At 39.9% G+C, this 72,089-nt stretch overlaps 1 long non-coding RNA gene across 2 annotated transcripts; it reads right to left on the bottom strand.

The window, feature by feature from the left end:
• Positions 1-45,027: 45,027 nt before the first annotated feature.
• Positions 45,028-68,916, bottom strand: LOC112944069. 2 transcript variants are annotated; one of them, XR_003248711.1, is made up of 3 exons: positions 68,741-68,916; positions 48,813-48,960; positions 45,028-46,144 (listed from the first exon to the last, which is right to left on the bottom strand). It is a non-coding gene; the product is annotated as an uncharacterized LOC112944069 (long non-coding RNA). The 2 variants fall into 2 exon arrangements; XR_003248716.1 differs by having other exon boundaries at positions 45,028-46,140.
• Positions 68,917-72,089: the final 3,173 nt, after the last annotated feature.

The following is a 72,089-nucleotide window of genomic DNA, read 5'->3' as shown; positions in this document are numbered from 1 at the left end:
TGAATTCTGCAGCGTGGTGCATTTCCTTCTAGATGAATCATTCAAATCCAACCTAACATTAATAAATGCAATCAGATAAGCGTTTTTCAGTAGCTTCACAAGTGGTGCCTCAGTGAGATCAAAGCATGATAGTGCAATCCAGAATGAACTCCCTGTYGGGCCCTTCAGGCCAGGGCACAAGTACAATTTTAAGTGACTCTGCATGTGTATTACTAAGTAAAGTTGCTGTTCTTCCTGTGAGGAACAACAGAGACCTCTAGGCCTTGTACCTGTATGAATACTGATACTAAGATGGATAAAAAGCTACCAATCTTTGCATCTCCCCCTGGGGAGATTTTATGAAGGTTCTGCCAGAAATTACTACTATAACCTATCTAATTTAGCAGTAGAAAAGAATTGTTGAGGAAGAATTGTAGCTTTTGCTGATAGGAAGGGTGAATTCATGTGCAGGTATCTTTGAATCTGAGTGATACAATCCAGTGAAAAGTAAGTTGGCTCAATTAGAGTTTGAACTAGGTCTTCAGAACAGGAAATCTCTCCAGCATTAGTTTCTGTTGACATCTGTCTCACATAATCATTGTTTGCAATGGCCTGGATTTCTCCGTGTCCCAGCAGATGTTAACCTTTTTCACAGGAGATTTGTTTGGTCAGACTTAGATGAAATTAGAACAATGTTTTTGCCTCCCAAGGCAAGCTCTGGTCATCTTCTTGTGAGTTGCTAGATAAGAGCATTTCCAGGTGTACAGGCAGTAGGCAACAGGACAACTGATGAAGTTAAAGAATCTTCTACTTCATTACTAACAGTTCAGGTCTAACATGCTCAAAAGGCCTTCCCAAGGCCATTCCCAAGGCCCTTTGAGTCCCTCAAATGATTCTACTTAGCCGAAATCAACTCATGAATCCCTTCTGAGGAGTTCAGAACTGCTTCCATTAACATCTATTGCAGTAATGCTTTGTTTCGTTTTCCAGGCTTAGCTGTAAGACAGTGGTCTTTGATTCTAGTGTCTACATATACAAAATATTATTTAATCCAATGGTTATTCTGAACTGTCCATCACCCTATGAAGGCATTTCGTCCTCATGAAGAGTTCCTTATGTCCTTGGAGTGGTTTCTGGGAAGGAAATTAATTCTGTTTGACAAAGCCAGTCTGCTGTAGCAGATATTATTTTCTGCTGTACATACAGCTGCCTCTCAATGTCCACAATCTCTACTCCAGACCTTCTTCCTCAGAAAGACCAATATTTTTGGGTACTGGCTTTTTTGGRGGCCTGTTTTCATGGCATCAATACAAGCCATGCCCTTCAGGTCAGGCAACAAGCCTGATGCCAACCAAATGGCCTGAAATCCCTCCAGTCTGAATTCCTGTCTGGAGCTATGCTCTTCTACTACATCGGTCTTTAAGGACACTCACTGTGCCCAGCCCAGCTGCCTCCGCATTTCCCAGCTGCTCCTTTGGCAACTGGTATTGGACAAATAAGCCCACTCCAGAATTCACTTTAGAAGCGGCTTGAGATCATGTGCCCCAAAGGCAGATGGGATTTGTGGGCTGTGTGAGCTCAGACTGTACTTTTTCAGTCATAGGTGATCTATCAGTGAGAGCATGGCTATCTAGACATGGATCAGGGGAGAGTACTAGCACTCAACCCACTCCTTGGCCTAGGCTCCCTGAAGAAAGTGTTGATGCAATTTCACTTCTTCCAGTGGCATCTTATGACCTTCTTCCATTATACATCTGCTCTTTGCCAGCTGGGAGGGCATCATGCTGATTGTAAAATGATCCACTATGATGCTGACAGTGTGGCTCAAGAGGGACCAGGTGCAATTGACCTTGCTGTTCCTTTCTGGATGGTGGTCTGACAGGCAAGGAGGAGGTATATATGCTAAAATGAAGCAGAACAGTGAGTGTTTGTAAGATTTACATTTGCACAGCTGAACTTTCAGCAGCATACTAGTTTCAAATCTTCTCTTTTTTTCCTCTGTCTATGCAAACATCATTTTTTTTCTATTTTTCCTGCTATGTCTTCTTTAACATCCTAAAGCAAATGGGTTTGGATTTAACATGAGGGTGTGGATGTAGCTGGCGCCTTTGATCCCCTACCCACCTCTTCCTTTCCCCTCCCCAGAAATCAAAGCTGGAGAGTATCAAATGAAAAACTGCACAGCACAGGCCCTGATCTGTCAGCATTTGGGTTTGGATCAAACTTGTCCAAAGTTGCAGATGCAGCTGGAGATTGCTGGTGGTTTCAGCCACTTTTTTTCTCTTCCTCTCTGAGATCACTAGGTCAAAGCTGTTCAGAGGATATAGTACAGCTCTGAAACACGTATGCTTAGCAATAATTAAACAAAAGTTAATTCAAGACATTTATAAACATATAGACAAAATACAGCAAAGGGGAGTGTAAAAGCTCTCACTGAACTGCACTTTGCCTCCTTTCTGTTTGAATTCTGCTAAGGTAGGTATTTTGTGCCTGGTTCATCAAAAAAATAGATATCAAGAAGAGAGCTCATGTACTATTTCAGATGAATTAATAGTTGTTATTACATTAAAAGGCAATGTCAAGCCAGTGAACTTTGAAGAACAGCTTTCATGACAGTTGAATACGAAACTTAGAGGACATCAATGTCCATCAATGTCCCCTTAAGGAGGGGCAAGAGACAGGAAGGATTTATACATGGTGAACTCTGTTTGCAGGAAAATTCATCATTTAGCTGAGGTTGCATTGTCATCTATCACCTATAAGTTTCTATAATTTCCCATGCTATTAAAGGCTTTTCAGTCAGAGGACCAGTTTTGAAGTTCTCAGGTATCACTGCTATCCAAGACTTGATCAACACATTTTCTACAGGCACCTTTTTCTTGCATGCACATGATAGATGCACATGCACAGTTGCATGCATAGATTCTCGATTTACAGAGCACAGAGATGTCTTTCTGACGGATCAGGGGAAGAGATCTCTCAATGAGATCTCAGACCCTTGAGGTCTGAGAAGTTCTGCAACCTTGTGCTCCCAGGTGGAGCTGAATTTGCAAGAGAGAGCTCAGTGGCAGCAAGCAAGCCAACCTCCCATTGGAACTCCCCTCCAGAGGGTGTGTTCAAAGCCCTCAACCAGCCCAGCAGCCTCTGTGCCTCTCACTCCTGCTCTATTTTTCATTCATTATTTCAGGTGTGCAAATTAAATCACAAGAGGAGGGAGAGAGGTCCTTGCCAGTAGGAAAATTAATTAGGGTTTGGGAGATAATGGTTCAAATCAGAGCTTTCTTCAGTGATCTTCCTTGCAACCTTGGGCAAAACACTTTGGACAACATCCAGGCTCTACACCATTGTGAATGCTGTTGGGTAGAACAGAGCAACAACAAATGGAGTCCTGGACTCTCATACTAGGTCACTGGACCCAGGCAGGTGTAGAGCTTCAGATAAACACCTATCATCTTGGAGGTGGCCTGGACCCAGCTGCCTGCTCTCGATTAATGCTCCTTTAGCAGCCACTGACTGAAACATGCCACTCTTGGCTGATCACACTTGCATCCCAGATGCAGGTGTGAGTCTGAAACGTGGCAAGCCTCAGTTGCTTTGCCTGCCCCAGGCCACGCAGTTGGCACTTAATAAACAAACAAATACATGTGGGCGTGTGATTAAAGGAACTGCTGGCTTGAATTTGGGAAGTGTGACTGCATGGCAACAAATATAGGGGAGTTTTAAAATCATATAAAGGGAGTTCTGGGTAAAGTTCATTCTCCTCCTATCACTTTCTGGCGTACTGCACCAGCCCTGTTTTGGGCATCAGTAAAGATAGCAAATACATGTACAATACATGTACACATGCATAAATTGTTATAAGAAAGTCTTTCAGGGGGGCTGTTTCAGAAATAGGTATTTTGGAATTTCTACCATTGGGATGATATTCTCATTTGCTGAAATGAAACACAGCAATGCTGAAAACAAACTTATTTTGAAATTGTTTTGTTTAGTTCTGTCCAGGATCTGATGCATTCTCACTACCATTGTTTTTGAGTTCCTGCCAACAGGGCATAATATAATACAGCTACCATCTGTCTGGTGTTGTTTGTTCTTTGCCCSTTTCCCTAGGGAGAAGCACGAAGTTTTGTCTGAGTGGGTTTGTTTTGCTCTGTTTTTGTTGTTGTTGTTTTTTCTGTGTTTTGTTTGTTTTGGGGAAAGGGAGGAGTACATTGGTTATTTGAACAGGGAATGTCACAAGTAATGTTCATCATGATCAATGAGAGGATAGGCAGAGCTCAGATAATTTAATCTCCTAAGAGTTTCCCTAATGCAGCCCTGGAGGGGCTACATGCCTCCTGTGATGTCCTGGCCATAAGCAGTACCCCAAGCTATCCACAAACCAAGTAATACCCACTGGTTTTAGAGAAGACTGGAACAAGGGAAGGAAAACRAGCATTAGTTTTGTATGTCCTTTGACACTTCATGATGACTGTGTTTGCAGTATCATGGAGAAATGACTACCAGCAGATGATACATTTTTGGCTTTTCAGAAATTATTTCCTGAGATTCTACTCCAAAATTATTTGCTGTTGGCTTAGCTATAAACATTGTCTCATGGAGACAGATGTGCCTACTTGGATGCAGCAAGAGTCTCATTTAACATATTTGTTAATCTCTGGAAATGGAAATAAGCAGGCGCTTGATGAAATTTACAAACAGCAATAATTTGGGAGGAGTCCCAAAAACAACCATGACAGAAAAGTTAAAAAAATGGCATTTGGGGGAATATAATTTTGGAGTAAGTAGTACAAAGGAAGGATGCAGTCTAATCCTATTAAATGGCACTCATAAGAAAAGAAAATAACACAAATAATCAATTGAAAAACAAGAGTCAGAAAGCAGGTAAAGGAAAACAGCCAAAGTTGATAGAAAATATCAGTTTATGACATGATTTAGCAACAAGACAGGTTACTGGGAATGAGGAGCTGCTTGGTCATGGAATTCAAATAAAACATCTTTAAATGCTGAAAGAGCTGGAATGTATGATACATGTGGAAAGACTAAAGATTTGAAAATTTAAATGCTATGGAAAAGACAGAAAAGCAGACTTTGGGTAACCAGTGAAGGAAGATAAAACATCAAGAGTGCACAAAATGAGATTTGCTATGAATGAGGTAAGGAAACATAAGCAAAGGAGCAATGTGGAGCCATTTTTTTTCATGACTGTAAGATCTGTGGTACTATCATAAAGTCTTCTAACAGAGTGCTGGGAAACCCAGTGTTTGGGACTGCCAGACCCCATCCAGAGACACAGTGCAGATAATACCCATGCCAAAAAGTCCTCTAAGAGCAAGAAAGCTGCCAGATAGACAGTGTTGGATCTCTGATTTCTGTGACCTTGTAACTGCATGGAGCAGCTTCTTTCTGTTTCTTTGAACAACTGGCAGATCTTTCCTTCTCACTCTGTTSTGCAGTTTAAGAAGGCATATCTTGCTAAGGACAACTATCCACTTATTCACAGTCATCCAGTCACCTGTGGTGAATCTAGCCTTATGGACCTTACCTAAAAATGGCTTGTCTAAACACTGTTAACCTTTTTAGTGGCACCTCTGGCATAGTCCACTATGGCTTCTAGTATGGCTAAGCATATATTAGATTTCATCAGTGTTTCAATTCATGCATTTGTATGATTTATGGTTACAGGACACCATGATAATCATGTCTGTTGTACTACACAACAGAGGCCAGTTCATTTCCCCCGTTAATCCCAGTCTGTATTCCCTGTGCGAGCCAACATTTGTTTTTATGCATTAAATAAAAACATGGTAGATACAACCCTACTAAGTGCCTGAAAAGGATATTAGGTAGGTAGTATTCAGAATTGCCAGAATCCAGGCATTAATATTTTCGTTAGCTCTTCTAAATAAACACTGGGTTTTGTGCTGTCTTTCTCTCAAGGACATACAAAAAAACTGAGATTTGGCTTGAGAACTGTTAGATAAATAGTAAGTCATTTCCTCCTGAATGTCTCTATTTCTTGATTATGTGTGTGTCACTGAGTGTGTGAGCATGCATTTTATTTTGTTGTTTTTTTTTTCAGACTTCCAGAACTCTTCCCTCCTCCTTTTTTTCCTTTTGCATGAAGGCTCAACATCTCAGTTGCTTGTTTTATAAGGCAATGCATCATCTCTTCTCATTGCCGTTAATTAGCCAGTGTAATATTTTCCACATGAAGTCACAGGACTTGAAATGAACGTATTTCGGCATCAATTAGGTCTGTGCTCATGTGAGGGCCCAGCTGCACTTTAAATACTATTTATATAATGGTAATGAGCCAGTCATCACCATTGCTGGCTTCCAGCAGGTTTTGTACAGTGCCTACTTGAATATGATTAGAAGTGTGTGGCTCTTCACCTCCCCCCTTTTTTTTTCCTTCCCAGAAATTATGTTGAATAAAACGGACTGGTTTTTAGAGGCATAAAAAGAGCTGGCAGCAGAAAATCGGATGTTATTCTTGGTGTCCGTCATATTTTCTTCTATTTTCTTTGGAAAATGTATCCATCAAAGGCAGGAGCTCCTTCTAATATTCCACAGCCTGTTTTTTTCCTCCGTTTTTTTTTTAGAGTAGTTGGGAGAAATGGGGAGGTAGTTTATATTTGGCCTTTTTTCTCTCACACACACATTATTTTAGGGAAGAGAAAAAAAAACTTAAGGTATCTATACAACCACTGCTGGTAGATGATATTATCAGAGGGATACAAAAGAAAAAAAAGAAAAAAAAGAAAAAAAAAAAGAAAAAAAGATTTTAGAGAAGCTCTGGCAGTACTCAATGTGGATTAGGTAAAATCCACATGGATAAAACAAGACCTGACCCAGATCTTGAAGTCTCTGTCAGCCGCAGTCAGAATGTGAGTCTAAAAAAGTTTAGTTTCTTTTGAAAGAAAACTCTGTGTTATGATGGCTGGTGCAGAAACCCTGCCTGGTGCAGCTGGAAGTGAGTGAGTTTATAAGTAGGTAACGTAATCAAAGCAACCCACGTGGGCTGTACGTGCATCCTGCAGACTCGCAAAACATTCTCTGCAGAGTTATTACGACAGTCCTATCTCTTCTCTCCCTCTCTCTCTAACAAATATAGAGTTCTCGTCAGCCTCATAGTCTCATGCTTCCCAGGCATTCCTGAGTAAGACCAGCATTACCAGCCACCTTCCCTTTCATGGCACAGGAGAAATATCTGTTCTTCAAGCCTGTGTCGCTGTGTGTACAACCAGCCAATTAAAGGAAAGGCAACTTACACACTGTGCTTTACATTTATGGTGCAACAAAATTCCTGCTCCCTCCGTTGTCTGCCAAAGAGTTCTACAAACTCYGCTCAGTTTCCAGGAAATGTTTATCTCCAGGGTTCCTTTTCTGGGAAGTGACAGTGCCATGATTCTGGTGAACCACAGTGTAGAGGCAGGATGAACAGTTGGAGAGCAGGAGTGCAGAGAATGCCCTGTGCGACTCTAAGGATTAGGCGAGCATAGCCAGGATATCATGACCCCGGTCCCATGACCCCAGGGTGTTCCCTGGGGGGACCCATGACAGATCATGACCCCAAGGGTCATGATATCATGACCCCCGCTGGCTGTATCCAAGGTGTCCTACGTGAAAAGGCATTTTGACAATCTCTTGCAGGTCACTGGCTTTTAGGCAGGCCACGAAAGCTCCTGTGATAGACACGGTAAAGCTTTTCAYATAAAGAACTATGTGCCTTGATAGGAAGGAACTTAGTCAATTTTTCTAATAAATGCCATCACAGGTAGATATACTAGCTGAAGGTTGCACAAAAGAAAAAGAAATTATATAGGTGCTGCCATCCCCAGGTATGTGAGAGGAGAAAGAGGTTGGTGTGTCCTTGAGGATTCCCTTAGGGAATATCAGCAGGGTCCCAAGAGCCCATGCCAAAAACTCTTTACTTGTTATGCAGATAAGTAAATGGAGATTGGCCATTTGAACATTTTGCCACAAAAAAATGTTCAGATGCCTTTTTAACAGCAGAGTAAATCTGCTGCTAAATTTTGTAAATCTGTCTGAGTCAGATCTGGAATGCACTCCCACTGGTTGATCTCTTACCAGGGGAAAAACGTGTTTTTATTCCCCCCTGATTTGAGTCTGCCTCAAGGAAATCTGCTGTCCGGTCTCACTCAGCATCTCCACTTGTGAAGAGGCAAGCAAGCAGAGAGGCCAAGAGGAAATATCATCTAAATGTGGCTTCCCAACATCTTGTTGCTTATTTCCTACACATTTCATCTGTCTGTAGTGAAAACAAATAAACAAATAAAAATACTTCGTAAATCCCAGCCGTTAGCCATCAAAATCAGAGCGGAAGTCTTGGGCTCAGAGAAGGCAATGACATTTATTTTCATTTTTATCCAGCTTCCCTAATTGCAGCAAAGACTGCTTTTTAGCAACAGGGAGGCTTAAAGGCTGAGGTGTGCAAGGAACATGGAAGTAACAGTACAGTAAAGGAAGCTGAAAACATGTGTGKGGGGGAGAAAACCTCAGCTTTGGAAATAGCTGCAGGATGCGATTCCCACAGGGGAGAGCGAAGTCTGCACTATTTTATCAGGTTACATTTCCTAAACTGCAAATTTCAGCTTAATCTGTTCTCAAGGTTTTAATGACCAAATTCACACAGCTAGGAGTATCAAACTCTTCCTCATCCTCCTTGTCTCTTAGCCTGATTCCCAGGACTCTGTAAAAACCACAAAGGCCAATGTGAGATACGGAAAATGAACATATCTAAAACAGAAGAGACTGTGTAAAAACCTTAGAAAGTATCAGGGAGCTTTAGAAAGAGCAAGAATCGTTTTATTCCAGCTCTAACTGATCAGATTTCTGGACAGAAACTTGAGCTACTGAAACCAACCCACGTCAGTGACTAAGAACAGTTCCTGGTGACTGTCTCCATACCCTGCAAAAGCGGAAAAACAGAGGGGAGCAACAGGAAATAGGCAAATCTGGCAGCCATGCTGTGGTTCTGAAGAACTTGAAAGAAAAGCTGGTAGATTGGGAAGGGTTTTACCTTCCAAAGTCTCATCATGTGAACTGAGCTCTATTAACAGTTTCTGTGAACAACATAAAATTCTTTTCTGTCAGACTCCTCCAGCCTTCTGTGTGTCTCTTTCATTGAAGCACAAGTGTCATAAGCATCTCAAACTGGGAAGAACTATTATATTAGCTATGATCAGCTTCTTGAAGGAAGAGATTTACAGCAGTTTGACTGCAAAACTAATCCATGGCCTCTCCTTCTTCTGCAAACCTCTTTTCTTTTTTTTGTTTTTTCTTTTCTTTCCCCATTTATAAACAAAGTTTTAAAACTTCCTAAATCCCAAATGTTTGTATGTAAAGCTCTAGAATATTCCTGGGATGGCAAACATGATGTCCATGTGGAAATCAGGAAATGTTTCAGGAAAACATAGGGGAAGTTCACTTGATTGAGATGCAGACCAGTAAGATATCTGAGACATTAGCTGGACCAAAACTCAGTGGAGACACAAAAAGAGAGAACTAGATTGGCAAGAGTTTCATATGTCCCACATCTTGCAAACCTTTTTCATTCTGAGCTATAATTGATGTTGGTAGTGCAGGGAATACATATTTCTGAGAACCATCTGAGTTGGGGAAAAGGAAAAGGTGATGCTATCCCATTTTGCACCCAAAGGATGTCAAAATTAGCAAAAATTAACATTATTGAAGAATACTGAGCTCCCCAAAGCCGATCAATTTATGCATAAGATGCCTAAAAGGAAATATAATACAAGTTCCACAATAGAATAATTCCACATGGAAGGAAACTGGGTGTCCCTTTCATTCTGCCAATTCTGTTCTTTCATTGCAAAGAAAGAAAAGAAAGGAAAAAAGAAAAGGAAAAAAAAAAAAGAAGAAGAAAGCATGTTATAACCAAATAACAAAATAAAATGTTCCACATGAAAAAATATGCATTGTATGAAAATAAATTACAAGGTTTTCAGTTTGATATGGTAGTGACCTATGATAATGCGGCTATATCTATAATATAGATACAGAAGATAATGAGACAGTAATATAATTGCACTTTATTCTACACAGAATCAAAGCTGTCTTTAAGTGAGACAGATCATTTAAGGATGACTTTATCAGACTTTTTTTTTTACCATGGGAAGAACAAAGTTCATAGTTTTAAAGCTGGGTGGATCCACTATAAACTCCAGAGATTCTTAACTTGTGACTCCAGGAAGGAGATTTCCTTGTTACTCTGCTTTTCCATAATACTGAGTGGGAAAGAAATCCTGGGTAGAGTGATGAGAATTTTCAAGCATAGACCAAGCCTAGCTGAGTTAGTCTGACCTCTGGGTGTCGGCAGTAGAATTATGTGAGTGTGTGTGTCTGTGTGTGTATGTGTGCACACATGTATGCTTATGTGTACATACACATAGAGGCAGTACACATCACCTATCTGACCAAACCAGAACTAATTACGAGTCAAGTGTTTTGAGAACTAGTGGGGGAAAAGTGAATAGTAATTGGGAAGTTTTGTTCACCTTTTTCATCTTATTTATTATTTGTTTTTCTAATTTGTTAGCATATTGTGAACACAACATGTGGTTTTTTACACTACCCTTTGGGACTCTGTGACATTGCAGAGAATGGCACAACTAAAGCAATTTATGCTCTGCAAAGGAAGGTGCAACTAGCCTTGCTCGAACTTTATAGGACTTTTACTTCTGATCTAAGTTGGAATGGTTTTATAACTAGCATGTCCTCTTACTAAAGGTATGCAATTTCATCTTGGAGGCATCTAATAAAAGCTTTTTTAAAAGTTCCCAATTACTATTCACATTTTCCCCACTGGGAATGGGGAAATGCATGACAAAATGGAGAGAAAAAACACTAAGATAATTGGGAGCTGCGGCACATAAAGTACAAGATGAAGCACAGCAAGCTGTGTTTGTTCGGCCTGGAAAGGAGAAGTGGGATCAAACTGATGTTTTCAGATGTCTAATAGAGTATTATAGAGAAGATGGAGCCAGACACCTCAAAGATGTACAGCAAAAGGACAAGAAGTGATTTTTTGCCTCTTGTTAAATTCTGGCTGTAAATCAAGAACAAAATCCATACAATGATGAAGTCCAAGTACCAGGAGAGGTTCACAGAGAACCTGTGGAATCTCCATCCTTGGATATGCTCAGTGTAGACTGGGCAAGGTCCTGAGCAGACTCTGAGGTTGGCCATCCTTTGAGTTGGGGTGTTGGACAAGTTGACCTCCAGACATCCTTTCCAGTCTAAATTTTATGATTTTGTATTTTCTTATTATAACCGTAAGTTTGACAGCCTGGTCTTAGTTAATAAACAATTACATTAGGAAATACAAATTAAGTCAGTTAACAGGGTTTTATGGAAAACAGTTCCTGTCAAGCTGACTTGATATCTTTATTCTATAAAATTACCAGTTTGGTGGCTGAGGATAATCTTGATGATGTAACAGACTTCTGTAAGGCAGCTGACTTTGCCCTGCAGGATGTTTTAATTAAGTAGAAAGACGCAAAATGCATTTGGCCTGCATTCAACAGCTCAGAAATGGATGACTTGTGGAATTCACATGAAACTATAAAACAGAATTCTTATGGAACAAAAGCATTTCTGAAAACTCCTGCTGGCATCCATTCCTGTACTGCTGTTCTTTAAGGATCTCAGCAACCTGGAAGGAACTGTAGCACCACTAGCTACAAAGTGTGTTCATAGTACATAATGATTTATCAGGAAAAGAAAAAGACTGGAGAGACAGAAGATAGTAAATAATGATGGTTGGTAGTTGATACAGGTTGGCTTGAATCAGCCAGTACACTCAGTRTAAGAAAAGACAATGCGTTTTAATGCATCCAGCTGCAAAGTCATCCATCTAGGAGCAAAGAATGCAATAGTGCTTATTTGTAGGATAGGGGACCCTGCACAGCTTCTGCAATTTTGAAAATAATTTGAGGGTCTCAGTAGATACAGTGTCAAGAAGGTTGAATGAGATTTCTGCAAATATAAACAAGACATACTGAGAAGAAGATGGAGTGATAACAGACTGCTGTATGACTACTTCACTGACTACTACTGAAATGCAGCATATATTTTTGGTGTTAACAGTTCAAGCAGCACGTTGACAACTTGCAGAGGGTTCGTGGCTTGATTAGTTAAATTATTGGAAAACACCCCTCCAAAGGAAATAATTGAGACTACTGCATCAAGAGAATCTCAGAAGCCTAAATAAGAGTTCATCATCCTCTGCAGTCATGCTCACCTGTTCCTTCCCACTGTGGGATAAATGTTAGCCATGTCACTTCTGACATATGTTATCTCATCTACTCTTAAAAAACTTCTTTGTTTTCTGGAAACATCACAAACTGTTGATATTTAAGCAGTCTCTGCCTGATTTATCCTTGTCATTAGAAATCCCAGCATGTCTAACTGACATCTCTCATGTTGCAATGCATAATACATAAAAGGAAACTGCATTGAAAATAGGAATAATCTGTGTTCTTTGTTGCTGAGGCAAAACAAGAAAACATGATTTGAAGACAGTTAGCCAGTGCCACCTCAGACTTCTCTTCTTTGGTCTGAAGACCTTTATTTGCTCACTCTTTTTCCCATCAATCTTAGTTTTGAAGCTTTGATAGCCCCCATTCTAAATATTCTAATATTCTCTGAATATTACATACTTCTTGGAAGTGTGGTGCCCCATAGGGGACACAGTTCCCCATGTGAGGCCTTATTACAGCTGAGCAGAAAAGAATTTTTATTTTGAAGGCAATATTTCTATATATCCAGTCTTACATAATGCTGACATTTTTCTCACTGACCTGACATTGACATGTGGTAACTAAAGATTTTAAGATTTTGATGTCAACTCCATCCACATAAAAATCTAAATCAGAAATGAACTTTATTTTTTTTTTCCTTAGGTGACGTTATTTAGTTCATATTAGAATTATGTCTGAAGTTAGAATGTGCCAAATTAAAATAACACGTGAGATGGGATAGGACAACTGTGACCAGTCATATCCATCAAAATGAGAAGTCTTTTTACACTCATGAAATGATAGCACAATCTCTCCTTACTCCAAGAGCATGGGTAAGGATAACTCCCATTTTATTACACAGTGGCAGCACTCAGAGCTGGTGTACCTCTGATCCATGAACAGGAGGAACAGTGCAAAAGGATCATGACTTGGCTCACACAGCTCCTGAACAGTGGGATAAAGAATTGATGGCCAGACAGCCTTTTGCCTTTTGTTCCCAGGCTCTCTAGGCTTCCTTGGTGCTAGGTGCCTTACAAAGCAAAACAGAAAATTCGTATGATGAGGGGAAGACACACTAAGGCTTTTCCGCTTCCAGCAGTCCACCCAAAAGTACAACTCAGGGACAGGAAAAGGATGATATCATGAAACTGAAAGCCTGATACTTCTAAAGGCATGGAAAAGAAGGGAAAAAACGTTCTTATTTTATCTGATCCAAATGGATGGTGCAAGCTCAAAAGCCAGAAACCAAATAAAAAAAATCATACTTCTTTTTGGGTTTTTTTTTTCCCCTTCTTTCTCTTAATCCTGTCAGGAAATTGGGACAAGATGGAGCCTTTCGCTCCTATCCTTCTCCTAGAACACTTTTATCTGTGTGATATAATCTCTGTTGGAGCTGTTCAGCCTATGAGGTTGCTTCCTAAGGGGCACAGTCATTTCCATTTTTTTAAGTGCAGAGGAGGGGGCTTTCTCCTCATCACCCTATTTGATGTGCAAATGTGTCCCCCCACACAAAGGCGCATGCATTCCTGCTTCTGTCAGCAGATTCTGCCTCCCCCTTGCATGCCTCTCATGTGGGAGAGCTAACACCGTGTCTCAGAAACACACCTTGGTTCTTCCCCTGCCGCAGTCCCAGCATGGAAATCACACAGGCAGGAGAGAGCAGAGAGTTTTTGGGCAGGAATCTGGTGCGGAGGCAATGGGGTCAAGGAGAGTGAGGGAGGAGTGTGAGTCTGTCTGTGATACTGATCCTGAAGAGGACCATGGACATTAGGAAAGCTGTTCAGCACTTCTCTCTGTGGAAATCCTCTTGCAACACTGCCAGGTTTTCATCACTGGTTTTGAAATTCCCTTTGGAAATCTTGCCTTGGGCTTGTTACCTATTCACATGTGCACGTGTATATAAATGTATATTTATATCTATATATGTGTGCATGTGTTGGCCAAAGCAGCTTAGCTACTTGCAAGGCAAGGACTCAGTGGAATAAATGCATGAACTCATAGCACTGATTTGTGATGCGTCAAGGACTCAATGGCAGTAGCTCCTTTTGAAGGCCTGACTTTCTGTGCTACTCGTTAGGCATTTGARATACAGAGGCTGAGACAGCTGTTTTGTCGAAAGTTATGTCATTTGCTATACCTGTGAATACTCCCCCAAATTTGCCATATTATTTTAACAGACACCCAGGACTTTGCCAATGCTCTGTCAAGATTTCTTCAATTYTATGGCATAAAATCTCCCCAGAGTCCTTCCTGAGGTCAGCTCTCTCACAGTTCCTAGGATCACTATGCTTTTCATGTGCCATCCTCAACAACTGATGGCATGTTTCACCTCCCTCCCACACACTTCTCATCCATAGCTGAACTACACATGTGCTGTCTTTTTGGGGAGATGAAGCACAGACTCAGCAAGACATTCCTTGTAAATCAACACTCAAATGCAGCTTTGCCATAGAAAATGCCATGCAGCAAGGAGGCTTTAGATGGCATCCAGTCAATAAGTCCCAATAAAGAATAAAATGATAACCATCTCTATTCTTACATTGGCATTGTGCACCTTCAGGCTGGACATTCCTTAAACATTAAGGCGTATTTTAAAGACCCCTTGCTAAAGCTGGTACAATTGTATTGAACAAGAACTGTCATTTTTCTAATGCAGAACCTAAGGACAATTCCCCTGTTTCTAGTTTCTGCCTGTGTCAAGAAGTAAATTCTTGTTTTTTCTAAGCTTATTGGAAATAAAAAATGTAGTCATAGTAGGTGAATTAAACAGTTATTAAATAGCTCTTTCAGGGCACTAGTTTATATTTATAAAATCCAGAGTCACTAATGGAGTACTGCATTGGATTATTTCTCTTGGCATTTCATGTCTTGGCCTGAAATTCCCCTTGGTGTTGTATACAGTGAGCATTCTGCCTTTTTAATGTTGARTCAGGAAGACTATAGTCGACCATGCACAAGGTTTAATAAAAGGTGTAATGGTCCAGAAGGGCACAGAGAAGATGTACTCTTGCCTTACTGACCTTGAGAGAAAAAAACAAGGCAATATGCAATCTTCACCACAGTGAACAGGTCAAGTCTGAACTTCCAGGCTTGAAAATCAGCCTGCTTGTTTGTATGAAATCAAAKGTACTCCATGGATGTCAACAGATGTCATAAAGCTTTCTCCTCCTCTCAGGGTCACAGGTGAAAGTACCATCTGTGTTGGGATTTAAAGCTTCCATCACATCTTGCTCGAGTTTAGAGACTTTTCTCAAACCTGAGCAGCTACAGAATGGAAAAGGGAACATCAACCACCAAAGAGAGTGTCCAAGAGGGGTGGCTGCTTCAACAGCAGCACAAGAGCGCACAGGACAAGGAGAGCAGGCTGGAACAGATACCTTAACGAAACCACCATCAGGCCAGCTGAGATTTTCAGGTATTCCTTTAAAATAGAAGTGGCAGGCGTTTGAATTCCTCTAGAACAGAAATTCATCTTTGTGATGAAATTAAATCTATTTTTGGAAGATTTACACACACTACTGTTCCCAGTCAACAATCTGACTAGCTAGAACTTTGGTAACTAGATTCCACACAGACATTGGGCTCTCTAAAATCTCTGTGTGCTTAACTAAATTACAATGAGCTTGCCATCATCTTCAGGAAAACGGGAAGGGAAAAGCATCCCAGAAGCTGGTCTGTGTTTGCTGATTGCATACTGCTGCCCTGGCAGATGTCAATTGCTTCAGAAAACTGATTGTCCTATTACAAAATATTCCTGATGTTTGTTCCAGGCTGCAGGGTTTTGTGTTTGACTCTATCCTCCTATCTTAACTTCACCAGGAAAAAAATCTCTGCACTGGAATTCACAAATACTTCCTTTACAAACGCCACTGACTGCAGACCAAGCCAGAGATACTGATTATTGCTTAAACAATGCACAAAGGATTTAAGTTCCTTTTTAAGCAATCCATTCCCTCTTCCTCCCCCCCCCCAAAAAAAAGTCATACCTTTCCCATATGTGCTTTACGTGTTTCATATAATTTATTGCACACATGGTAAAAATATAACTGACAATATATAAAATACAATTTTTAGAAGAAGAAGAAAAAAAGAATTGTTCTATTGTTCTACTGCTTAAAATATAGGACAGCACACGATATATGTTAAAATTATAAGAATATGTTGAAAATATTTTATGTCATTCCATGTAATATATTTGAAATATCATGACAGCCGCTATAGACTATAATATGTTCCATATTGTCTGATACAGCCTAAAATCTGTGTAATACATTTTATGAAATATATGGCAAATGAAAAAATGCGCCAAAATTCTAAGTTGGCTGAACTCAGTGACTATAATAAATATACTTGTACATTCATGAAAAAAAATAAAAGCCATGGTTATCCCTAACACCTTTTATGTTCTTGTTCAGTGACATATGTAAACAACCTTTTATTTATAGCAAACAAGGGTTTCACAGAAACCATGAATTTACTCTGGTACACAAAATCTTCAATTACTGGTTTGAAATGATGAAATGTGGAGTGTACATAATATCCAGTGATTTACATAACCTAATGAAAACAGAAAATAGGATGAAACTAGACAATCAGTCACACTTGAAGAAGCCACTTTACAAATATTTCACTGAAGACATAAAACTGCTTCATGAAAATCATCTTTCACACAAACGCCACAAAAAAGCACCCACCCCACCCCCCCCAAAACTTAATGTATTGTTACCAATTGACTGGCAAATTATTGTGCTGAAGGCCTTAGAATATTATGTTCCATTCCAAGGCAAAAATAGAAAACTGTAGGACTGAGAGGCGGAAAAGATTTATTAGCTTCCTTTTCTTCTTTTTCCTAGCAGCCCAATCAGAATAGCTCCCCATTGTACAAGTAGTGGAAAAAAATGTCTTTTTTTTGGTTGTGGTGCTGCACCATATGAAGGGAGCAAGGAGGACCAGCTCCGGAATAGTAAAGGCTGCATTAGATGGAGGGAGCAGAGAGCACTAGGATTAGGAGAAGCGAGGAGCTTATGTTGCCACAAAGTATAAGCTAGATATTACAGGAATCATGATACCAAAGCTCTTGAAGAAAATGCCTGGGGATTTGTGGTACCTCTTTTGCTGGGGTTTTCACATGCCAGTTAGAAGAATATCTGTCAGCTGGACTGATGCAGGAGAATGGGCTGAGATAGTATTGAAGCATCATCTCCTTCCAGACCATTCTCCTTCCACACCATTCAGTAACAAGGTGATTATCAAAATGCAGTGATTTCTGTGTCACAAGAAATCTTAAGTAGCTTTATATGCAAAGTTTTCATAGCTATACCTTCAGAATAAGCATGTTATCATTTCTGCTGTAGCCAGGCATGACCCAGAAATGGTGCAGGCTGTAAAAGGAGATTAACCAGTCCAGTTGAGAGGAAAGACAATTTTATGGCTCATATACTCRGCCAGAATTCAGGAGATCTCGACACTCATTTGCTCACTCCTTGCTTTCTTGTTTACTTGTTTGATCTTTAAAACAGAGTTCCTAAGTTGAACTGCTCCCAGCCTGTACCTAGCTTGACTGTCAAGCAGAGAAGTTTTTCTTTACATTGCTAATGTGCAGCAGCTGGTACAACAGGGCTCTGCTTCTGACTACCTGATCTTACAGTCCACTGCAAATCATTTCTGCATTTGACCGTTCTTACTCYCCAGCTTTGTGTTCTCCCAGGTGTCCTGGATTTGTTTTTCTTTTTCCTAGGTTGAAAATCACCTGCTCAGGTAGTAACTTATCAATAAACTCATGTGTAAGCTCTTAAACAATTATTTCTTGATGCTGAGGGTACACTGCTGCTTCTTAGCTTAGCAACATCCTATGTGTGGAGAGAGTGGCACCCCCAGCTCTGTAACCAAAGTTTGAAAGGGTGCCCCATAACGTCTTTGTGCCTTGGTTTTCCTATGCACAATAGGAAATGAGAAAGCCTATGATTCAGGGGGTGAGGTGAAATCGTAGGAACATTTGATATTTCATGGCCCAAAATAGAACAATTAGTCACTTAAGATTAATTGTCAGAATTAGTCACTTAAGCGCAAAATTCTCTGAACATCTGAAAAAGGCTAATATTCCATTTCTTTGTTGAAATGCAATCAAAATACATTGCTGAATTTTGGACAGATTTATCACCTTTACATACCTATTGTTCATGAAAAGTGACAGGTCTTATGGACATGGTTAAGTGCTTTGCAAGATCGTGGTGTACTTCTGTACATGTGGTGATACTTTGTTGATAGCCCTTTCCTGTACATGTAAGGATAGAATAGYCAAAGTCAAGAAACCACGAATCAATTCACATTTTAGGGCCTGGAATACACTTATCTGTCCAATGAGTCATGATTTCCTCACTGTTAGCTATTAATAACCCTTGGAGGAACTTTTCAAGCTGATAACCATTTCCTATCATATTTGGCATTTTCAGCATGTTTTTATTTCATTTTCCTATTTCTCCCCAAAGGCAGCCACATTCCCAGAACCCTTGCGGAGTAAAGAGATCGCTTCCTGCCCTTCCCATCTTCTTGCTTCCCCCACCCTTTCTAGACCAATAAAAGGACTTTAAATTATTGACCTCATCTTTTCTCTTTTTTTTTGTCTGTTTTTCTTTTTGTTTAGTTTTGTTGTTTCTAATGTGGTCAGATACTTAGTATTTTCATGGTTTCTGGTGCACACCATCTTCTCAGTAAAGTAGATATAACAAGAATCAGTGAACTCTAAGGCAAGCAATAGCCCTTGAAATAGTGTATATGTAATACTCCCTTGAAATAATATATATGTAATGGGAGCTCMAATACTGGCTGATAAAAAAGTTGCCCCTCTAGCTTATTGAGGTGCTGATTTTGTTTGTTGCTGTTGCATCCTTACCTCAAAAAAAGAATATATGCAATACTTGGAAGAATCAGCAAAGGAGGAAGGAACAGTGTAAAATCAAGAGTGATTTCACTTTGCTAGTCACTTGTAAGCTGCTGGGCACTGGTATAATCCTCAGGACTGTTTGTCCCTGCTCTCAATAAGTTTGCTTCTTGGAGCTAACAGCCTTTTCTTTGAGGTGAATTTTAGGTTGTGGAAACAATCTCAGGAAGGAAGTACCTCCACTCATTTTTTGTTTCTCTAGAATGAAGATGAGGCACATATTAGCATGGATACCCCATGAAAGATGACAATAGGAGAGATGATCTAGAGAGGTTATCAAGATTGTACATGAAAAATATTCCACCTCACAAATATGTAAGAGAAAAAAAATATGAAAAAGAGAGGGAAAGCTGTCCAGGTGCAGCCTTTGCCCTGGTGCAGCCAGATCCCTGCTGCAGCCAGATCCCTCCTGYCCCTCCAGCAGAACATCTCAGCTTCTCAGAGCTCATTAGGATCTAAAAGAGGGTCACAGATAATAACTGTGTGCCTTAAATCTTGTCCATTTTACAGGCTTCATGTCTCAAGCAATCAAAGGCAGCCTATGCTGGCAYGGCCCAGTAATTAGCCGGCTGTGCTTCCAGCTGGTTTGCAGGCACATGGTAGGTTAAACAATAAATAAATCAGATTAGGCTGAAAGCTGTTAAGCAAGAGAGGTCCTGGCATTCAAAGCCATTTCTTCAAAGTATTGCAAATCAGTGCTCAGGTTTTATTTTCCAAAGCCTGTTATCATGGGTATGGCTACATTGTACTTTGCAGACAGACACAAGACCATTTTGGCTGGGCTTTGAGTAGGAGCCACAGATTGGCTCTAGACCAGGAACAATACAACCTCTCGAGAAGCCAGGTGTATAAGCTCTGGTTGGCTTGTGGCTGGTACAAAGCCTGGATGGAGCAATCTGCTATCTTTTGTGGAAGGAATTTTCCTTGCGTGACCTGGGGAAATACTTGTGCTCACTTGCAAACCCCATAGCCCTCATTCAAATGAAGGGTACCAGCTCTAACTGCTTAGTGGACTCTTGCGTGTCAACTGGAAAAGAGTTTTGCATCAGGAGCTCAAGGTCAATGCATGAAAAAAATATGGGCAGTTTCTTTATTAAAATCAAAGAGTCACTGCAGTTTATGTTTATGTGTAATGAGGAGAGGGAAGGTAAGATAAAACAGCCTTTTTTAAAAAATAATATATACATTGTCTCTTTCTGTGGGACCTAGGGATTTAAGAGTAAATGGACTGCAAGCTTTGTCTGCATTCCAATGGAGCTGACTGCTGTTTGCACTCAGACATGGTCCTGCCCTTCTTGGAGTAAATGTTTCACACTAGAGAAGAGCTCCAAACYACCTCCACCCAGTCCCTCCAACACTCCTCCAGAAGTTCCTGCCCATGGCCCATTAGTTTTGTGTCTTCCCATCACAGAGAGGAAGGAATCAGAGATATCCCAGCCAGGCACATCAGTGAGCCACAGAAGACAAAATAAAATTCATCAAGTCATAGGAGTTTATGGAGGAAAAAAAAAAAAAAAAGAGAGAGAAGGCTGTGTGCAAAGAAACTATTGGTATTCCAAAAGTTAGATTAGGTGGAAAGGGAGCACTTTATTTCTGAAAATACTTCGGAAACTCTAAGTCATGGCAAATGGCTTTTTACCCCAACTGAGTTTCAATGGGAAATTCTTGCTACATAATTTTCATTGTGATGACATCCACAGGTCCCAGTCCTAGACTCCTTATGCTCAGTGCTGTATAAACATAGCTGAGAAAGCTGGTCCCTGGCCACAGAGCATATAGTGTCATAACACACGAGAAGAAGGGAAGAGGAACAGTGACGTGATAGGGGACTCTGGCATCACATCTGGTATCACCTCTTTCTAAGCCTTCATGGAGAAGCAACCAAAAATTTAGAAAGAGAACCTAATGATGATTGCCTGCTGCCTTCCTAACATGGATCGTTTCTGTAGCAGTCAAGATGCTATTAGTCTTATCCCAAATAGCCTCATTTTCCTCACAGAACAACCTGTTTTTTCAATACAGGCAAACTATCACCAAAATGACTAATTCTCTACAAGGCTAAATGATAGCGTTATAAAGCAGGATTTTTCAAAGCCCATGGAGCAGGCACCTTCCAGTCAATTCAGTTTCTTCCCTCATACTTCCAGGCTGCATCTTCACTTTGGGGTTAGGAAAAAAAAAAGAAAAAAAAGATATGCCAAAATCCAAACGAGCAGTGCTCTTTCCCCAAGGAAAGTGCATACTTCACAGTTAACAGATTGCCTGTAGAAGCACTATTCAACCTTTCCAGGCTGTTTTGTCTCCTGGAGTGGAGGGGTGTTCATTGCCGGCTCATAGTACCTCACTGGCCAGGCATGCTGCTTTGGTTAAGATCTGCTCTACCCAGTGGGATAAAAATCCCCCTAAAATCATTTTCAGATGGAAATAATGGGTTCTCTCTCACTATCCCTTCTCTCTCCCTCCCCCATCACCCCTGAGGAATATTCATCATGGGTTACATCTAGAGATGGTTAAAAATTGTAATGTTTTTATCTTGTTGGAAATCTGACAGAAATCCCAACCCCAAGATGTGTTTTTCATATAAAAAAAAAGTTCCTCATTTAATTTTTCATTCAAAAAACAAACTAAATAATTTCCTCTGAGAAGGGAGGGTCAGAGCTCAACAGCTTAGAATGCCCTGTCAGTGCCGGTGTGGCTGTAGTCTTCTCCCTTTCTTCCCCAACAAGCACAGAAGAGGCTTTCTGTGAGCAGAGACGTGCCCAAAGGCAGCAACTGAACAGGCCAACCTGACGTAGTTTGTACTTGGCAGCAGGGAAGTTGGTGCCTTACTTGGTTCTGCTGCTCTGATAATACTGACAGTTTGGGATCCCACCCTTCCTTCTTATCATCAGCCGATTCTGCCCTTATCTGGCTGTGTTCAGAATGGCTCCTTAAACTATCTTTATCAATGACAGATCTTGCAGGGATGATGGGGATATTTTATGGGCTTGGCAGTAAGCGCTGGGGTGGTGCTAAATCTCCTCTCACTTYGCTGACCCCAAAAAATAAAACTGGTGAAGCACGCATACACAAATCCCTTAATTAGCCAATGCTGACATATCACATTACAAGTGTTAAGAGGAAGATATTAAATAAGGTTGTTTTTCATTCACTGAAGCAAGAGAGACAGCGCTCAAAATTTCAATTTACCCTGGCTCTAAGACATTAAGTTAAATTCCCGGGGATTCATGAAAAACACATCTAGATACATAACCCTCTCTGTATATCTTTATAGGTTATTTAAAATCTGTGACACAGTSCTATATTGTCCTGATCTCAGTTTGTTCCCCTAAGTCCTTGAAGCAAAAAGACTAACTTTGGACTGCATTCAGTACTTTCAAGAAGCCAGATTTGCTGTCCAAACAATTGGGCCAAAGATTAAGGACAGATAACTCAGTAATGTCTTATAAGACCTCTTTCTTTTTTTCTTTTTTTTTTTTTTAGAAGAAGGCGTTACAGAAAAAAAACTTGTCTTGGTTTTTTTTTTTTTTTTTTTTTTGTCCTCATTTCCCACATCATCCTTCTCTCCTAATCCCTAACTCTAGCTGAAAGTCAACCTCTGATCCAATCTTCTTCTAGGCAAGAAAGGGATGGATTTCTCTCAGTTCCAGCTGACACTAGACCACTTTTGGGAATCAGCCAGCAGAAGTGGTAAAGAATATAGCTCCCTTGCAAAATCGGTCTCTCTTCTCCACAGTTTTCTCCATCTCTTTATTTCTGCCTTCTCTTGAGGGTAATGAACAAGGAAAGAAGTTTCAGTACTTTCTATCTAAGCCTCCACTTACAACGGAATATAGGGAGGTAGGAAACACGACAGTAATAAGAGTAATTAACTATTGCATCATTACTGTGTCCTGCCACATTACTGTGTCCTGCCACATGGATAAGCTGCATCAGATGTAGAAGTGGCAGATCTTGCCTTTTACTTACTCAGAAAGCAAGCTGTTAGGTAAGGCACTAAAAATTTGCAAAATATATATATGCATTTTTTCAGTTTCTACCAGTAGTTTTTTTCAATGTTTGATTGTAGTATGAACAGAGATCTTYGTCATTTTAGAACAGTTCAGAAACCTTAGATTGTGGACTACAGGACATAGGTAAAAAAACAGATGAAATGCACTATTGGACTCACCCAAGCTCAAACAAGCAGCTTGGGGAAAAACTCAGTCTTAGAGAGGTTTTGTTTTAACCAGTAAACTGCCATCAGACCATCTTTTTTTTAATTTCATCTCTTTCTGCCTATGTTACTGTATGGATATCCTCATAATTATTCCCAGAGATTATTGCTCTCTAGGGCCTCTTTCCCAGCTAATCTCCATTTTGGCTTTTGTCTCAACCATGATCCTACAACCACAATAAGTTGCCATTCAGCCTGACTGAAATCAGAACTGTGATGAAGCAGTTTTCAAGCTCCTTTATTTCTCAGAAAGCTTCATGACAAAATTCTGATCTCTGTTGTGATGGTGGCTTCAGTGGCTTGTGCATTGGGTRTGTTCCTTCCCAGCACCCAGGGACCAGCTACTTCACAGCACAACATGTATAGCAAGACTACTTAAAGAGTTCCTGATCCACCAACCACAGGCATTTAAAATCCCTAGGGATTGTTGACAGTCATGGCCAGAGCTCATTATTAGGAAGCAGAAGCACTGAGTAGCTCTGCATGAACTTGGTGTTCCTTCTACAACTGGGAACTTTGCAATTGCCCCTAGAAATAAACAAATTCCTTCACCCTCAGTTTCTTCTTCTTTTTCAGAGAGAATATTTAGAGATTTTGTCAATGACATATATCTTCTTTTCAGTAGCTCTTTGCAGTTTCCCAGTCTGCAATGGAATAGCACACCATATTTTTGTGCTGTTTAGTWAAGAAATTAAATAATTGTCACCAAAACAAGCGTTTTTTCCTATCTATGCTCCCAATGACCCATGACTGAGAATAAAACCTTCCTTGTTATGTATCATCTGACCAGTCATCTCCATTCGCCTCCATCCCTCTTGAACGCATATGTAACATGGCTCTATGCAAAACCTCGTCAGCCTAAGCAAGATTAATGTTTGCTTGGGGGTGAGAAGCTGGCTCAGAACAATATGAGCTTTGAGAGCCCTGCCTTGTTCTAGACATGGGTGCAAGATACATTTGGTACATTATTCCCTTATTTATTTATTTATATTTGAATGTCTCAGTTCTTCTGAAGCAAGCGTTGGCTGTAGGCCCACTGCCAGATGGAACTGAGCTGCTTTCTAAGAAAAACATGAACAAGGGAATTGCATTTTGATGTTGTAATTTCTTCATAGGGGTATTTATTTTCAGTGCTCTTTTTCCCTCTCACTCCTCCCCCACCTCTGGAATTTGGTGTACAAATGTCAAAGAAGCTATCAAACTTCTGTTGTTGTTGTTGCTGGTTTGGTTTGCATCTGGTTTTAATTGCAAAGATGTGGGGCAGACAGCTCTGCAAAGGGAAATCCACATTGGTTATGAAAGTGGTGGCAGATTGCATCATGTTGTTCTGCACCAGTGAGGAAGAGGATAAATCAGACACCAGTCTTTTGGGTTGCTGTATTCACAGATTCACAATTCTGATGCTACTGGTGAGTCTGAGCATGAGTTCTGCATGCACTACTAGGACAGATCAGGATCCATTAACTCCTTTCATCTGTTTAAGTTAATAAAGAGCCATCAAGTGGTAACTTTGTGTCATTACCAATGCAGGTTAAATTAGAAGCGGATTTTGAAGGCTCTCTATGGAGCCTTCTATCTCAATTCATTACAGTACAGGCCAGCTCTACTCACACCAACAAGACTACTTTGAGTTACACCCTCTAAAACTATACCCAATTTGTTCTTCCTGATCAGTAAATMTATTTCAAAAATTCAGACAAATCAGCTTTGTTTTCTTATGGAAAGTTGTTTTTCAATCTCTGTGATTAAAAAAATATCAAAGACTCCCAGATGTCATGCTACTCAGTTCTCTCAGCATAAAACCCAAACGGGGTTGGAATGAAGTTGTATACGTGTTCTTCTACAACACGTACCTAGAAGCATTTTATTCATMTTCAGTTTGGAAACACAGAAAACCGTAAAGATCAAATATCTCTGGGTTTGACATCATTTGCAACAGATGATGACCATAAAATACACTTTTTCATTCTTTGGTATTGCTTGAGAGGGGGACATGGGTAAAATAAAATATTGCCCTTACAGTGAGACTTACAGGGAGCTTTATAAAAGCTTACTGTGTGATCAGGTTTTTCTTCAAAAATTTAGTGCGTGTCCTGGGTCTTTATGACCAATAAATCTTTCACATGAAAAAAAGAAATCTTTCACACATCTTTGCATTTCTCCTGATAGTGTGAAGGAAAGATTAGAGATTCATTATCAGTTGATTTATCTGATTTCCATCATCCTCCACAGAGACTGAGGAGGAACAACTTTACCCCCCCAAAGCAATATATTTATGACCAAAGTACTTTCATTTACAAAGTGTATTTCTGACTCTCTCAGGGAGGAGAAAGAGTTATCATGTAGCAATGAATTTGCAAAAGGAATAAATAAATATAACTTGATTTTTTTTTTTCTGATCTTCGTGGACCTGAGATCATCAGAACCACCAGCTAAGCTAAAAGACGTAACAGATCATCAAGGCTTATAAAATATTACCAGTAGCATTAAGATACTTTATTTACTGAAAAAAAGTGTGATACCCTGGCAACCTCATTCTCTCACAGATTAGCTGACTGATCTCTGATTACCAAAGAGTGTGTAAGAGAGTAGATAATGTCATGTTTGCAGCTTCACAAGAATTGAGCCTAAACGCTTAACCCCCTTAGATATTTCAGTTCAGGGACTGCAGCACACCCACCCTCAGAGGATGCTGCAGCCTCAGCAGGCTGCTCTCCCTGAAGTTCCTGCTGCTCCTTCCAAGTCAGACTGCACCAATAAAAGTGTAAGAACTCAGCTGCAGCTTTTCCTTCTGAGGTTTGTTTCAGGCGGTTACAAAGTGCATGACCCCAAGGAATGSTGTGTGCCACTGCTGTCAAACTGTATGCTAGAGGGTGACAATACATTCTGTAAACACGTTGGAGAGTAGGTGCCTTGTCAAAGGAGAACTGGAGGCATTCATTTCATAGAGGTCCTGCATTTCCAAAGGTCACATTTTGCATACTATTTGTTTTGAATCTCTTCGTTGCTGGTTTAGAAACAAAAAAGTGCCGGGAAAGAATAAGGAGATGGAGTGGTTTTAAGGTAAAAGGTGAGAATGATATCATGCACCCACAGACAGTTTACTGGTTGGGAGAGAAAAGTAACTTTTCTTTGAGGCATTCTTTCAGGTTTGCATAAGCAGACATAGGATCAGTGATGCTCCTTCCCCAACTAAGAGCTTGCCCCAGTGTCTTTGTCCCAGTTTCTCCAGCTTCGGGAAAATAATTCACAAAAAGGAAAAACAGTATGCTCAAGCATCCTCAAGACTGGGYTTAATCATCTCTCCCTAAAAAAGAGTGAAAAGTAGAGTAGATTTCAGCAGCATTTTTGCTGGACTGTAAAAGTTTGGAAAGTGTGTTGGTCTTTGGCTGATGCCAGTAGCAAGCAGTTAGAACAGTGATGATCAAGCCCAGGTTCATCTTGGTATCTTAATTTAGGTTCATGTGCCAGCAAGAGAATAATAGTATCAGAAGGAATCTGTTCATTATATTAATGAATTACTCTTGAAGGGTCTCAGACATGAGTATAAAGCATTAAGACATGATCAGGGCAACTGCTAGTCACAGAATCACAGAATTATTAAAGTTGGAAGGGACCTCTAGCGATCATCTAGTTCAACCCCTCTGCTCCAGCAGGGACACCTAGAGCACATGACACAGGGAGAACCCTCAAAATTGATTCTGAGTAACAGTACTATTAAGGACACTGATATATCCAGAGACACTCACAGACATAGATTTCATTAGGTCTCACCCCTTTTGTACCCAGTGGGAAGAAGCTGAACAAACCACACATCCCATGAAACTATAGATGGAATCCTGAGATTCGATACAGACTAAGCAACAAAATGGAAGTGTACCATCATCTGGTGACAGTGTGACTTTTTGTTGCAAGGAGATCACAAGCAAGTGCACTTGAACTTGAAGGTAGATGGACCTGCTTATGTGCAATGAAGCTAAGTATCAGTGGACTTTAGTATAACTAAAATTCTTCTTCCAGAACTGCTATCAGAACCAAGTGAAACTACTTCTAGAACAATTTAAAGTTTGCAGCTTCTTGAGTTAGAGAAGAAAAAAAAATCTGTTTTTATAGCCTAAAGTAGGCAGCACAAAAGCCAGAATATGAACCAGACTAATAAACCAGGACYGAAGTGTACCAAATAGAGTGGTTTAAAAGTGGTTTGTAGTCTAAACGGTATAAGATAAACAAAAGGGAAACCTATTTTGTGAAAAATGAGTACAAATACAATAGGTGGTTTAAATTACTTCCTTGATGTTCTTTCAGAGTTGTTACTAAAACAGGAAAGGATTTTTCAATACAGGGTGTTCATCCAGAGTGTCCCGTTTTAATCCTGTTCACACAGAAACACTCATAGCTCTCAGCTCAACCCAAACTCACCAGTATGTTTATTTTGCTTCTACTGTTCTTTGAAGTACCTTGTGCTCACAGCACCACAGCCAATAGCAAAGTTGAAAGCAATTCAACTTGATTTTCTGTAAGGTAAAAATAATCACGTGGAAATTGTTTTATCTGAGATAAATTGATCCCAAAGACAGACATCCAGACTGCCTCTGGATGGCAGTGCCAAACCTAAGCTCTAGAAGCAGTTATAAAAGAACAAACCAAGAGAGACAAATAACAACTATTCCTAAGACAAACCAAGATCTAGTTTTTTATTTAATATTTTAGATCTTGGTTCCTCTTGGCCTGTAACACTCCCATGTTCCACAGGTGAGTTGTTATTGTGTACAGGTCCTAGGTGAAAAGAAATTGAAATTAAAATCAAATTAATTTGTTACATCTGCTGAAAGGGCTTGCCTTCAGTTTTCAGGTATGATATTAARGTTTCATATCATATAACTGTAAGCATCTGAAATTTACTTGAATTCATTTAAGAAAGTTTAGCTCCAGAATTGAGTTTCTGCARTTTTGGGGACTCATTGTTCTGGCAGAACCTGACGCACTATTATTTTCTTTGACAACACAAAAGGAGACAAATTTATCATCTAGAAGATTGTTTCAGTACCTACAAAGCTGCAAATACAAGATTCGGAACAGTGGTTTGCAGTTTCTGTTTCATCTGTCAGTTCCATACAACTCTCACATCAATGCATTTGCTTTCTTTCCCTGTGGGTGAGGTGCTGGACATTTAGTACTAAGATTGCTATGACTTCCTAACCACATACCGCTTGAAAATGTAACATTGGAAGCTATTGCCCAGAGGCAGTCAGACCATTTTGACCAGCATGAATTCACAACATCAGACATAAAATAAATTGAAGGCAGATATTTGCTAGTTTTTCTTTTTCCACCCTTTTTAACCAGCTGTGCTATTGTTCTAGCCTCACTGGAGCTGTCCACAGTTGCATTTCCCCCATAGCCTTTACCTGAGTAATATTTATGATATACTTTGGGACCAGCGCTTGCCAGAGGGAGTCATTTGCCTGAGTGTGCATGGYAGATCTCTGACCATGACAGCTGCAATCAACACAAGATGGCTTTCTTAATAGGACTGATTTACTACCACAATTTTGTGCATGACTGTTTAATAAATCAATCTGAAGGTCTATTTTTTTGTTGCACAAGTGCAGCTCTGTGGACCAGGACACTTGTGATGAAGGTGGGTGGGGAGAAGTTTTCTTATTGTATGTGGGGCAAAGATGATGCTATGAGCCTTGACCTACGGTGTAAAGGGAATTGTGGTGTGCAAAAATTCAGTAATACTCCTTTGTTTGGACTTCATTTTAATTTCCCCGACATCCCTTCATAGGTAAATAACCATCCAGTTGTTTCAGGATGCTTCTGAGGCATCTTTCAAGGACTGCTAAAGAATGCTTTCAAGGCTCACATTGAAAATGAAAGCCTGCAAATTAACAACCCTACAGATAGAAAAACTCAAGGAACGCCTCACTTGCCTCCAGAAACATACCAGCCATCCAAAGCACTCCCTCAAGGGTATGTATATTGCCAGATCTCCAGGCACTTATGTCATGGGTGCTGAAGAGAATGTTCTTGATAAACCCAGTACCAGCCACAAAACTTTAAGTAAATATGGTTACAGAGACAGATACCGCAGATATAAACGACCCTGAGTATATCCTGAAGGACATATGCAAAACTCATAATTTTTAAAAAAAGTTCTCTACAAACAGCATGTTATGCTGTCACATTTTACCCTAGATTCAGACCTGTACGGGAAATCATGAAACTACAGCCTTTGCCAGCAGGTAATAAATTGTCCTCAAATTTTCTTTTTGAACTTTTCAAATTGCCCTTGCCTTACCAAATTCTTTATGAGAAGTAAAATTTTTCATAGCAAATATATTCCAAGTTGAGCAGGACCATGCAAAAGCAAGAGATTAAGAACTTGCTAACATACATTGATACTCAATAGGATAAGATACCTGTTCCCATGCAGTAAAAGTCACTAAAGTTTTGTATYGTACATGCACTCATTCCAGAACGTGATCTATTCTATCCAAAGCACCAAATGCCCTCATGGAAAGTATGTGGGTGAAGCCAAGCAACCACTATGCATTACAACATATTCACACAGACACTCTGCAAAAGACAGAAACACCCAGTGGGAGAACATTTCTAACAAAATAACTGCTCTCTGTTTGACTTCTTAGTCTTGATCTTCAAAGACATTCCACAAAACATCTTCAAAAGATGAGCTTTGTATATCAAATTCCTAACCCTACTCCATTCTAAAAATCATTAGACACAATAGAGTTGTTGGGTTTATGTCACAATTTTCCCCAAAAGCACTTTCTATCTGTCTCTTATCTCACAGGACTTACTACTTTTCTAGCATATCCTTATGTTCTGCAGGTACCATATAGGTTTTCCTCACCAAATATCAAGCTAATAAACACAAATTATTCCAGTTTGCAAAGCAAGCTTTCCCCACATTTATTAGCTGGAGTTTGCTTCTTCAGTCTCAGACCTAAGAAATGCTTTACCTGCTTTTTCTTATCAGCTGCTCTACCCAAGAATGTCACCTCTCCCTACAAATTCTGCCTTRCTTATTTATTTAGTTATATGGTTACTGTATCTGTAATGGTCTTGCGAYACTGACTGCACCAATAAAATGTAGACAGCTAACAGAGTCAAGTCTTCTACTTCTCCACAAAACACATATAACACAGAGAGTTTATATTATCTCAGAGAGAGGCTGATACAGTCCTTCACACATTCCTTCACAGGCCTGCTCACAAGAATGCCAATTTTCCCAGAAAACTTTCCCTCCACTTTGTTAACACTTTCCAATAGAATGGGCAAGGAGAGATCCTTGCTGCTTGACCAAGGTCCAGATTTAAATAAGGGAATAAGGGAGAATGACTGCACTTTCAATTGCAACTTTCAGCCATTCTGTCATAAAATAACACTGCTTGCTTAATACAAGTATTGGTGATCAGATTGCTTTCATTTTCTTGCTATTCTCCATCCCTGTTAATTGACATTAGCTCAAATTTGCTGAATTCCTACTAGGTCAAAAGAGAGGAACATTAAAAAAAAAAAACACAGTGACATGAATCTGTATATCAACATGCAGAAAAAGCAAACAAGGCTGAGTGCATTTCTTTTGAACTATGGCTTGGCTGCACTAATGGGTGATTACCCTTCACAGCTTGAAAGTACCAGTATCACCAGACATATTGGAAAAAGATGGTTTTAATTTATGTCATTCAGTAATGTAATCAGAGAGCAATCTGCATGTGTGTGGGAATTATGAGATAATTTTTGGAAGCTAGCTAATCGTTACTACTTTGCAGAATTCAGCTTACAACCTAAACCCTCCTGGAATTTATTAAGATGGACACTTTGATGCTTCAGGTTTCTCCACTCCAAGAGATGCACAGAAATTCCTATATCAGGGAATATTGAGAGTCCCTCTCTCCTGATATCCTTGCCTTAAGTAGTGCAGGCAGGATTTAAAGGAAGAGAGAATCTTTCTGGTATGAGACTAGCTGCACAAGATAAAATTTCTTCCTGATCTTTCCAACCTCAACTGTTATACGATGGACYGGATCACAGAATCACAGAAGTTGTGTACCCTGCAGCAAAGGGCTCCCTTATTATTTTCCTAAAGCATGTGATGTGAAGTGTAGAGTTCTAGACTGCAAAGGTCATCTTCTGCTTGGCGCAGCTAGGATTCTTGAGAGGTTTTCAGTGTGAAAGAGCAGTTTCAAGACTCTGAGAATATCATGGATGCAATCACCTTTCAAGGATACCTGAATCATGGGCTATGTCAGATGCTTTTTAAACCTACACTATGGGTAGCTGCTGCTGAAGACAGCTAATTCCCAAAACCTGAATCTTGAAAAAGTTGGTCAGTCCATGATCCGTCACATATCCTCAAAGAGTTTCCTTAGAGAAATAGGGAATAGCTTTCAATCTACATATTTTATAGACTTTGCAGGCATGTACTTCTTTCTGCTGTGGAATCACACATTTCCCATCTACATGCATAAAAAGTGTTATTCCCATTTTACAGCTGGTTGAAGCGAGAATGAAAAGATCATTTACCCCAGGGAATTCAAAATTTCCAGTTAAACATAATTTGTCACATTGACTTGCAGAACTTAGTGTTTTCTCTCCAGGCTTGGCAAGATGACAAAGACTCCTACATTCAGCAGAGCAGAGAGAACAACACTTTATTCTTCATCTATTGCCTGTAATAAAAATAACTATTCAAGCAAAGCCTTCTGTATATAGAGAGGGATTTTATGCATCCAAGGCCTCTGCTTCTAGCAGGTGCAACACAGACTGCTAGGAAAGGTAGGAAGGGTTAAAGCAGTACTTGGTTGTGGAAGATGTACAGGAATTGGAGAAGCTGGAGGAATTTGTTGGATCCTAAAGTGCATGAATTTAATAATTTAAATCATCCCATTCTACCTAGAGAGGCTACAGTCTGAACTATACACRAGAGAAGACCGAGGAGCCAAGTTACCGCAGGCTCTAGTGGACAAAGGTGCACTAGAGAATTGCAGCTGATCTGGGGAAGTGAACTAAGTTTTTCCTAAGCCCCAATTCACTCCTGAGAAGGAAATATCTGAAAAGTCTTCCACATGGAGACACAACTTTTTCTCCTCTTGCCACAAAAGTAAAGAGATGATAGATACTTGTTTTCTACCCCATCCCTTTCTCTTGTTCTGCAAGTTCATGACATTCAATTTATTGAATTTTATTCATAAGATAATAAAGTTCAAGAGCACAGCCTATGGTGAAATAAAGATATTTTTCTCTTTCCTGAACACTGTAATGAGTGATATAACTTAATGAGAAAAATATAGTGAAGCAACAAGATTTTTATAGTACTTTTAGTAATCATTTAGAAATTTTCTTATYGGAGCAAAGAAAAATAACAGCAACAGCTTCTCACTTGAAAGAGCTAATAAAACACCAAGTGATATGCTACCTATTTTTGTTGTTGTTAATTATTTCCAAAGCTTTAAGGGTTAAAACACAGCTAGAGGCCTTTKTATCCAGCCTGTCTCTAAACCTCATGCTCAGCTAATCCATGTCAGCTGCATCTTCCCTTGCCAATAGAGAGGTGAGTGTGAGGAATTTCTGCATGTTACTTATTTAGCTTATTACCATACAAGGTAATAGCTAAATAAGTAACATGCAGATAGTCTGTCTCCCACTGACTCTCTGCCTGCAGAGGTATTGGCAAGAGGAAAACCTCAAGCAATCCTGTTCTGAAAGCTTTAAACCTTAGGCAGAGGGAAAGGGAGTCCAACAAAAGAAGCAGACACCTGTGAAGCTTCTGCTTGGACCCAAGYTGATACTTTCAGGGCTGCTACTTAACACAGGGTATTGTCTGTGTAAAGCAACATCTACATATCTTAATGGAATTTTGGAATCCACTTTTTTTTTTTTTTAATTTTACTTGCATGTTTGTTAAAAGCCAGCTGAGAAAGCCTGCATCAAGAAAATCCAATTTTTCCCTGCAATTATCAAAGCAAAAAACAGGAAAATTCTGATCTGATGAGGAGTCTGGTCTGAGTGCATGATACATAGCCTTGGAGAATAGGGCTTCCACATGGGCACAGAGAGCAGAGACTGTGCAGAGAAAGGCAGGGGAATGAGGTGGACAGGTAACAGACAGCTCATAGGCAAGGAGCAGATCACAAAACTAAGGAGTGAGGTGGACAAGCTTAGCATGACAATGCTGTGCAGTGCAGGAGTCAACCAAAGCAGGCAATTCAGTTAACACCAGACAAAGGAGTCTAAAATCAATTTCTCTAAATGCCTCAAATACCAGGCTATGGTTGGAGCATTTGTAGCCTTAGTATACAATCTTCTGCACATGGCATAGTTTCTGCACTGGGTTATGCTCCTTCGCAAAGCCAATTCATACTCAGTGGATTCTGGATACATTTGTAAAGCTAATACAAAGTTGTTACTGCAGGACTGCTGTGCTKTGAATACCTCTTTGTTAGTGTTTATTAACCTTGGCCAAGAAGCATCCATCAGGCTAGGAGCAACAAGGGGTATTTAAATTTAATGACAAGGAACATGCTAAGGAGGTGATTACAACCAAAAAAAACTGATTTTTCACTCACTTGCAGAAGGCAGCTTTGGAAAGCTGGAAAGAGCAAAAAGATGTCAGGTTATAGAAAAGGTGAACATGGCAAAGGGGAAGGAAAGCGCCAATTTGGAAGGAGAAATAGCAGACAGAGCTATTTAGTTAGCAAAACCCTGACTTAACTGGGAGACAAGTAAAGTTCACAAAAAGAAAACACAGAAGACTAACAACAGATAAATAAGAAAGGGAAGACCTTGAATGGGTTCAGCAACTGCCAAGAAAGACACTGTTCGGAAAACTCATTCTCATAGTAACGTTAAGCAATAGCTAATGTTTTATCTTAGAAGCAAAACACTTATGGGAGAGGAAAGGACAAAGAAAGGGGCTAGGGCTGGCCTGAAGATGTAGAATGAGTCTCAAAGCCATAACGAATAAAACTCAGGACAAATTGAGACACATTGTCAACAGCAAGTGAGGGCCCTAAAACAAAGAAAGTATTGGAGACTGCTCAGATTACAGGCGTTTAAAGCTTAAGGATGTCCTATCAGCAGRATGGCAAGGACTCTGTAGAGTTTCCCCAGAACTAAGACACTTTGCTCCATCTCACTCTCTCTTGTCTGGTTTTAAAGAYGACCTCTGAAAAGCCTCAAGGCCCTTTTTGCCAATGCTGACGCCAGGAGAAAACATACTTCACATCAGATCTGGGACTTTTTCTGAGCAATTTTACAATTCCAGCTATTTCAGTATTTTAGCACAAGTTGCCTGAGGTGTGAAGTTCTTCTCCAGCACAGTGACTCATGTGGGTTACAACCAACACATCCTTCAGGTGGGCCAAAAAAAGCCATGTGTTTTCTTCATTGACAACAGCTTGTCAGCACAACTGATGCCTTGGTTACCAATCTCTGCACAAAGAGATGAGGCCAAAAACTGAAAATGAAGAGACCAGCCTGTCTGGATCTGTGATGTGATGTGTGTCCTTGGTAAACAGATCGGGAACATAAATCTCCAAGAAAGTCACAATACATGTCTCCCTTTCCTCTTTGAGCACCCCCCAGACACTTACACTCTTCCCAAAAAGGAAAGAGAGTGTCTTAGAAAGTCTGGGATGAAGCAAAGGAAAAGAATAAAGATGACTCTCACTGGTCTCTGTTTCTATGTTAAGAAGCAAGAGCAAATGCTCTGTTTAGTACAACACTCATTGAGCTGATACCATAGCAGCACATAACCAGAAAAGGCTGCACTACTCCTGACTTTGTATTTTGCTTCAGTATGCTCACAGAAAGACCTGCTGGCTATTTCTGTTTTTCCTGGAGGCTCCAAGCAGTGAGGAAATTCAAATGTACGGAAGCACACCCAAGAACTGACGATCACTTGAAACAGAGATTGGCTACAGAACTGGAGGTTTGGTTTGGCCAAACCTCATCAATCAGACTTTGTTTTTGCCAAACCAAACCCCACACCAGAAATGGTTTTGGAGTCAGCTTCCATTTTCTTGAAGCCACCAAAGTCCTGGGGTTATTCAAAGGTCTCTGTATCTCCCATCTACAATCTAAAACTTTTTTTCTGGAACACATTCTATCCAGATTGCTTTGATATGCCAACAAAGCATGAGAAGCCAAGGTTGTGAGTCTTTCAGTGTTCTCCTGCTCTGGACATGACCCAGATACTTCAGGAATAGTCTTTCAAGTGGTGGTTTGGCCCTCATAGGCACAGGCGGTTCTGGGAGGAAGAGTGTCTCATGTTCATAGAAAATAAGATTAAGAAACAAAAATATTGAGCAAATGGCATTGAATCTGGAAAAACAGGCTCAAGTTGGGGTGAAAATTCCAGTTGTTTTTAAATGAGCTAATTTGTTCTTTCCTGTACATCAAATATGGGAAGAAAAGGGGAAAAAGAATAAAAACAAAACAAAAATTCTGCTTTTTAATCTGACAGCTGCTCCTTCTGGAAAAAGGATGTTTTTATGCTTAAAACGTTAGCCTAGGACATATGAGGGCTGGGTTCACTGATGTGCCAAAAAGTCCCTGCATTACCTCGGGCAAGTCACTTAGCCCTTCCTAGGTCCTTTTGCATATACTGAGACTAAGAAGACTTCCCTTTTTAGCATGTCTGCTCTCCCTGCAGACTTTTTGGAACAGGGCCTAACTCTTCCTATATGTTTGGGCAACACCTAGCAGAAAGTGTGGCTACTCTTTTAGTTATTGCTCAGAAGCGAGTCTGATCCAAATCATGTTAACATCCATTATACATTCTGCAAAGTCCAAGTCTGGACTAGTGTGTTCACTCAAGCCAGTCCTAGACAGTAGGGGATTTATCATATAAACAGGGCTGTAGATGTCACTCTCCACTTACAGGCTTTCCCTCTCTCTGCCCTAAGCAGTGTTGCAGGTTTAGGCTATTGTCAGAAAGTACTTGTTTGCACTTGTGGGATATTTAAGAAAGCSCACAGGCAGCCCCAGGTTATTCTGCATTCAAAATATACAAAAATCTCTGAAAAGTAAAAAGGACTTCCTTCCAAGCACCATTGTGATTTCAGATGAACTGCAGAGCAAGTCTTTACCCTGGATTCAGGATTCACAAAAAAAAAAGTTACTTTTTTGGAGGGGAGTTGGGKTTTTTTTTTTGTTTTTGTTTTTTTTTTTAAATGAATGAGGAAGACCACACACATGCGGCAGTTTCTCACCACCCATGATCTGACATGCCACTTAACCCTTGTGGTTTACAACTAGTATTCACCACACTGCTGACTGAGCACACTGAATCTCTGCTCCCACTGGGGAAAAAAAATCCCCAGGGAATTCCCCAGTTGGTGAGATCTTGCCCATCAAAACTGAAGTGAAGGACTAGAGTAGTGGGCTTTGGAAATGGACAGACTTCAAGTGGGAAAACAGAAAGTCCACTCTTTCTCTGAACCAAAAGCCCTGTGTTTTACAGGTCTGAACTCCAAACTAAGCTCAGTCTGAAGTAAAAAGTTATATGGACCTGCAAAAAAGTCAGCCACTCTTCATAAACACTGGTAGCTTTAACAGTTCAGGAACAAGTAACTTGAGATGAGACAGGATTTCTTCAGTCATCACAGCCTGTCCTCAGCAAGCACAGACCAGCCAGGATGGAAGCTTATTCTAGGAGTATTCCCTAACCAAGCAGGGGACAGTCATATCCTAGTATCCTCTAATAAAGACCTGTAATTAACAGCCAGATTGTACAAAATCACCAGGATAGAGAAAGAGCGATAAGAAGGACCATCAACTATTCCTGTAAGAGCAAAGAATGTATCATGCAATTGTTATTAAAAAAACAGGTGAGTTTGCAGATGGTTCTGTAGACTGTGTTAGATCTGCCCAGCGTTGATGGTTACATTACTGGGATCCCCTTTGCTTAAAGGGATGTCCTTTCAGATGGGAGCTGGAATAAGTATAGAAGTAGTATTCTCTAGAATATTCTCCCGGAAGGTCTCCTAGAACCGCTGCTCCAGGGGTACTTGTTACATCGCAAGCTGCTACACATTCATAAGGAAGATGCATGACTGTTTAGGCTTGCTGGACAGCAGTGTTTACAAATAAGATTCACAGCCCTTGGAGACAAAAATAACCTCATGATGGTAAACGTAGAAAGAACTGTCATTGATGCTTTTGGTCACAGCCACATGCAATTTAATGTACATAAGGTGAATATCAAGACATTCAAATAGCTGTAGGACCTTATCTGCTTTGTGTCAGATCAAAGCAAACCAAAAAAGTTTACCCYAGTCTCTTAATAGAAGTTAGCTGGTCAACATTTGCAACAGGAATTTTGACTCCCATGTTCTGGAGATACTTGGAGACTTGATACACAGCTTGCAGTCAATAAAACACATTTTCTCATTTTAATCCATCAGCATTTCCTCCTCTATGCATTTACCCATTGAAGCAACATTTCTAAGGAGAAGCCACACCACTACTGACCCCAGCTAACATAATTGGAAAAAAAAATCCAGACATGTTTTGAGGCCTGTCAACCCCTTTCTCAGTCTAATATAACTGAAGAACCTTAGTTCTTCAACGATGCTGAACAGCAATAACTGGTCTGAGCTCTGTGGAGATGTGAGGAGCACACACTGACACTCAGAGGGGTTTGGGCCTGGAATATGAGCCTTCCTTCCACCCTGGCTGGTTTCACTTTGGATGGCTAAACTGGCAGCACTCAGGGCTGTTACCATAAGATCACTCAGCAGTTAATCTTTTATTTGCAAAGCTGTTCCTTCCCATAGGAGTAAACACCCACCTTATCACATACATCCCAACCAGGGATAGTGTCCAGCTCCCCACCTGCTGTCCTTCCGCTATTTRGCAGCCTCCCCTCTGCGGCCATTCCCCGCTCCGCCCTCTTGCCAGAACACGCTGCACTTCAGCCGCCCTGTGGGTGATGCTGAGGGACACAACCCRAGCCTTTATCAGGAAACAGCTTGTTCCCTCCAGGATGGGAACATGCTGAGCTGACAAGCAGCGTCTCAGCTCCCTGCTCCAGGGCAGGACTCTGTCTGGGCACCCACTGGAGGATGAGGAAGCTCTGAGGTGCCTTTCATGAATCCATGAGGGACTCCTGCTGGAGGTGGAAAGCACGCAGTGGCAGGAAGAGTCTCTAGGCCTTTCCTTGTCAAAAGCAAGTCACTATTCATCTTCTTTTACACTACATCTTCCCTATCAAGTCCTTTTTTGCCACTCTCCATATAGGCCCCAGGGGCATCCTCAAGGAATCCACACGTGAGAGACATGGCTTTCATAGCTCCTCTTTCCTGCTAATGAAAACCTAGTCCCTGAAAGAGTCTGCTTTTGTTTTTAATATGGCACTTTTATTAGCAAGGGGCCAGATCCACGGGCTGCATAAAGCCATATAAATCCCATTGAAACCACTTCCTGTTTAGTTCCTGTGAAAGCACAGGACACTCCGTGATGTTGCTTCCTTCCCTGTGCTGAGGAAGGCACAGTGGGAAGATTATTTGTTTTTTAAGAACTCCCTTTGACAATGAAGTCCAGAGATACACGTTATCTGGGGATCAGCCTCAAACTGCACTACAAAGAGCCTCAACAGAGCCAACACTGAAAGACTCCCCAGATATTCCTCCTGCTCAGCAGAGTGCATCCTTAGACTGTGTACAGCTGGAGGCAGGGATGATTATTTAATCCTATATAAAATGTCAAAAGAAGCTAACCCAACAGCCCCTGTGCTTTTCAACCATCTCTCCAAGGAGCTACCACACTACTAACTATTGTTAGTATTTGCTTATACTGTTACCAGTATTTGCTTATGTTCAGTGCTTCAGCCATAAAGAAATAAAGGATAGAGTCCTACTAATGTCATGTCCCAGCTGCATATTTCATCTGTAGATGTCCCAACTCTTAAAATACAAGGCGGCGGGGGTGGGGGGGGGGGGAGGAGACAGACAGACCTAGAGGAATAGGAAAACTTGTTGAAATGATATGAAGAACAAATCAAATATTTCAGATAAGAACTAGTTTGCTGCAGAGTTATAAACAGGCCTCATAGTCCCCTTTGTGCACTAAAAACTTCCTGGCCACAGCAATAATGCTGGGGTTGAAAGGTCTAGAACTTGAGTCCTCACAGCCTCTGTCAGGAATTCAGGAGAAAGTGGCAAGACTTACTTCCCTGAAATTTAAATAAATATGTACCGTCTTTCCCTCCCAGCACCCAGTTCCTTCCTGAAGCCCAGGAAGAAGTTTGTCTATGTGCTCTCATTCCTCATATCATCTTTCTCTCATCTCATTTCTCTGACCAGACAATATGGACACAAGCAAGTGCCAGAGTCATTGCAACCCTTTATTGATAGAATTTCTTGTTACTTTCCTTAATATTTGACACTTCCAGCTAATTACTTGCATGTCATCTTGTTTTTCTAGGACAGACAGCTGTAGCTATGAAATGCTGAGAAGACTAGTAAAACTGTTTTCTTTAGTCTTATCTCTCACCAAAATCCTCTATTTCCTGCACTTACTTCTGGAACCACCGCCTCATTCCACCTTCATTTTCCCTCTCTCTTCCAATGCCCTGCTCACACCTAGAGCTTCTCCCTGGTACTCCTCTCGTATCTCTCTCTCTCTCTCTCTCTCTCTCTTCCCAATCCACACCAATTCATATCTTAAGCAGTAGAACCCCAGCCCTGGCACATTCAAGTCACCCATAGGGCCCTCTCATGCAGCTGATGACCAGATGATGCTGTCACCGTTACTGTCTGAGATGACAAAGAGAACAATTTGGGGTGTGAACAACTGTGTTATTTGCTTACCCTTTCTGTCCCTGGCCTTCTACTGGTCTCAATAGGCCAGTAGTTATCTTGGTAGCAATACAGACCATGGTAAAGAGTGCCATGAAGTTTCAGTTTCTTCTTCTCCCAGGATATTCCCACCTGGGACTGAGTTAAACTACTACCTAACCTKCTATATCCCATTCTGTATTTATAACACACTCCTACATCCTAGAAATAGAAATATTAGTAATAGATAGAAATATTACATATATTTTACTATGCATTTCGCACAGTCACCATTCTATGCAATGATAAAAAAGGCTACAAACATCACAGGCTTTTTTTTTTTTCCCCCTCCTCTTTCTTGCCATCTCTGATGAAATCAGTGCTGCAAACCCTGAACATTTTCTGCATTTATTTAAATGATACATATCAGTCCTGAAGCACAAGTAGTTGCAAACAGCCCTTAGGGAAAATACTCTTTCAGAAACCTCATCCCTAGACTCCCTCTTTAAAAAAAATAAAACTGGCAAATTCCTAAGTGCACTGAAACATCTAATCTGTAAATCATGTAAATAAGAGACCATTGTATTTCAGTTGGTTGTTCTCATATCAAAACCAACGTGTATCACAATTGGTTATTGTTCCAGAATAAATATCAAAAATTAATTGGAAACCATTAGATTAGATAGTTTACAGCAAGGCATGGATGCCTCTGCTCTTTGCAAGGGCTCTTCTAAATACAACAGACATCACAAAGCAAATGCCAGTACTGTCTGACCTGTCCAGGTTTTAAGAGATTATATCTCACTATGCAATTTAGCAGCTCTTGCTATAAACATTCATTTCTCTCAACAACACAGAWAGCCTCTCTCAGGTAGTCAGTACACCACTAATAGAGCTAGTAGTGCTCTCTGCCAAAGTAAACAGCAGTGAAACCCTTCCCAGAAAACACCTTTACGTCTTACAAACACAAATAAATTGTCCTGGAAAACAGACACTAAGGGAAAAACAAACAAATGAACCACTGTGATCAGAAAAGCTCAGATCACTTACGGGTGAAATTACCTTGCCAGTATGTTAGGAATTGACTGTAACTTGTTATGGTATTAGGACTTCTATGCCATTTCAATCACCCAGAAATTATGCAAAGAAAGGATTTACAGCTCTGTGCCTTTAGGTTTGTACTAGCTCTTTGGATTGTTTCTTTTCTTTTGTCCTGTGATTAGAGGAATTTATTGCTTATGAAATTGAAGGCCTGGTTCCAAGGAGCCAGTCAGTTACAAGGCTGATAAAACTTTAGCTTGTTCTCACAGCATCTTTAGTACCTTACAGAGCCCTCACCGAACTGGCTCCAGCKTATCCCCCATAACAAGGAGATAGCACTAACCCAACACATGAAGCCACCATTGCCTCTGGTACCCTTCAGTCACTGCTGACAACACATCCCCAGAGAAACTCTGCAGCTCTAGCCTGCAGAGTCAGCRATCCCCACATCCCATTGCTGAGTTCAGCAGGCACTGACTGTCATCTTCTGTTCTGTTCCTCAGCTTCTGCTGATCCCAAATTCTCCCAGCTTCGTTTCACAGTATTGACATTTGAACTCACAAACTGAAAAAGAAATGGGAATAAGTGGTCTTGTCACCCAGACATTGAATTGAAATGAGTAGGGAAATCCCACAGCAAGTCATTCTACAGACAGGTTGCTTTCCTTAACAAGTTTCACACAAGCATATCCTCTTCTCTTCCCATCCCCCTCAACCCCAACCTCCAGCTTTTTGCAAAGGGTGTTATCTACAAAAATATAATTTACTAATTTTTTAATTAAAATAAGAATACAGCTACCAACCCCCTTCTCCTGTGTCACTCAGACTATAAAAGCAACCTGGGTTTTTAACAAAGGTAAATGTATCCTTAAAGAATGAGCTCCATCTAAACCAATAATTAATCTGTTGCAAAAATCCCTTCTCAAAGATGTTCAGGCTGCCCCCATTTCAATTGGTGAGCAGAGCTGTGTCAATGGATTTATGAAGTGACGTCAGTCCCAAGGTTCAAGTGGTAACTTTTATGTTTTCATGGATTGTTTAATAAGCTGCTCGCTTCCCTCCTCTAACCCAGACTTTATTAAAATGAGAAAGATGCACTCAAGTGATTTTCCAGAGAAGACAAGCCATTTAGACTTGATACTGAAAAGCAATTCCCCATGGTAAGGAAATGAAGAACTGCAAAGTGCTTAGAGAGACATATTTAATGTCTTAAACTCTTACAGTGCGTTAACAACTAGCATGATCTTGGCTTTAAAGAAATAAATGGATTCTCAGGCTCCCTATTTCAATAAACCACCAACATAAATTCATCTGCAGTTTTTTTTTCCTTACCAGAAGGGGGGGAGTATTTGTTCTAATTATTTGTTTTAATAAGATAATGCAATGAATACAAGATACCAAGGTGTTTTACCGAATCACGTCTAGGAGAGAGAGAAACTTTGCCCTCACAAGTGTAGATGGGTATGTAATGTAACATGAGGAGAAAATAAGAGGCTGTAAGGAGGGTTCCCCCCCCCCCCATAAGGAGAACAGCTACAGTAGTCAAAAAAAGGAGAGAGTCCCAGCAGTCCCAGAGACAAGAAAAATAATAAAGAGAAGGCAGCGGGAGAAAGCAGAGGTGGGTACAACTCACAGCACAAGRGCAGACTGGATGAACATGGCTAAACTCCTTTTCCCAATTCCATTATAAATCCATGCATTCCTGAATATTTTCTTGAATGACCACTGAACCCCAGCCTTGCAGAGACATGTCCACAAGCGTTCTAGATGGGCACCTGATCTGCTTATGCTTCTTGCAGYGTAAATTGGCATCAGCTGCATGAACAACCCTTATCAGTCTGATCCACTCATTGCTGGGATCTGCTTCCAGATCATCCCCTCTGCCAGCCATGGATGCTATGTCCCAGCATATCTAGCACGCTTGGCTTCCAGATGCGGAGGGAGACAGCAGTGCTTCAGAGCGGACACTTTCACAGTCTCTGAGCAGATATACATGCACTGATGCATCTAAAGTCTGCTCAGCTCTCCCTGCCACAGATCTCTATGGAGAGCTGAGCCACTGCCTGAAGTTTAGAGTCAGAAAAAAAGAGTGCAACTCTTCCCAGAGGAAAGAGCTCTGGAAGCTCAGGAAAGCAGTGGGCATACAGTCTTTTTACAGACACATCTTGCCCAGAATCCTGCATTAGACACATCATCACACCTAAGTGGAGCCTTGAAGGCTGGACTGCCACCTGAACTACACTTGTCACATAACAAGCAGAGGAAAGGTCCAACCTGTGAGATGTCTCCTACCCTGCCTGTGAGAACATGCTTATTAATGCAACAGTGGCAAGGCTCAGGGGTAAAACAAATAAGATGTGGAGCAGTTCCCTCAAATCATCTGAAGTCTAGAAACCATGATTTGTCAAAGCACCAAGTTCACTTAAGATTGGGGATTACCATAAAAGGTTACCGCAAACAGGAAATAAAAGTTTTCTGCAGGCCCCTACAAACATCATCAATTTAGGTTAAATATGAAAAACTCTTATTACAAGGAGCTCAGGGGAAAACATTATTGAACAAGGAACTGAATTAACACTGAAGTATGGATGAGTGGCATCTCTAGGGCACAAGACAGAGAGAAAAAAAAACGACCACAAACCAATGAGATGCACCACACAAATTCTTCAGGTCCCTGTCAGCCYATTTCCTATTTTTGCTCAGTGTGAAGTTGTGTCAAAATCTTTCCCACTTTGAACCATTCATGGAYCAATTTAGAATCACCAGAGTGAATTACCAAATGGACAAGCCTAAAGACCATGCCTGCTATAGGAGAAAATAATTTGCTAATGAGTTTGTGTAGTATGAAGGCAAAATTAGTCACCTTTGCCTGACTCAGACCTGAGGAAAGACTCTGATGCTTTATTTCTGATTGTGACATGCCTGAGCTTTTTCTAACTATATGTACAATCCTCCCTTCCAGAAAARCCTGACAGAGACAAGACATGGGAAACTTGTTCCAACTTGTTTTCCTTGCTCAATTTGAGAAAATATTCAGAGATCCAAGCAGAATATAGAAAAGCAACACTGACTTTAGAGCTATGCTCACCCACAGATATTAATCTAGAAGGTGCATAGGGAGTTCATAAATAACAACAGGCTTTATACTTAGCATAGATAGAGATTTCATACTGGGAGCAAAAACATAAGGAGGCATAAGCTGAAGCCAACAAGAGCTTAGATCAACTAAAGAATCATGATATTTGAAATTAGAAAGGCACCTACGAGCTGTTGTCAGAACTCCTGTATATATAGACCAAATAATTCAAATGAAGCTTTTAGCATCCRGCCAGTAAGCTCTATTGAAAATAAGACAGAATTTTAAAAAGGCATTCATAAATGATTCCAAGTTTGGGAAATCCCACTACAAGCCCAGGGAACTTGTTACAGTGATTAATCACCTTCCATTGTTTAAAAAAATAATAATCAGAAATTTATTTCTAGACTAAATTTGTGTCAAATTTACTCCCAGCTGCTAAATCTCATCAAGCCTTTTCTACAAAAACAGGCTTATTCTAAGTGGGCTGTGGTTAAGAAAGCACTCAAGAGTCTAACAGGGCTATGCTGTAAAGTTAAAAAAAAATGATAAAGGCAAAGAAAAAAGTATCACATCTTATATACTCCACTTGCTGCTCTCCTGAATTCAAGCTGCCCCTGCTGAGTTGACCATCTGGGAGAAATACAATGTATTCAATGTATKGCAGAGGGAAAATTAACCTAGAATACATTATGAATGAGAATTGTTCTATGGATACTGTATATGATGAGCTCTAAATAAACTATCAGCACTGTGTTGTTACACTRTTTTAGTCCAAGTTCGTCATGTCCAGCAGGGACATTTTGGCAAAACACCACCACTGTATTTTACAGTTTAAAAAAAAAAAAAACCACAAACACACACAACACTGCAGCCTGCCTACAATTTCTGTAGCCTCTTTACTGATTTGGCCTGGTAAGATACTAGGAATTGCCTGCTCAACAGGGCAGYGAGCAGCAGAGCACAGTATTCAGAGAGTTTCTGAGATTTCCCAGGAGAGAGGCACTGGTGGGAGTTCCTGAGACAATGGGGAGATGCTTCAGGTCACCACAGATAGTAAATGCTGAAAAGTTAGGCTAATTATTAATTCTTCCCCCCCCCGCCCCCTTCAGTCTGAATAAAACTTTGCTGTCTACCCAAGGTCAGGACTCAAGAGTATAACTTGAATAACCTGAATTCAATAACTTGAGTTGTCTCACATTGTCACAGTAATCCTGACTCATACTACAGCCCTTTGCTAGGACAGAGGAGGGGCAGAGATGTGTACAGCTCCACACTAAGGATGACAAGAAATAGATTTGAACAAAGCAGAGTAGAAAAATGATCATTTGGCTGTAGCAGCATCCTTGTCAGATGCCCCTTGTTTGCAATGGTAGCATCATCTCTTCAGCATAACTCCCCTGAAAGCACTTACTGCTGAAAGAGAGATGACAGGTGCAGAAGACAATGATGGAAGTGCAGCTACAGGGACTGTGCTAAGAATATGAATGCTAACAGCTATAAATGCTCTTAGCAAAATTAAGTGGAGTTCMATCAAAGTCAGTGGAGTTCAGAAAGGCCAAGTGATAGGCTGTATTCTACTTCAGTGGCACAGTCTTTACTTTTAGAAGTGGAGCAACATTTTCCCATTACTGAAGGCACTTAGGTCCATGCCTGTGTTCAGAGGGAAGTATGTTCTCAAGTAAGTTCCACACAACGCTGGATCAGTTTCCCTGGGTAGAGATGTCCATGCATTCATCCATCTGTCCATTCCTCCCAGAGAACCAGATGATTCCACCAAATTGCTAATTCTTTCTGTCTTCAAAAGAGAAAGGAAATAGGAATGAAGCCAGAAACCTAGAAGAGTAAAGGTATTGGCTAGTCAGTACTGAAGGAGGATCTTACAAGTAACCAAGAGAAGAAATTTTGTTATTATTTTCATTCAGAGACAAGTGCTGGGAAGGAGAAGAGTTTTCTTTCAGATAATATGGAAAATTAATTTCTTTGGGAGGCACATGGGAAACTAACATGAAAGATCTATCCTGTTCCATAGTTTGGAGTATATTTGAATGTGTAGTTTTGGACTGTGCTGATCCCTGCCAATGACACTTGAGTTAGAACAGATTTTACTTGATCTATGCCTCCCAAAGCATAACTCTCTGCAAAGGCTATGAACAGTCATACTTTAACTTGTAAATGGAACAAATTTCCTCTGACATCATGAAAAAAGAAGAAATAGGGACTTGTGCCTGCGCCGCCATGTCATTTTARCAGAGTCACTTTTAAGAGCATAAACACCCACTCAAAATTAGTACAAATGTTTCCTTCATCAGGTTGCTCTGACACTAATGGCTAAACCATATTTCCATGGTGCACATCCAGTATTCTCCTTGCACGGCTCTCCTGTCACTAGCAGCCGATGCATTCAAATGAACAATTGGCAATAAATAAAAATGACAAGAGCAAATTACAAAAGCGGGAGCTGTGGTCTGGGGAATACTTGCAAGCCAGAGAAGCATTACAGTCCTTTCCCCTTTAGGTCACTGGTATCAACTAACACCCTGTTTGTCAAGCTATGCTGACTCTTTCTTGTCTTTGGGCCTGAGGAACCTATAGAACCACAGGGCTCATAGCCAGTAGGAGACCCCCCTCCCCTTTCTGTGGGCTAGTGTTTATTTCTTTCCTAACAGTCTGCTCCTCGGTCACATACTTTCCTCCCTGACACCTCAGTTTTCTCATCCAATCTTACTTGCAATAAATGCAATATTTTCAGTGCAATCAGCTCTTGACCCTACTACTTAAACAACATGGYAGTGCCATGCATTGTACTCAGTTGTATGGCAATATTCTTCATTGGTGGCAGCCTTATACATCCATAAATTGTAATATCTTCCAATAGCATATCAGCATATGGACAGGGAAAACTTTCCATTCAGTCTTTCAGAGCTCCATGCAAAAGCCATCCAAAACAGGTAAATTGAATGCTGCCACTACGGAAGCTTTTAGAGTCTTGTGGTTGTTTCTGATATTGAGGTGTGGAACAGCGGAGCAAATATTTCTGCGAGTTTTGACTCAGCCTTTATAAGAAGGTTTGTCACTCCAGGCCTGAAAAAGAACCTAAGCATTACCATCCATTCCTCCATTGTATTCAATAGTCCTTGAAGAAAGCAAATCATCCAGTTCATCCTAAGATCATTGCTTTGGCCAGCATGTACCAGGATATATATATATATAAAATATAGATACATCTCTATCTTAGGAGAAGGAAGTTATGTTGATAAGGGCTGCCTTTTCACATCTAGAAAAATAGGCTGCAACATCTATAACCACTATGCCAAGTATAAACTGAACACTACATATTTAAAATCTACAAGACTACCTCAAAATTACTACAGTTTCATATCTAAGTCTCTCTTGCATAAAGAGAAGAATATTTAGGTAGCTGAAACACTAAGATTATCTGTAGTAAGAACCAGTATTACACTTGCATCCTCTTTTTGAGGTGTTTCCAATTATCTTTTATACAGTTTAAGCTTTTGGGTGCAAGTTATAGACTGATCTTGCCTTCCCAGAAAAAAGAAATAAGTCTATGAAGATCTGAAGGATCCTATCCACTGATCTGSCACTGACAATGACATGAGTGGTGGTAGGCGACAAGAATAAGCTACTAAGATCCAGAATACAGAGGCATGTAAGTATCTAGCTACTATTTAGACGCTTACATCAAAATTTAAGTGACTGATGCTAGTGAGGAAAGTCTTTAGAAAGACTTTAATGAAACTTGATATCTGGAGGCAGACAGTTAAATCAGTTATTACCATTATAGAGCCAGAGACAAAGAAGTCAAGAACTAGTCTYAATATTCTCAATGAGAAACATAATACTTGGCATACATAGTGTTGGCACAATGACTTAACATCCCACTGGAGATCAGCTTTTAAATCACTTGACTGCTGCATTGTATTAAAGCAGTTCGGAGGTCACTTTAACTTAACAGACTTCAACATGGCATTTCAAGGATGTTAAACAATGTTTGGGGGTTTTGTTTGTTTTTGGTTTTTTTTTTTTTTTGAAAATTTCACCCCATAGTAGGTCTTTCACTACAAAAGATTTGAATTTTAATTATATCACATACCTCCAGGTCCTCCCAAATACAAATTAAAATATACTACTTAATAAGGAAGCAAAGAGAAATGAAAACATATAGTTGGTAGTAATGCGAGGGTATGGGCACCTACATGAGTAGGTTAGGTTCTGTAAAGGGCAGTAAATCTTTGCAGTAAGCTAGTTCACAGATGTATGCCATTGAGCCCTCAGTAGAAACTGAGAAGGGATGATGATATCACAAATGGTAAGAATATCCTTGTGTCTTGGAGTTCTTGCATGGCTTGTACATGTATTCCCTGACTCCTTTCCTTTCAGGGAAAGTTTACAAGGAGGGATCAAGTCTGGACACATTTATTATCACACCTTGAAAGTTAACTCACCAAGCACAAAACAAAAAGAAGGAAAGACTAATTTTCTCTCAAAGACTTTTGATTAGAAAAGATATTTTCAATTATGTGYAGTTGTTTTGAGCATTAGATGGGTCAAAATCATTTAATCTGTCAGTCAGATCAGGTCTTCATCTCACATCTGGAAAAGGAAAAACAAACATGAGAATGGAAGGTACTGTTCTCAATTACAGTCCTGTAGGCAAATAATTATTGTTTTTACTATTATTAAAGGAGAAACCTCAGAACAATCCACATAAGTGATCTGTTAGAAACCATGCTGTATGAACTTAAGCTTAGACATCAATAACCCATGTTTCCTAAACAAAACACCCAAAAAGAGCTGCCTTGTTTTTTCCCATCAAAACAAAGTGGGGGGAAAAAGAAAAAAGCACCTCTGGACACAGAGGATATTCAACCTGTGGAAAATTGTTTCCACTCAAATTTTTGGCATTTCTTAGAAATACTGCACCTCTCCCCTCCCCCCAGTCCAAGCTAAAGAATTTGTTTTCAAAAACCAAAACAATTTTTGACCTTTTATTCTGTCTTTTTTTTTTTAAAGGAACAAATGTTTCTACCAGAAACTGAGTTAGGATTCTCATTTTTTTGGCAACAAATACCCATTATACTAAAGAGTTGATATTTCTCAACTACTGACCAATAGCCCTCCAACACCTCAAAACATTACTGATAAGTTACAACACAGAAATCTGAAGATTAATTTCTGCTTTGCCTCCAGTCATCAGGCCCTGAAATAATGGGGTTTGACTGCTGGCATTTAGAGAAGGTGCCAGCTTATGGAAACTAACTTATGTTGCATTGCATAGAAAGAGTGAAAGCTGGCAAGACTTAAGGGCTAGCAAGTATGCTGCAGAGGTGAGTTCCAGCACAGAACTCTAAAGGAAGGTTTTTTAGGTCACTTTTAAGCCACTTAAAATTTCAACATTTCATCAAATGGATTCTTGCAGGGCTCCAAGTGTTTTTAGCCAACCTCTGCATTCAATGGACAATTTAAGAGATCTACAAAAGATAGCTAAGAAAAAAACAGCCTTTTAAGCTTAAGGAGCTATTGACAAGCCTGTATTACTAAGAAAAAAAAAAAGTCTCCATGTTCCACAAACCTGTAAGTCTGCAAAGCTGAGCACAGAACAGTTATATAAGAGTAAAAGCAGCAGCATTGCTACCCAGAGCCACATCAGTTACAGCTTTGCAGAACAAAAGTTCCTCCTCTTCCACATTCCTGCCACACAAACTTTTGAATTGCTTTCAGAAATTGCTCTSTGAATTGCTCTCAGGAAAACAGTGTTCTTGCTATAAAATATTTCCCTCATGCCACAGCAGAGCATCTGCTGAGCAACCTCTCCAAATCTTGGCTCTGGCAAGGCAAAGTAGACTATCTCACTTCGCAGGTTAGGAATCTTATGTCAAGGTTTTTCTAAGCYCTTATCTCACTGTAAAGAGCAAACAGCCATTGCTTTTGTAGCGAGTTACAAGTGGATTTTACAGGCTGAAGCTAGAGGTACACCCATTCTTCACGCCAAAGTCCTGCGAAGAATTGCAGCCTGGTGGAAAAGAAAACAAAAATCAAACACTACCATCTAATGAAACTCACAAGTTTCAGGGTGCCCACCCACAATGGGGCCAATCTAAACTTGTCTGACTTCAGGATTGATGTACACAACGAGTAGGTAAACTTGGCACCTTGCTGCTTTTCAAAGGCTTAGGGCAAGCCAGCTGGATACTCTTGTTGCAAGACGCTGCAGCCTCTTTGAACTAATTTATTAGAGCAGAGGTCACCCTGATGTGCAAATACCCCTTTCTCCGTCTTTCAGAGCTGCTCTGTCCTGAGCTGGGGGGGAAGGAGCATTTTTGATCAGATCAAAAATCTTTTGATCTATGGCAAAACATTGTCTGTTCAGCTTCTCTATTGCTTCCTGTCAAGTCCACAAACTTAAACTAGATTGTGGAGTACTAAGCTTTCCATAGAGGTGCTAAGTTCTAAATAGGTACTAAGTGACAGACAATCTACCACATCTTTGTATAGCTTTATCAAACTCTAAGGAAATAACTAAAGAAGTTTCACTTTAACTTGCTCAGACTTCTTACTTCTATGTCTGGGAGTGAATCTGGTAATTTCTTCATCTGCAGTTACTGTTTATTGGCAGCACTCAAGTCACTCTGATCTTTTCCTTCATAAAATACATTTGCTTAGCTCCTATATTATATAGCTGCAAGGTCTTTTCCATACATGAAACTGATACTAACTATAATGATAGGTGCAATAGCCAGTGCACCTAAATTAGGCTAGTCATATGTAAGATGCTCCTAATGGTTTAAAACTGTGCCAGATTTAAATAATGACACAGATGTAAATTGCTTAGCCATGTAGACTCCTGAGGCAAAAYTTGTAGGAAGAGGTAAGGCTTTAATTAGACTAACTGATATAGCTGGAAAATAGCAGGCACGTGCTTTTGGACACATGAGCCCTTTGGCAGGTCTGAAATACAAGTAAAAACACTTGAGGCYAGATACAGGTTGAGAACAAGTTGCTTTGAGTTTAACCTTATTATGCTAATCAGTCAATTTGAGAGAAAGGTGTGCTTTGTGTTGTAATTCCTCAGCTCATTATAAGGAGAAGAGCTCTTARATTCCAATGTGCTGATATGCTTAGGACAGATTTTATTTTACCTTTTGCTGATCATAAGGAAAACCCCCAGGAAGCATAACTGAACAGAACCAAAGTTCAGTTTATGCCTATTTGCCATGTCTGTCTGCAGGTTCTTTATGTGTGAATGCAGACATCTTCAGCAACTCCCAACAACCCCTTCCCATGACAAAACTGTGTTCACTGGAAACGAAAGAGGTACCAGGGAAACTGTTCCACCAAATACCAGTTTTGTGATGATCTAAACACACAAGCCTAAATTCACTTTACTGGCTTGACTTACACTGGTTTTAAGGAAACAATCTCTATATTTGAAGGTCAGGAAGAATYATTACATCATCTGCTCTGACCTCCTGTAAAACTGCACTTTGTATGCCTTAATAAAAGCCAACTGTATAGAGCAGGTGCTCTAAGCCTGACCTCTTCACTTTGTCAGTTTAGAAGCCTTCTGTTGTTTTCCACATTTACTTAAATATTTGCATGTTGTAACGCTATACAATATGCAGACAATGTCCTGACCTGAACTCCTTCATGGTGCCAGTACCACAAAAGCAAATATTTATACAAACGGTTGTGATAGTTAGTGTAAATAATGAGGCAATAACAACTAAGTAGAGAGAGATTTCCTGGAGGTTAAATGCCCAGCCAGAAAGATTGAGGCCCTGAACTGATCATGGTCAGTTGCTAAATGTCTTTCCACTGGCTATAAATAGATAATTGTTGCTATTGTTATATAGTGGAAATGGAACACTCACTATATGCTTAGAGCCCTTTGGCATATTGCTTYGTTTCTAGGTTGCAATTACCATATACATCACAGAATAAATGTTTATAAGACTCCAGCCCTAAGTTGTTGGAATATTTCTTCAAAATCCCCCATTTCATGTCAAAACTTCTCATGGAGTTATGGAGGTGTTGCCCTAAATGACCTGATGTTTCCTGAAAACAGGAAAAAGAAGCGTGAAGGGCTTTATTTTGAGGTCCCATTTCTGTCTCTCTGAATAATGTTACTGCAGGACCTAATGGTTACCTGGCAACAATAAAGGAATATTTGACTATCCCAAGGAAAGGCAGTGTCCCATTGAGGTGACACTGATGAGCAAACCACATAAGATTCAAGATGAATTTGAAAAGCAAACACTTAAAAGCTTGGACATTTCTCTGAACCTAGTCTGGAGAAAACTTTAGTGCTTCTGCCAGTAAAACTGTTTCAGAAATTTTCTTAGTGTTTTGCTTTATGCTTTGGTGTTTTTTCCAGTCCTTGCTCTATCTTGCTGGTCATAGAGAATGATAACAGAGTTATTAGTAAAAACTTAACAGAATACCAACAGTTATTAAAACCGCAGTGCTGGATTACATACATTTATATGCACTGCCCAAGAAAATTTTTGGAAAGTCTGATAATTATGTTGATTTGTAACAAGTTTGGGCATGGCTCATATTGCCTGACTTAAACCAATATCCCACAACATGATTTGCAAGAGTACTTTTTCCCCCTACACAAAACTTCCTKTCTTTAGCACTACCCCATCTTGGAATCTGTGTCCTAACCAGGCAACTCTGACACTATTTCTTGCCCCTTATTTTTTTCCACAGAGTTGGTTAGTCCAGGTCCAGAGTTGATAGGCAGAAGAGATGGGAAAGAGATGCAAACAACGCTTGTCTYTCAACAAGAAGCCAGCTGTTCTCAGTTTAGGTGTAGGATGGCACAACTGAGCCCTTGGAAACATATACATGTGCATACCCTGTGGGGACAGAGAGATTTGTCATTTTTATTRAAGGCTGGAATATATTTGGAAGCTATAAGTCCACAGCTATCCTATATCAAAAGCCATTTCATAACAAAACATCATAGTGGCCCATTTATAGAAACAACATACTGTGCTCTAGCTGCTGTGGGTGAAAACCAAATACACTCCTTGCCTTTCCAAAGGAACACAAACAGCATGACCTTCCCTGGAAGGGCCATTTCCATAAGAGAAATGGAATTGAAGAGAAAAACATTGCCCTTGAGAAGGAAGTCAGGGACACAGAAGCAATATTTCCATCCCAAAGTTGTCACGTAGGAAGGTGGCGAGCAGGAGAGAGCAGCAACCAGTGGAAATATTTCACAACTGTGTAATTTGCTAAACTGAAGTGGACACAAGGAATAAAGCTGATGCAGGCCAAGCATTTATTTTAGAAAGGAAATCTGAATTCCATTGGAATAGCTGCAGTAGAACGAATCCAACCAGGAAGAGAGCAAGGTTCATAAATAACAGCAATCTCAGGTTAAGCAACAAGAAATGGCTGCAAAATCCATTCTGATAGAAGGAAGCTTCCAAAATGATGTAGTTGTGAGCCCACAAGGACCTGACCCAAGACCACCAAGGACGTCTGAGTACTACTATATGAACTTACTCAAGACACTTGACATTCCTTCCAGCTCCTATTCCTGSTGTTCTCATTTGACCTATGACTGCCAGTGATATCCAGATCTACCTCTAAACTTTTGCTGATTCTACTACCCTTTGCCARTTACTGCAGGACAACTCTTTACTTAGCTTGTTCTCCACTCTGGCAAACCTGCTGCCTCCCTACCACTCAGGGTAATATTGACAACTTCACTCTCGACAGAATATCAAGAAGTAAGCTTTGTTTGACACAGCTTGCATAGATCAATCTGCCTTGATAAAGGCAAGTGTTTTTTGAGACAAATATTGAAACATCACATAAGGAATCTTAATGGTGAGGATCTAGTTTTATAACGGTAACCTTCTTGAAACATGAAGGTGAACTTTACAAGTGAGGTTGAATCCACTGCAGGATGTCACTGAAAGGCATAAGTTTTATGTATTTATGTACACACATCCATAGATATGCACACACACCCCTATATGTGTATGTCCCTCCTTGTCTGCATCTCAGTCTTCAGATTCAAAAATACTATAARTTTAGAAAACTGTGCTTCCCATTATGTCCTTTACAGATACAACTCCTACCCACCACTATGCAAAACAAGATAAATATATAAGCAGGTTTGATTGCAAACAAAGTGATTTTCTTGGATAAATCTGGGGTATTTAAACTGTCTGCCCTCAGTTTGTTTTTGGAATGATTCATTCTTGTTGCAGAGTCATAAGAAACATCACTCAAAAGCCATGTCAATAAGATTTCACAAGAATAAAATGAAACAAAATAACTTTCCTATGACATTGTTTACTGAAAGATGCTTTCTTTTGAAAATCAAATAGTTGGGGACCCAAAATGCATTATTTGTACAATAAAGGATAAATTATTAAATTGAAAGTTATCTTGGAAATTTATTTCAAATGGGGACCAAATAATTTCTCTCCTCTATAGACTTGTCTGGTAATAAGAAACATATGTGCAGCTGGAGGGGTGTGAGGTTGGAATAGGACTGGTAGTAGAGAAGTGCACATTCAAGAGTGGATGGAGTACTGCTTTTTATTAAGAGAAGCAGATACAAAACACCTGGCAGAAAGGTGCTTAGGTGCTTGCTTTTCCCTTCAGTCTCATGAAAGCCATTGCAACAGCAGAACACACAGAACACGTCAAAAGAAACAAAATGTGTAAACAGAAAACAGTTAAAAAGCATAGAAATTTCTGTAACAACTGAGAGCAATTGACTAATTAAAAAGCAAAATGATGCAGCTCAACTGCATGGTGAATATGAGAATTTTGAAATAAAAGGAAGCATGGCCGAGTTCATTTGGAAAAACATATATGATACTATGTTGTAATTTGTCTAATATATTAGAAAAAGCTATTAGCTGCTTAGGTTATAGCTTACYAATGTCCACACTTAGAGAATGACCCTATCACTCCATAAACCTTGAAATAGAACTAATAAAATAGAACAAAATAGTCTTTTTTTGCACACACTGGAGGCTTTGAGAAACTGGGCACCTATTTCCTGATCTTTTTTTCCCCCATCAGGAAAGAGAGCAGAATTATCAACTCAGATAACTCCTGGAAACAGCTGGGAAATGATTGTAATAGATATTACTATGATTCCATGGAAGAGACTGAATCAGAAATTCTCACTTTTACCATACTTTCCATAGTGTAAAGATTTCCATAAAATAATAATACACAGAAAGCAAGCTCTGAGCAGAATGCCTTTGATAAAAAATGGAATTGATAGAAAAAATACAAATTCCAAAATCAAGTTCTTCAAATTTAACGTGAGTACCTTGATTTTTTTTTCCTTAAGTTCACTCTGAAAGCACCATGTTACACAAGATGATCCTTACACTGATAAATGCAGCAGCATTATAAATAGAAAGCATTCAAGCATATTAAGTCCTGTCTTTTTTCCAACTCTAGTTGAAAAGACACGTACCAAGAAGCAATGACATGAGATTGCTCCAGGGACAGGTGGGAAGAATAGATGGATGTCGCTCTCAGACCAATGCTCCTGTAACCTCAGAGCTAGTCCCTGAGCTAACTGTGGCTCAGGCACTCGTAACTTGCTGTGATTGATACTGCACATTTCTTTGTCCTTATTACTGACCAAGGCAGTAAATTCCCATTAKGGAAGGCAGTCAAGCTCAAGATGCTGCCATATTTCATACCAGCTCTAACACAGAGGTTACCGTAGGTCACAAAGCAAGACTATGGCACAGTAAACCTATATCTTCACTATTCAGCTGAAATGTCTTTCAGGCTGAATGAGCTTTGCTTACCCCATATCAACCCCTTCAGCCACATTCTTCTCTGAGAGCCAGGATACCTGATCTCCTGTCTTGCAAGATATTATGAAACTCACTGGCAAAGTGTGTCAGCCCCCTCTCAGGGTGGGGGGAGGTTAGGGTTAGGAGCTGATAGATGAGCAGTGGAGGAGGTCCTGTAAGTACACAATTCAACCCAACAGTTGACCCATACAGAAGACAACTCTAAGTGAAAAAGATTTTTTAAAAYTAAAAATAATTCTCTTATTTTGTTCACATTCTGAAGACCTACCCACTGAAAGATACCAAGACTGCACTGAAAGCTTGCTGATGTAAAAACACCAAAGCTCTGGCTAGCAATAGATAACACTGCTTTGAGACACACCTAACAAGCTGAAAGCTGTGAGTTGTTATTTCCAAAACACAGAAACAAAGCTTAAAAAAAATAATCCTGAACTCTTTCCTTTCTGGACAATATTTCACCCTCACACTTCAGGGTTTTAGGTACACAGAAGCAAATACCAAAAAGCTTAGCATGCTCCAGCAKCTTCACAGAAAATTCAGAAGCCCGTTTCCCTGATGGCTATGGGGAGAAGGTGAAATCGTCCCATTTTGGCTGCCAAATGTGGCATTAGCAGGATCATACAGCAGGAGATGGACAGTGAAGTCTCCCCCATGCATAAAGCAACTTGATGAAGATGAGTTGGAGCACTGCTCATGCTGAATAGGTTTTTGGACATACAGAGAACATGCAAGTGCTTGATAGAACGGGGGAATTTGTAAGGGTTTCTGAAGTTCACAGATATATAAAGAGCAGGGAGAAGAGAACAAAAACTAAAAGGAATGTCAAATCCTTCAAGACTAAACATCCCACCAGAGATCTGTCAGCTTGCACAGAAGAATAGGCAATTGCAACCTGCTAAGGCTTCTTCTGAAATGAGAGAGAARAATAAAGCTTGAAGATGACCAAATTTGGATACAGACATTTCATATACAGGATGAGTACAGTTTCTGACTAGGAATTCTAACCAGAAATCTGGAATGTGCAAGGCCACATTTTAAATTTCACATTTTGCAATACACCCAACAAATTTCAATAGAAAGTATGCATGATCTGACTGGACTGTGTTCATGCCAAGGCTGAATGATACAGAAGAGAAATCCCCACGCTAGACAGAGTAAAGCAGTGGACAGGGAATCATCTTATTCTTGTCCCCAGTCAAATAGAGCATATGTGATCTAAAATGGCTTTTACTSTTATAATCAGAAGTCAAAATGAACCATCCAGTATGCAGAGAGGCATATCGCATACTCTGGATACAGGATGAATAGTTACTTACCAAGTCATCTAAATTTCCATACGCAAGTGACTATAGAGGACGTACCTCTACCTTGCAGATTTCACTAGTATTCAAASTATGTGTCCCATTTGATTTCATCCCATTTGCTCTTTTCATATCCTTTGAAGCAGAAGGCTCAATATACCCTAAAGTCTCTGGGGATTTAGGAACAGATGAAACTATTCCCTTAATCATCCTATATCCCAGTAGTATATGTCACAAGACAATTTATAGAAAGTTCCTGGCCTGATAATAAATTCCACACAGAATGTGAATAATAAAATTCCTTATCCCACARCCATTTAATCAGCAGTATTATCAGAATGAGATATTTACCCCACTAGGTGGTATGGACTGGGKCAGGAAAGCATGCCAGGAACAGCTTTGCTGATGCCTGTTTATAAAGRCTGTAATTTTCTTTTCCTCTCCCTTTCCCCAACAGAAAGTTGGAGCCCAGCAACAGCAGTGGATTTAATTCTATGTCTTTTCTGCAAAAAAAAAAAAACCCTCAACTCCCAATATGTTTTTATCCATGTCCAATTTGATTTGCTTACTGATTGTTAAACTGTTTTCATTGTTTGCACTATATCTATAAGAATCAAGTCTGTCTTTCTCCCTCTCCCAGATCCAGGCTGGATTTCTTTAAGGAGATTTAGAGCTGGACTACGGGCCTGCAAGAGCCATTTCTTCTCAAAGTAAGGCTCTCATGGCACTAACCCCTCAGCACTGCCTCCAGCCTGGCTGGTTATGTCTATTTTAAGAGAGAATATAGTTCAGTCTCCTTGCTCAGACAGTCTTCAAATCCCTTGCTGAGACTGCAAATTGCAACCAGCTATTGTTATTACTTACATTTCAGTCATGCCTTAACTGTGACTTGGATCCCAGACCACTAAAAACTGTTTTTGTGAATATTGAGCAAGAGTTTCTATTCCTAACACTGAAAGCCTGTGTTCRTCCCAATTTATAAAGTTTCTAGAAYAGAGGGGATGTCAGGTGAATGAGAAATCTCTCCTCACTGATTTGTAAGGAGTCTAAGCAGCTACTTTGCAGCTCACTTTCCAGAAACATAAGCTGTCCTAGCCTCTGCTCCCCTTTGCTCTAGGCCAAACTGTAGCTGTAGAAACATGCAGCACTTTTGCTCTTTTTCACTGGAGACTTGAACAACTGCTGAAGCATCTGCAGTATGTTGTTTCAGATATATCTCCATCCAGAATAGATGTCTGGAGCATGGCTAAGTTGCTGTCCTGAAAGTTCATTTACCTTCATATAAACACAAGGGAACAGTATGGAGTAATAGGGGGATGGAGAAACATCTGGCCAGCCAACATGGGGGCCACAAGAGTAATGAATTCTGCTTTTTAATAGGTAAGTCTGCACCTGCACGAGATTTCCAGCTTCTGCACCAGCAACAGCTCCTGAGAGGGATAAATAATTAAGACAGTAAGGCCAAGGTAGAAAATGGCTGCAATATTTGCTTTCCTTAAGAGCACATTAGGGAAATGCATAAAATCAGACATGGTTGAGTTCTCTCTAGCTGAACTTTGATTGACCCCAGGCACCCTCTTAACTGAAGAAACTGGTGAATCTAACCTCTGTTATCTGAAAAAGCACTAATTATTCTTTGGCTGGTCCTAAGGCCTTGTGACTATCATCTGAAACACAGGGATGCTAAAAAACAACAACAAAAAATATGATTGTGTGACTCTAAAGTACATGGGTCATGACCCTGGCATTGCACAGCCATCCCACAACCTCCTGCTGTTTTCATGGCTATTCTCATTTGCAGATATTTGGCATTCATGGTACAGTGACAGCCTACTGTGGACCCTGGAAGAGCCTGACCACCATTGCACCAAACCATAYAAAATTTTTGTTGCTGTACTCCATTTTTGGGAGTTGTAGGGTGGGAATAGCAACTACCTGTTAGTTAAAATGGTCTCCTCCAATATCAAAAACAGCATATCTAAAACTGATCAGCAGACCAGTGGCAACTCTTATTTCAAGACAGGTATGTTTAAGGAGAGCCAGAGTTGGGGAAGACGGTCTCAGAGGTACAGAACAGATATCGTTGAAATGCACACTTTAATTATCTAAGTTTCTCCAGGAACAGTAAGCTATGTTGTAAACAAGGAATTTTGCTCAATTTGAAAATCAACTGATGCTCAAGTCCTTCTTTGAATTTTGTGAAGCAAACTCAGGTTAAACTTCTGACCCTTCTCCTGTTAAAGACCCCATCTGAGAAAAAGCATGTCAAGAGCCTGGGGGCTTTTCACTAGCACTCTGGATCCTTTTGTGCAGAGCCACCAACACTGATCAGGTTTCACACCCRTAAGAAACAGGCTGGAATAAATTCAAGAACTCAGAAAAGCACTTAAGAGGTCAGCTTGTTACAAAGGTGCAGTGTAGCTGGGAAACCRAAGATGAAGGCCTCTTGAAGACTGTTCTTAGTAGTATAGCTTCTAGGATGTCTTAGTCTTGGTGGAAAGTTTCATTGCTCTGGGCAAAATCAGAGGAGAGCTTCATATAAAAGTGAGTGAAAGAGTAGCAGATAGACAGAGAAGCAGCAAAAAGGCCCACAGCTCTCAAGAGAAGCCCAAATTAAGGGGAAATTCAGCATCTTACCTAGACTTCCCCTCCCCCCCCCCCCCGTAGAGAATTAAAACCTAAATTTGGCATTTTTTCTCATTACTAACATACTTGTACTTCAGAAACTAATTATACCCCCATCCTAACAATGATTATTCATATGATGCTGGACAGGTGAATTACCACCCTGTGCCTCAGTTTCCCCATGTTCTGAATAGAAATAATTAAAATAGAAACACTACATTGTTCATAGTAACAAAAAATATCCAAAATAAGATAATCAAACTAGGTCAGATGGAAGCAAAAGTGTGCCAGAGTGATTTTAATTCATGGATGTTTTGTCAATTTAAAAAAACTGAACACACAACCAAATCTTAATTAGAACTTGATACTCAGTATAATCTGCAAAATAGAGAAAATAACTAATAGTAGCAATAATACCCTGGATTAGATCATCAATTTCTAGCAAAACAATGCATTTAAATTAAGTTTATTTCTACAGATACTCAAAGTACACTAGAGTCTTCCTAGAGTYACCTGAAATTTTGCTGTCAGTCAAGTGTGCAGTGAGGTAATGATTCCATTTCTTTAATAGGAARGTGCTTACCAGTGAAGAGACAGAAGTCATTTTTTAGTTAAAAATCTACATCATGGTCACATCAGCCMCTAGAGTATTAGTGGGAAATTCTTTTCTTTGAAGTTTTTCCATAGCACTTTAACAACACTTAGATCCAAATGCATCCCATTTCCTTCTAGACTTTTAATTAATAAGACTACTTTGATATATGCTAATATAAAATTCCAGAGATGAGACAGTGACCACAGGGCTATTGCATAGGTGAAATGACAATATCTTCTTACTTGCCTACAAATGACCAAGAGAATTTTCTCAAACCTTTCATGCGTTTATAAAGATATAAATGGCCAAGTTAGCTTTAACCTAGAGTTTCTAAAACTACTTATTTTGTTACACCAAATGATAAACTGGGCACAGAGATGATTCATACTCTTTACTGCAGCTCATGGGCTACATTTGCTGAGCAAGTTAATCACAAACATCTGTCCTGATGGGTCACTGACTGACAGATCCACAGTAATCTTCATCTAAGGAGGTTTTGAAATGCAAAATGGTGCTCTGGGAGTGAATAGGCTGGCTGGCTGCTGGTGAGTCACAGCAGAGAAACGCAGTACAGGTATGAGCTCATAAAACCTACAGTGACCTGTAGAACATGGATGCCGAAACCATAGCAAGGAAAAGCCCCAGTGCCACATAAAGGCCGTCTGAAAATCCTGCTAATTGCAAATCAGAGCTAGCCACTAAAAAAGGGAAGTGTCTTTATGAAGTCACTGTGTGTAAAAATGAAATGCTGCAAGCTGCAAAGCTGAATAAGCTGAGTACAGAAGTCTCCTTTAAGTACTGCCCCTACTGATAGAGCACAGTAAAAAAAGATGGTCTAGCTTTTAAGGTGGAGTTTAGAATTTGAAATTTGAATTACAGATGCTGGTTTTACTGAAAGAGTGGCCTCAAGCACTTCACTAGAGATGGGATRTGGACAAAGTCAAGAAAAAAGGAAAGAAAAACAAAAAGCTATTGACCCTCTTCTAGCTGCCAGATATGACATTATTAAGGTTATGGAGAGGCTTGAGTATGAAGGTAGTAAGATCAGAGCAACTTCTTCACATTCAACAATCCACACACTCAAAAGCAGAGTAAAACTCCCAACTTTCAAGTTCCTGCTTGGCCACTTCAAAATGGAAGTTTCAAGAAGTGGAAAATCCAGACACCTGGAACAAGACATTCTCCCAAGTATATTGTCAGTTGCAGAGAACCTAACATAGAGGCTTGAGTAGTCRACCATCATAAACATGTACCATTCATATCATAAATGTACAACACTATACTATGAGATGTTAGCTAAAATTAGAGTTTTCTAATTGCTTCATATGTTACTTCAGGAAGACTGTGACCAAGATCTTCAGTCCAGCTCTGATACTTACATTTTAATAGTGAATGAAACAATTGTGAAGAATGAATTGAAACCTGGAAGACATCATCTAAAGTTAAAGAAATAYCGACTGTTCTCTATCAGATCAAGTTTCTTGATCCCATAAGATAGAGGAACATAGGAAGCAAAGACTCCTTATTTCAGCCAACAGATTCACAAGGACATTTGGGATGCTTATCCCCTGTTCTTCCTCTTCCTCTGACCACAGCTTCCACAAATCTAGACTAAAAAAGCAGCACCCTGTTTCCCCCCCCGCCCCCCCCACACAATTTTTCTAGCAAGAAAGCATTTCACAGCTCCAAAACAGTAGATTCTCCACCACTTGAAGGCACTACAATGAGACTAGCTGTCTTTAAAACAAATTGTTCATTGCAAAACAAGGGTAGATAGAGGAGAAGGGAGTGAAGGGTCAGAAAGGCAATTGTAGTGGGGGTTGTGAGGCAATTAAATGTATTTACACTCTGAGGCCAAGAAAATCTTGCTCTTCTCCTCCCTGTATCACCTYCATCTCTAAGGTCAAATATTCCTGCCAAACTCTCAGAAAACCTGAGCAAAAATATGCTAGAGAGGCTTCACCATGTTATCACCAGCCTATTTTTCACTCTTACTTTTATAGGGAATCACAAGAGTGATTGACTTCTGGAAAGGGGTTGTGACCTGAAGAGACTGAGAAACTCTGTCCTTGCTAAGCCAGGAATTAGGGACTAGACTGAACACTAAATCAATTAAATGCCATGAAATAAGCCATGTAGGTATTGTAACTAATGTACTAATCTCATATTTAAGCATTCACATGACTTTTACAGGAGTAATCACTGAGATCAAATTGCTCAGATGATTAATAAATTGCAAAGTTAGAGCAATTGGGCTTTTTTTTTTTTGAAAGTTGTGATGACTTGCAGTCAGAGCAATGTGAAAACACAGGCAAAGTTTTGCTATATATAAATGAACCTAGTAAAAAATACATTCCTCCTTCTTCTCCGAGTTCAAAGTGTGATGCAAAATATATATTCTAATTTAGTGCAAGGCTGAATGTTAAAGTCTAAGTTTTCTTCTACAGTACATTTCTTGTACCAAGATTGAGTCAAGTGGTCTGAGCAGAAACACATTCTCCCATGGATGAAAAAGGGTATTTTTTTTTTAAAAACACATACTGATTATACCATGCCAAGCAATACATGCAATATCTCCTGTATTTATGTAGCACAGGCAGAAATCCTTCAGGACTGGATTTACAAAACTCCCCCTGTGCTCATTTTGCTGTTGCAAAGGTCAATTTCTTGACTTTGAGGCCACCATTAAGCTAGAGTCCTCCAACAAAAGATAAACCAAAGCAGAGGAAGGTTTTCCAAAGACATACAGTTCAACCCTGACATGGTTCAAACAGATGCAACAACTTTCAAGAGCTTTCTTCCCTATGCACAGCTTCCCCTCCCCGAGCATCAGCTGAAAACATTTTACATGCTATTCAGTTAATATTGTTTTCAGAGGCTTAAAATAGCCCAAAATGCTTGCATCAAAGATGGTAAGATCATTGTAAGCATTTGTTGTATCCCTGCCTCAAAACCTAAAACAGAAGTTTAAAATCAATTCAGAGCATCATCCTTTTCCAAGGATGGATCCTTATCTTTCTTTCTACTACACAGAAAATCCTACTCCCTCCTAATCAGCATAGGTCATTTGTAGCTTTTGAAGAAAGGGATAGGATGCCTACTAGCAAGGCAGGCCATGCTACTTCTGCACATGTACAGTTGTTACTTTCAGAGAGACAGGGATGCACAGAAGGCCCRCAACTTTTTTATTATGGTCTGTGCTTTAGCAGAATCTATACTGCCCCAGGTTTGGCAAACCATTGCACTGAGGGTAAGCAGCAACAATAGATTTGCTTCTCTCTGCTGAAGAAGATAAAGCAAGGAACCTGGTGTGCTTTCTAATCTGCTGGGCTTTTTGCATAATTCCTTTAGAAACTTGTGCAGCATGTGCATTTCTTTGAGTTAGCCACATCTGTGATGAGATGCACTGAAGTCATTGCCAGCAGACTGGAAAAAATGGGCAAAAGACAGTATTGTTTCCCAGGCTGCTGCTTTATTTCCAGTGATCTGTTCTTTAAAGTGCCAGGAGACTCCCTGACTGTGCTCATCTTTCTAAAGCTATAAAAATTGACAGCACAGAGACAGGCAGAATGATTTCATTAGAGCACATAGAGAAATTTCTAGCTTCACCTAGCAAGTTAGAGGGTTTTGGTGAGATCACAGAATGGTTAAGGTTGGAAGGGACCTCTTAWCATCATCTAGTCCCAACTCCCCTGCTCCAGCAGAGACACCTAGAGAACGTGGCACAGGGTTTTGAAGACCTCCAGAGAAGGAGACTCCACAACCTCCCTGGGCAGCCTGTTCCACTGCTCATCACCCTCACACATGGAACCTCCTATGAGATATCACAGGAGTCCCTTCATTCAGTGCTCCAGTATCTAGATATACTAACAAAACATTGAAGTCCAACCTTGCTTTTTTCTACCTAGTGTCTTACTGAACTGATATAGCAAAGCCATCTTTCCTGGCCCCAAACCTAGAGTTGCACCCATCCCCTTCCTTCCAAGGAAAGCACCTAAAAATGAATGCTAACTTGTCCCTTTCTCTTCATATGTTGTGACCTTCTGGGAGAGCAGCTTTGGGCTCATGCCAAAAACCACAAGCTAGCTGCTGAGTGAATTTGCTTGTAAAACTTAACAGCATATTATCTCTGTGGCATTTACTGTTAAATGTGCAAATATCCAGGTAAACATGGACTGAATCCAGGCCCTTTATCTTCTGTGCTGGAGGTAATCCTCAAAAAAAGGCTGTCAGAACGTCAGTCTCACTGTCATTCTTTAAAGCCTGGGATGGAGACAAGGCAGGGAGAGGTTTGGTGTAACAGGAATGCTTGGCAGGTAGAAGAAAGGCTCCCATACACCAAATAAAGTATCATGGAGATTTACATTTCTCTTTCTTGCAGAACTAGACTACAAAAAGTAGGGGAGCCGATTAATGTATTTGTTGTTCTGAATGGATATCTCAGTTTCTAGGCTTTACTTGTAATCTGTGCAGAACATCTTGTTTTCAACGTCCTTTGCCCCATCACGTGATCTCACAGCAACAGATGCATGGTTTACTGCATGCCAGAAAAGATGATGAAAAGGGCTACCTTTGGGTCATTTTCACCTCAAATTCCTAAATGGCAAAACTTCGGCCATGAAAAATTCTCTAACTTTGCTCCTCAGGGACCAGAAAAGACATATCAATAGAGAACAACGATGAAGAAAGTGTTTGACATCCAGGAGCACCAAAAACTGCCCAATAAAACTCCTTTCCGAGAAATTAAATAATAGGCTGCCAATGAAAAGGAACATGACCACTGAAATGGGGTTTAAAACTGAGGAGGGAATCGGCCAATTACAAGCACCTTGTAAACATCCAATTGGAGGGAGCAAAACTGATGGGGGAATTTCTTTTTGCCTAGGGAAATTTGACCACAATCTTTAATAATGTCTTCACATTTCACAAGTCCTAACAACAACAACTTGTGTTCATATAATGCCTTTCATCCTGGAGGAACCCAAAGTGCTTTACAAGTGACTTAGCAAACCATATAACAATATTCATCCCCTCATTCCCCTCGAGGTTGAAAACTGACTGCAATTGGCAAAATTTCCCTCTGGGTTTCCAATGTTCCATGACTATTTCTCTCAGCCACTGCTGTTATTTCTTTGTTTTAATAGCAAATTTGATAGCATGGGGAAAAAATGTCAGTTCTTTTCTCAAAGACAGCTGCATGAATACAATCAATTTGGGGAGTCAAGAAAGACAAAGAGCAGTTTCATGTCACTCCAAGGAAAAAAAGACCAGTTTAGCTTTACTTTCCAAAGGAGGATTGGAGGAGATTCCACAAAATTCAGTTTGAACACAGAATGTTTGATTTGCTGTGAAATAAGAAATTTAGTTTTTTTCCCCTCCTCTGAAGACTGAGGCTGATTCAGTTGTAAAACAAAACAGATTTAAGTTGGCAAGTGGAAATGAAACATTTTGACTTTTAAAAATGTAATTTTTCTTTTGGATAAAACTTTGAGAAAATAAGGAAACCTCACCTGTTGCCAGGAATTCACAGCAATACCTAGGAGCAACATGAGAAGAGGATAAGCAGCGCTGGTTTCTGCTGACCTTATCCTCACCGTCCACCTGAATTAAAAGGTGTCAATTCAAATACCCTAAGATGCATTTTCCCCTCAGTTTATTCAATTCACTCTGAAACTATGAAAATGCAATCATCCAGAGCATCTTGTGGCCATGAGTTATACAATTATTGCACTGTCTGAAATAATCCCTTCYTGTGGTTGTTTGAGTTTGCCTCTTCATCCTCTACTAGAGGCAGAACATAATAGCAAGCATCCTCCATGGGTCTAGGGAGTATGATGTGGAACATAGTGAAAATTATATCCTTTAGATGCATTTCTCTGGTGAACTGATAAGGGACTAATATGGCTGAAAGGGCTAGTTGGATCACCAGATACTGAGCTCAAGAGATGCTCCACACACTTCTGATGCAGAGCTGATAAAAGATAATCAACCTATAAAATGAAAATGAAGTTTCTGCCCAAATTCCTCCTTAAAAGGAAAAAAGAAAATAAAAAAGTTAAATTCAGAGGTGTTGAGAAACACACTGAGCAGAGTGCAAAGAAAAAAACAGCTCATTCATGCAGCCTTTACAAGCAGCTGCGCTTGAGCTGAATGGGCTTTTGCTGTGTTCTTTGTGYAATGCTATATTATAAAAATGTTATTAGAAGGACAAATTTAGGCATAGCAGGAGAAGAGGGGAAAAAATCCTGAAACCTTGAAAGATAAATCATTTTTTTGGGGAATGAGATTTTAAGTCTCCCCTTGTGCTTTTCTCTGAAGTGGTGGATCTTCTCTTCTGCTGATTTGGCAATTTAGAGCAGCAGAAAAAAAAAAAAAAGAAAAAATAACTTAGCTCCTCCAAGTGCAACAGTCTCTCCCATCGTTTTCTGAAGTCAGCCTGCTCAAACATACCTCACTTGTAAGGCAGCTGGTGTAGGGTGGGATAGAGAGAGATAGTGAAAGAAAAACTCTCCACAAAAATTCTGTCTGATTTTGTTCCTGTTACAGGGTTCTTGAGAAAAAAATCATTTTAAAATGAAACCAGCAACCTGTAACATAGCTGACAACACAGAAAGAAAACATACATTGATATTTCACAGAATGCTACAGAACTATCAGGGAAGATTTTTACCCCCATTCAACTCTTTTGTGAAACACAGGTGTAAAGATGAAGGAAGACCTAGTGGGTGAAGCTTCTGATGGACAATTTAAGACACCTGCCCTTGTTTTCACACATGAAAATATTCAGTGAATACATCAGCAGTTAGGATTATAARTGTACTTAAACAAAGAAAAAGAAACACTTTTCTGACTTGAGAAAGAACAGATCATCATTCCACCTCCCCCCCACCACCTCCAAATTCAACAAAGTGACCTCAGATGGATCATTTAAATTCTGTCTCTTCAATTGCAGCATCCATTTGTTAGCTTTTCTGCTTAGGGGGAAAACACAGATCTTTCACTTTACGTGTTCCCACACAATACAGGCTGCAGGATTCTCCCAATGCACAACAAACTARAGATTTGTAGAAAAAGATCAAAAGCTACACCTCACCATGTAATAGAAGTTAACAAAATCATGAAGGTATCCTGCTCTATAAATGAGTTTGCCATATGATACTAGAAAATAGAGCTCGTTTCCTACTGCAAGAAACACATGCGAAATTTTTGCTTTGGAGAAAATGCTTCTCTACTCCTCTCCCAGCAAGTTGATTAACTCTGAACATCTGAACCAGACATACTCAAAACACAACTACGCTAGTACAACCAAATTTGCTCAGGAGCATTTTTTAGCAAGCCAACTAGCATTGAAGAATCAGCTTCTAACTTCTCCCAGACCCCCAGAACAGGCTGGCTACTGAAATCAACCTCCAGAAATGGTCACTCCAGCGTAACAGGAATGGTCACAGGAATAGTCTCTGAGCCATGCTTAATAATAATAATAATAATAATACACACACTATTAACAGGCACAGACAAAATGATGCCATGGACCACTCATAGTTTAACACTATAGACAATCACATTACAGTGCCTGAAAATGTTTCCAAGCCTTCTTTCCCATTGTGGTATAGATGGGGTCCATGTGGACTCTTGAAAAGTTTTTAACAGATTTAATTGCCACGCRGTGTTATTTCCTTAGCATGTACTCCAATCTGATCAGACTGTTATAATTCAGCATAGAGGCTATGTAGCAATGCTTGTGTGTGGCCCACAGAATTAGCCACTAAATGTAAACATGAATAATCATAAATTTTCACTCAGAGGCTACTCTGCAATATTGGTGTAAAGTTTCATTGGCCTATAAAACATTTCTCAGCAAGTAAAATTAATACCTTTAAACATGCACAGGAAAGAGACCAAACAGTTGAAGCAGCTCAACAGCCAAGTCATTCAAGCACCTCTCTGTAATAACACTGACCAATTCCATCTGATCTAACCAATAATAAATACTTAAAAGGACCTGAATGAGGCAGAAATGGATTCAGCATTCCACATACCTTTATCAGTCCATTGCTCCATGAGACTTCAGCAAAGTGACTTTCAGGCTCTGTGTTCCAGCTCGTACATCTTATCTTTGAAAGCAATAAAGCTTTTTAGATCAGCAGACATTCATTGTATGCAGTAAGTAGCAAAAGAGAATGTACATTATTGCTTAGAAGCTCTAAATATTATCTCAATACCCATAGCAACAATTGTCAAAAAGCCTAAAGGCTTCAACCCAGAAGCTTCCTGATAAATACAGCAAATAGTCTGCTGATTGCCTGATTGAAATAAATAACACCTGATTCYTTCCAGGTGTATGTCATTCATCATTAAACCTTTTTCCTGCCAATAACCCTAGCTTTCCCTTCTCTGTCTCCTCTTTGCAAGTTCCCACTGTCTCTTCATATTCTCTTGCATCCCTGAGGTCTACCACACCTTGAAGTTTGCTGTTGTCTGCTAGTTCTCTCCATCCACGTGCTCTGTGTGCATATATGTATTGATGCTTGCCACATGTTTGCCCCAAAGATGCTTATATTCAACGTGTTCTCCAATTAAGCAGTGGGGGGAAAAAAGACAACATCTTGTGGATGATTCTGAGCTAAGTATGTGCTAACTGTCTGCTTATTAGGGAAAAAATAAATTAAAAACTGCTGTGCTGAGACTGCAACTGTTTTTTCTTTTTTTCTTTTTCTTTTTTTTCTCTCCAAGTGGGAATTCTAATTAAGATCTCCATTCTGCGTAGCAGGAAATTTTCACTAAATTTGATGGAATTTTAATAGAACTTCAATAGTTGTGACAACTACAGGTAAGTAGACAGGCTAAAAGCAAGAAGCACTTGTTTCCTCTGAGTTATTTATTCTAAATCTACTTGAATTTTTGAATAGGGTTTTATTTGCCCCAAATTCAGAGAGTAAATAAAGAAGTGGTAAGAGGAAAAACAAGTATGACACATCATTCACTAAGTGTCCAAATAGTCTGTGTATGCTTGTGTGCGTTCACATCCAGATGGCGACACCTTTCTCACAGTTGATGTTGACCACAATGTCAAATGAAGATATTGCAGAYCTACTGAAAAAATGCTTTCAATAGTCCATTTGCTTTATCTCTGCCCTGTTGGCACCTCTACCTTCAGTTAGTTTTGAACACATCCTCTTCCCACTGCGTCTTCCTAGTTATCAATTAAAAATAAAATTCCATTAATTTTCTGGAAATAAAAAATTATTTAAGGTACACTGAGAAGGCTTCTGAAAGAGATGACACATAAGAGCAAATCACCATGTAGAAGACAGATCACTGGGGCTTGCTATGACAAAAAGGCCAGGCAAGACAAATGGGTTGTTTAACCAAGCTATACTTTCCCATGCTGAAATAGGCCTTTGCTGGTAATGGTATATAACTTCATTAAGTGTATTTTTCTTGGCTGAGGCCGTGGAGAAGAATGATTTCTTTTTTTTCTCTCTCTCTCATTCTTTTTTCCAACCTCTGCCTCTCTTGTCAAAGATTAATAAAGTGCTGCAATTAGAAAGCTTGAAGTACAATTATAAAATGATCTGAGCATCAAATCAATGAATATTCATTCTAGGGGGTGAAATAAGACTGTAGCTCATTCTAGAAAGGTTGGCATTGCTTGTTTTTGCAATCACAGAGGCATAGAAAAATGCAGCTGTGTAGGTTTTAGAGAGATCACTTGCTTTATCAGCCCACTCATTGCAGAAGTTATTCCAATGGATATTTATCAAAGCTAACACAAATCCATATAACCATTATCCCTAGGCATGAATACAACCCCTGCAAATGGCAGTACATGTACACACAAGCTATTTTCCGTTCCTTGTGTGTTGTCTGTATGAGCTCTGCTCATCTTGTCCTAGGATGTTTAGACATCCTGGCTTGACCAGGTCACAGAGAACATCTGGTGAAAGTATATCCAAGTGAAAATATTTAGGAGGCTTTTTCTGACTCTTTTTTTTCCAACCAACTTGTGATTGGATTGGATTGGGGGTGATTTTCCCCTTGCACCATGAAAAAGAAATAAGCACCGCATTCTTAACTCAGACTTCATTTTCAGGTCTAGATACTCCATGCAAGAGTTGTCCTATTGGCCCTGGTGTTATTATCTTTTCCTGTAACCCACCATAGGACAGAATTATCCACTTCCTAAAGAAAAGCCAAACTACTTGCTACATGTCTGTCCTGAAGATGCTTGTATTCATACAGCTCAATTTCACTGGCAGCTGGAATACTGAATTAAAAGGCAGTTCACGTAAAAGAGGACTCAAAGCACACCTTTTTCTTCTGAACTACGTGTTTTGGAATCCTTTTTTACTTATGCATCAGCACTTTGGATTTGGGCTTCTGAAAATGGATGGACATCAACAAAAAAGGCAATTTTGTGCCTAAAGTTTTAAACACTATGAATTTGACCATTTCTGTGACCTTCAGAAGGTTATTAAATTCACTATGAATTTATCTGTTTCTCAACTGAAAACTAGAGGTAATAAATACTGATATGATATTATTAGCAAATTATCCTTTATTCCATTTATTCATGTGATGTGCATATGTAGCCCCCAAGCTTTCTCCAACAGAAGGCTGCATGAACAGTAATGAATATGCATAAGCATTCAGTCTACTTGTCCAGGTATTTCCAGTTTAATTCAAATGGATTTAGATCTGTAAGTCCTGGCCTACATCCTTAGGTCATTTCAGTGCTTGATTACACACACTGAATTATTTCTAAATGCCTCAAATGTTGCATTCTATAATGATTCCTTAGAAAGCTACTCCAGACCATAACAAAAAAGCAAGATTTCTTGTGGATGAGGTTTGTACACTCTTCCTACTACTTGTGAAAAAAAGACTAGTTGTTAAAATATGGCTGTCAAAATGAATGGTAATAAAAGTGAAAGAAGGGCAAAACAAATCAAAACAAAAACTTCCTGTGCTTGGATCCAGAAAACAGGCGACCTCGGGAGATCTCAATGATAAATATACGTTGTTTTCAAAGATCTCTAAGAAGGTACTGAGGGGGAGAGAATTTATTTTGCTTAGCCCAGAGAAAACCCTGAAGTCAATATATCTTAAGTCAACAAGCTGGTCATAATAATAGCAACAACAACCTGCAGCCCGGTGAGCACATCTCTTTTGTTTAGAATGAGTATGTGGCTGTACAAAAAAAMTGTTCAGTAAGAATGCCAAATTTAAAGATTCATTTTCCAAGTCTACAAGTTTATCCAGCTCAGAAGACAAACTTAACTGGGTGAGCTTGATCTGGGGAATTCAGGTAGGATATAGCAGCGCACAAGACAATATTCACCAATTTAATACAGCAGAAACAGAGAAAATAACACCTCTGAGAACAAG

Source organism: Nothoprocta perdicaria, unplaced genomic scaffold (genome assembly GCF_003342845.1).
Source record: "Nothoprocta perdicaria isolate Ctin4 unplaced genomic scaffold, notPer1 scaffold_0, whole genome shotgun sequence".
In the NCBI taxonomy this organism is placed as follows: Eukaryota; Metazoa; Chordata; class Aves; order Tinamiformes; family Tinamidae; genus Nothoprocta; species Nothoprocta perdicaria.
Note: the sequence above shows the minus strand (reverse complement) of the source record. Positions and strands in the feature narration are given on the sequence as shown.